This window comes from Miscanthus floridulus, chromosome 8 (assembly GCF_019320115.1).
Source record: "Miscanthus floridulus cultivar M001 chromosome 8, ASM1932011v1, whole genome shotgun sequence".
NCBI classification, from domain to species: Eukaryota; Viridiplantae; Streptophyta; class Magnoliopsida; order Poales; family Poaceae; genus Miscanthus; species Miscanthus floridulus.
Window position 1 is genome coordinate 89,826,932 of NC_089587.1, and position 72,089 is coordinate 89,899,020.

At 43.2% G+C, this 72,089-nt stretch overlaps 3 protein-coding genes across 4 annotated transcripts in view; all 3 read left to right on the forward strand.

Moving 5' to 3' along the window:
* The first annotated feature begins 11,172 nt into the window (after nt 1–11,172).
* LOC136472897 (teosinte glume architecture 1-like) lies at nt 11,173–18,229 on the forward strand. The gene is made up of 3 exons (XM_066470596.1): nt 11,173–12,316; nt 16,288–16,418; nt 17,148–18,229. The coding sequence occupies exons 1-3, from the start codon at nt 11,811–11,813 to the stop codon at nt 17,864–17,866; spliced, it is 1,356 nt and encodes a 451-aa protein (XP_066326693.1). The 5' UTR covers nt 11,173–11,810; the 3' UTR covers nt 17,867–18,229.
* Nucleotides 18,230–25,394: 7,165 nt separating this feature from the next.
* LOC136476928 (MADS-box transcription factor 7-like) lies at nt 25,395–44,457 on the forward strand. Of its 2 annotated transcripts, XM_066474909.1 has the most exons (8): nt 25,400–25,756; nt 28,022–28,100; nt 29,191–29,261; nt 29,874–29,973; nt 30,243–30,284; nt 30,367–30,408; nt 43,583–43,725; nt 44,185–44,457. In XM_066474909.1, the coding sequence occupies exons 1-8, from the start codon at nt 25,572–25,574 to the stop codon at nt 44,246–44,248; spliced, it is 726 nt and encodes a 241-aa protein (XP_066331006.1). In that variant the 5' UTR covers nt 25,400–25,571; the 3' UTR covers nt 44,249–44,457. The 2 variants fall into 2 exon arrangements, with proteins under 2 accessions (XP_066331007.1, XP_066331006.1); XM_066474910.1 differs by lacking the exon at nt 43,583–43,725 and having other exon boundaries at nt 25,395–25,756.
* Nucleotides 44,458–71,184: 26,727 nt separating this feature from the next.
* LOC136472900 (5'-methylthioadenosine nucleosidase-like) overlaps nt 71,185–72,089 on the forward strand; it is a 7,125-nt gene continuing 6,220 nt past the window's right edge. The window contains exons 1-2 of the mRNA XM_066470597.1: nt 71,185–71,519; nt 71,626–71,695. Coding sequence (XP_066326694.1) covers nt 71,474–71,519; nt 71,626–71,695 — 116 coding nt within the window. The 5' untranslated portion in view covers nt 71,185–71,473. The remainder of the gene's footprint in view (nt 71,520–71,625; nt 71,696–72,089) is intronic.

Here is a 72,089-nt window from a genome sequence, read left to right on the forward strand (position 1 = left end):
AAATGATGACACAATGATTTTTACCGAGGTTCACTTGCTTGCTGGCAAGCTAGTCCTCGTTGTGGCAATTCATGAGGTTCACGTGCTAATTGGTATCACACGCCAAACCCTCAATAGGGTGCCGCACAACCAACATAAGATGAGGATCATACAAGCCATGAGTAATTTACTAGAGTACCTTTTGGCTTTCCGCCGAGGAAAGATCAAGAACCCCTCACAATCACCATGATCGAAGCCGGAGACAATCACCAACCTCCACTCGATGATCCTCGCTGCTCTAAGCCATCTAGGTGGCGGCAACCACTAAGAGTAACAAGCAAATACCACAGCAAAACACGAACACCAAGTGCCTCTAGATGCAATTACTCAAGCAATGCACTTGGATTCTCTCCTAATCTCACAAAGATGATGATTCAATGATGGAGATGAGTGGGAGGGCTTTGGTTAAGCTCACAAGGTTGCTATGTCAATGCAAATGGCCAAGAGAGTGAGCTTGAGCTAGCCATGGGGTTTAAATAGAGAGCCCCCCACGAATAGAGCCATTGGCTCTATTGTCCAGTGAAACATGGGCTAACCAGATGCACCAGTCAAGTTGACCGAACACTGGACCCCTACGACCGGTCGCCCGATGGTCACCACATGTCTCTTTTGATTCTTCACCATATGATCTCAATTGTTGATTCTCAGCATCTTTCATGATTAAGTGGTGACCGAACGTGCTGCTCAAAGTGACCGAACACTCTATCACTAGAGTCCGGTCATTTCTAGTAAGGTTCTAGAGAGGCATTTTCTTGACCGGACGCGTCTGGTCCACCATGACTGGGCTCACTACAGCGTCCGGTCTTCTCTGTCCCTTCACGCCTTCTCTATAGCCACCATTGTTAGCATATGTCAGCAGTGACTGGACTCACCTTCGTCGCATCTAGTCAACAATGTCGCCAGGGTCCAGTCATCAAAAATAAGACCACGCCACTGATCCACTACTGACCGGACATGTAGGATTAGCATCCTGACCGGCATCCGGTCAGCTCCAGTGAGCTCTATGACTTTACCAACTTCTTTACCCTTGCTCAAATGTGTCAACCACTAAGAGTATCACCTTGTGCACGTGTGTTAGCATATTTTCACAAACATTGTCAAGGGTGTTAGCTTTCCACTAGATCCTAAATGCATATGCAATGAGTTAGAGCATCTAGTGGCACTTTGATAACCGCATTTTGATACGAGTTTCACCCCTCTTAATAGTACTGCTATTGATCCTAAATGTGATCACACTCTCTAAGTGTCTCGATCACTAAACCAAAAAGCTCCTATTAATTTCATCTTTGCCTTGAGCTTTTTGATTTTCTTTCTTCTTTTCCAAGTCCAAGCATTTGATCATCACCATGCCATCACTATCTGTTGGTGCAGAAAGTGACCAACACATAAATATTTATAGTTTTGTCGTATGTTGTGATTGGATGTGGCCTAGCACTCAATGACACAGGGTTTATACTAGTTCAGGCAATGTGCCCTATGTCCAGTTTGAGTCGGTCAGTGACTTTATTCTTGAGCCTAGGTGCTCGAAGTTTGTTGTGGGATTACAAATAAGAGGGAGTAAGATGGGGGGTGCAAGAGGTCTGGTCGGACTCTGGACTAAAGGGCCAAGAGAGACGGGAGCTCCTACATGCGCTAAGTGTTTGAGCGTGTGCTCTATTGGAATCGTTTAAATCGTAGGTTGTTTGAATCATTTGTGAATCGATCCTAGTGGTTCAATTCTCTGTCGATCCATCATCCTTTTGGAGAGAGCGCACCCCCTTTTATAGATGAAGGGGATCGCTTTACAAGAGAGAGTGTGTGTGTGTTTCCTAGTCTTGTTGCCCACACTATTAGGTACAAGGAGGTTTATCCGCACCCACAACACTATTGATGTTCAGATGCATGTGGTAGGTTCCATCGTCTTCTTCTAGTATGGCAGATGTTGGCGCCTACCATACTGTAGGATAAATGTCGGTGCCCACAACATTGTTCGGGTTCTGACATGTCTGGGAGGTTGTGGTACATCCTTCTGACATGGTATGATAGTACTGTCCTATAGGTGTGCAGGGTATGATCCTTGATATTGCGGTTGACTGGAGTGCCCTACCTTACTTGCTCTGTCTGTTTCCTAGGTCTTCACCAAGCGAGTGTCCCTAGTCGGTCGTTCCCCAGTCGGCTCTGGCCTTCCGGTCGAAGAAGAGCTGTAAGCAGAGGTTTGGTGTACTCCCGGTCGGAGAAGCGAGTCGGAGTTAGAGGCGACCATCGTTCCTCCTTGGCCAGGCATTTCGGTTGGAGAGGCAGGCTAGAGTCAGAAGCGAGCGCCAGAGTTGGAGGTGAGCTGGTCAGGCCTTCTAGTCAGAGAGGCAGGCCAGAGTTGGAGGCGGGCGTCGGTCCTCTTTTGGCTAGGCCTTCCAGTTGGAGAGGCAGGCCAGAGTCAAAAGCGAGCATGATTTCTCCTTGGCCAGGCCTTCCAGTCGGAGGGGCAGGCCGGAGTCAGAAGTGAGCGTGGTTCCTCCTTGGTTAGGCCTTCCGGTTAGATACTAGATCGCCCTTCTGGCCTGTCGTTAGGTTTTTGGGCTGGCCTAGGAGTTGCGCGTCATTCGCAACGTCGTCTGCTAGGTCGAGCTTTTGCTAGGAAGCCAGTCCATGAGGGACCCCAGGTTTATGAACCTGACACCATCAACATGTCATGATCTTTATTTGCTTCATCACTTGGAATAGTGCTATCTATCTCATAATCACTTTGATAAACTAGGTTAGCACTTAGGGTTTCATCAATTCACCAAAACCAAACTAGAGCTTTCAATCTCTCACTTTTTGGTAATTGATGACAACCCTTTCACAAAGATATGAATTGAAATTCAATTGAATTCATGTTGCTTGCCCAAGCATATTTACCATGTGTAAAAGGATATGGACAAGTTTCATGAACCCTAAATGGTAGCAATTGCTCCCCCTACACATATGCTTAGATAGGAAATATAGGAGACAATATCTACCAAATGATGCTAAGGTATAAAAGATGGACCTTTAAAGCATGATACCAATTGGAGTGCACCAATATACCATCCTTAGCACCATTAGTAACTAGACATACACAAAAATTAGAATACCCCATGAGATCAACATTAGAAGTAAGGGCCTAGTTTTTATAATGTGAGCATGAGTCTAGTTACTTAACCTATGCATGCTAGTTTTTCATTTCATCATTCAAACCTACAACTAGCATACACCACACAAGCATGGATATTGAAATTTCAAACTTGTGCCATGCAAGCAAACATATGAAATGCACATTCAAACCAAGTTTATGAGCTTGCTCCCCCTACTTGTGTGCTTAAAATTTTAATTGATCCTCTTCCTTTGTCATATCTCTCCCCCTATGTCAATTTCTCAATTTCTTCCCATTTGTTATCTTTTCACTATCTTTGTACACTATTTCTCCCCCTTTGTCATCAATGACCACAAAGGTTCAAAATGTAGATAGGTTGAGATTACCAATGTCAATTAATGGGGTGAGGATCATTTTCCCAAATATGGTTCAATCTAGAATACTTGCCAAAGATATTTAACTTGGTTTGATCCAAGGACAAGCTTCTTCACACCTCCAAGTAAGGGTTATCTTGTACCATGTTGAGTTAAACACTTAGAGATCATTTTCTATATCAAACACTAGGTTTACAAGCCCACAAATGTGTCATATGCTACCACTAGATCAAGTCAAGCATAGAAGCAATAGTGGTACCATACAATCATCAAATTCATTTGATTTTCATGAATGAGCCTATTAAATGTGAAAGATGACTAGATACACTAATCATGTCCTTACTAAGGATGTATGCCATGCCAATCAACTTTTACCTTGGATTGCTCGAAGGAGAGGCATGTCATATAAGTGGAGGGTGCATCAACATATATTTAAGAAATCCAATATGTTCAACTCATTCCTTAGCTTGTAAAACCTTTTCTCATCCAATGGCTTGGTGAATATATTGGTAAGTTGATCTTTGGTTCCTACACTCTCAATGCAAATATCCCCTTTTTGTTGGTGATCTCTTATGAAATGGTGGCGGACATCAATGTGCTTTGTTCTTGCATGTTGAACCAGATTGTTGATTAAGTTGATTGCACTCTTATTATCACATAGCAATGTCACTCTCTTGAACTTGATAACAAAGTTACTCAAGGTGGCCTTCATCCAAAGTATTTGTGTACAACAATTACTGGTGGATATGTATTCGACTTTGGTGGTTGATAATACAATACTATTTTGCTTCTTTGATGACCATAAAATAAGTGATCTTCCTAACAATTGATATGTGCCTAAGGTGCTCTTTCTTTCAACCTTGCATCCCATATAATCCAAGTCGGAGTAACAAACTAGCTCAAATTTTGCTCCTTTGGGATACCACAAACTAACATTTTGTGTATGTTTCAAGTACCTCAATATTCTCTTTATAGCCTTCAAATGACTTTCTCGTGGTGCGGCTTGAAATCTTGCAGACATGCATACACTAAACATGGCATCTAGCCTTGATAAGGTCACATAGAGTAGGCTTCCAATCATAGACTGATATAATTTTTGATCCACCATATTGCCACTTGCATCACTATCCAAGTTGCCATTTGTTCCCATTGGTATACTAATAGCTTTGCTATCACTCATGCCAAACTTCTTGAGCATATCTTTGATTTGAAGACCAAGGAAGTAACTTAACTCTCCAATCATGGACATTTCAAACTCATTAGCCATAATCTTTCCAAACTCTTCACAAATTGGTTGATCCAAATATGATGTCATCAACATAGATTTGCAACACAAATAAGTCTTTGTCAATCTTCTTAGTGAAAAGAGTGGTGACAACCTTGCCCATCATGAACCCTTTATAGAGTAGAAAGTCCCTCAATCTCTCATACCATGCTCTAGGTGCTTGCTTTAAGCCATACAATACCTTCTTCAACGTGTACACATGGCCAGGCTTCTTGTCATCTTCAAAACCAGGAGGTTGCTCAACATACACTTACTTATTGATGTAACCATTGAGAAATGCACTCTTAACATCCAATTGATAGAGCTTGATGTTGTGGGCACAAGTATAAGCTAGTACGATTCTAATTGCTTTCAATCTAACAATGGGGGCATATGTTTCTCCAAAGTCAAGATATTCAACTTGTGTATATCTTTGTGCTACCAATCTTGCTTTGTTCCTTGCTACTATTCCATCTTGATCTTGCTTGTTTCTAAAACCCATTTGGTTCCAATCACATTTTATCCCTTGGGTCTCTCTACTAATTCTCATACTTGATTTTTTATGAAGTTATTCAATTCTTCATGCATAGCATTCACCCAGTCAACATCCTTCAATGCTTCATCTATCTTCTTTGGTTCAATAGATGACACAAATGAGAAATACTCATAAAATGAAGCCAATCTTGATTTAGTTTGCACACCTCCTGAAATATCACCAATAATACTATCCAATGGATGATCCCATATGATATTGGTTGGTTGGAGTATTGAAACTTGATCGCTTGCACTTGCTTGATCATTGGGTTGAGATGATGTACTAGCCACTTGATTTTGTTCATTATCATGAGAGCCATTTGTACTAGCTTGATTTGTATCATCTTACAAATTTGTGTTAGAGAGCACTTGCACTTGATCATCTTCATCATCATTCACTTGCCTAGGCCTTAATTCACCAACATCCATGTTCTTCATGGCATTTGAAAGTTGAATGCCTCTAACATCTTCTAAGTTCTCATTCTCATCTTGAGAACCCTTGGTTTCATCAAATTCAACATCATGAACTTTCTCAAGAGTACCACTAATCAAATTCCAAACTCTATATGCTTTGCTAGTAGTTGAGTATCCAAGTAGGAATCCTTCATCATATTTCTTGTCAAATTTGTCCAATCTAGTGCCTTTCTTCAAGATATAGCATTTGCAACTAAAAACCTAAAAATATACAATGTTGGGCTTTCTACCATTCAAGAGCTCATATGGTGTCTTCTCTTTCAATGGGTGACAATAGAGACGATTGCTACAATAGTAAGCCGTGTTGATAGCTTCGGCCCAAAAAGATTCACTCATATTATACTCACTAAACATAGACCTTGACATATCAGTGAGTGTTCTATTCTTCCTCTCAACAAGGCCATTTGATTGTGGAGTGTACTTGGTCGAGAATTAATGTCTAATTCCAAATTCATCACATAACTCATCAATTCTAGTATTCTTGAACTCACTACCATTGTCACTTCTAACTCTCTTGATGGTTGTTTCAAACTCATTGTGAATGCCCTTGATAAATGATTTGAATATTGCAAACACATCACTTTTGTCCACTAGGAAGAATACCCAAGTGTATTTAGTATAATCATCTACTATCACAAAGCCATATTTGTTTCCACCGATGCTAGTGTATTGTGTTGGCTCAAATAAATCCATGTGCAATAACTCAAATGCTTTACTAGTGCTCATCATGCTTTTCTTAGGATGGGTGTTTCCAACTTGTTTGCCGGCTTGATAAGAGCTACAAAGCTTATCCTTTTTAAACACATCTTTCAAGCCTCTAACCAAGTCATGCTTAACCAATCTATTTAATTGTTTTATTCCAACATGACGAAGCCTTCTATGTCATAACCCACCCATGCTAGGCTTAGTGAACAAACATATAGATAGTTGAGCTTTATTAGTATTGAAATCAACCAAGTATAGATTGTTATATCTAAAGCCTTTGAAGATCAAATTAGAGCCATCTACACTTTTGATTTCTACATCATCTACCCCAAATATGTATTTAAATCCAAGATCACATAATTGAGCCACAGATAGCAAATTGAAGTTTAATCTCTCAACAAGCAACACATTGAAAATGCTCATGTCATTGAATATTGCAATCTTACCAAGCTCTTTGACCTTGCCTTCGCCATTGTCACCAAATGTGATACTATCATAACCATCATTGACATTTGTATTGATTGAGATGAACATTCTTGCATCACCAGTCATGTATTGAGTGCACCCACTATCAAGAACCCAATGCCTTCCTCTGGCTTTGTAATTGACCTACAAAAGAAGATCAATTCTTTTTAGGTATCCAAACTTGCTTGGGTCTTTGAATGTTAGTGACCAAGCTCTTTGGCACCCAAATGGCTTTCTTCTTTGAGCCCATCTATGGTGTACCAATGAATTTAGCTTTTACACTATTTGTACTCTTAGTAAGCACATAGAAAGGATTAATCTTAATTGAGGATACATTAGCATTTTCACTCTTGTTCTTGCACTTATGCTCTTTATGACCAACTTGCTTGCAACTAGTGCAAAACTAACCATTGTTCTTCACAAAACTAGTCTTGTGAGTAAAGACCGCCTTGCCTTTCTTAGGGGCATAGCTCAATCCCTCTTTATAGAGACAAGCTCTTTGGCTACCCAAGCACATAAGCAAGCGGTCCTCACCACCATAGACCTTAGCCAAGGTATGAGTGAGCTCATTGACCTCCTTCTTGAGAGTCTCATTCTCAACCATTAGTGAGGCATCACATGTGAAACCATCACTACTAGATGAGGTGAAAGTAGAAGTGTTATAAGAAGGGTTAGTGGGAGCAACAATGATAGACTTATAGAATAATTCATCAATTATATCACAAGTTAAGCCTACATCACATGTCTCAATGTGCTTCTTCTCATTTTGCTCATTAAGCAAAGAGGAATGAGCTTTTTCAAGCTTCTTGTGAACCTTGCCAAGCTTCTCATGGGCTTCCTCTAGCCTCTCATGAGATGCATTGAGCTCATCAAAAATGTGCTTAAGGGCTTTTAGTTCCTTATGCAAGCTTTTACATTCCCTTCTCTTAATGTCAAAGTGTTCTTTAGCATCATCTAGCGTGTCAAGTAATTCATCCTTGGTTCATCATCATCACTATCACTTTTATTTTCATTTTCATTATCATGTTTCTCATCACTTCCATCATCATAAGTTTATACCTTAGTGGCCTTAGCCATGAAGCATGTTGGAGTGTCAAACGACGCCTCAGGTGCCATCGCGTATAGCGGGGGCACGCGCGTCATCAACGGCGCCACCCTCCTCGCGTGGTAGGCCTAGATGATGCCTGACCCTTTTAGGCCATTCCCCTTTAGGATGTGGATGGCGATGATGTGGTCTCGGATCTTCTTCTTGTCCTTCTCCGGCACGCCCCACTTCCTCCACTGCTCTAGGGCCTCTTCGATCAGGCGCCCGGTGAACTCCAACAGAGGGGCGGCGGCATCATTCTTGAGGTAGAACCACTATGAGTGCCACCCCTTGTTAGATGTTAAGAGCCACATGGATGGGTACTCGCCGACCCGATTATTCCGAAGTTGGATACCGGCACACCCCATTGGCATGTGTAGCTCCTGCCTACTGCCCTTCTCCCTCCTCCTCTAGAGGCTGACGGCGAAGAAATACCTCCACAAGTCAAAGTGGGGCTGATCCCTAGGAATCCTTTGCACAGCATGACAAAACACCACCATGTGCTGGATCCTATTGGAATTGATATGCTGTAGCTCAATCTTGTAGAAGTGCAGCAACCCTCGGAGGAATTTATGGGTGGGGGTCACAAGGCCACGCTCATGGAAGTGGGCGAACGACACCACGTAGCCGTCGGGCGACTATGGCGAACCCTCGTCGCTGGGCAGCAACCACTCCTCGGCCAAGGTCCGCACATGAAGAAGACCGTGATGGATGAGGCCCTCCATGCGTTGGAAGATGATGTCGAAACGGCACCATGGATCCATTGGAGGTGGGAGCAGATGGATGTAAGCTCAACAACGATGGAGATGCGGAGGTAGGAAACCTAAGCATTGACGGCGGCGGTGTGCCTAAGGAGGCTAGGATGTAGGCGTGTGTATGAAATCCGAAGGGCTAACCCTTTGGTTTTATAGGGGTGATGGGTGTGAGGAAACCAACCGCCCACCTAGATCTCTGCGCTTGCCACGACCTGTCACCACATCTCATCGCGGGGCATGCGCACGCAACCTATGGCTGTCCCCTTGAAAAACGCACTGAATGTTTTGTCTCCCCAAACGGGTCACGTCCCATCATAGGTAAGAGGGATACGGAGCTAAAAATGCTCCTACGGCCCGTCTAAGCCCAGAAGTTTGAAGGTTGGCCTGCCGACGAGTTCGACAACCACTCTAGGCACTTTTAGAGTGAGGGGTGAAAAGGGATGGGCCCACTAGCGGCCAGTAGCCAGGCGCACAAGCGTCGTGGGCGTCCTAGGCCATGTTCGTGCCTCGGGCGGATTCGATCCAAGGTTTTTCCTCGAGGAAAGGCAGAGAGCCCTTGAGACCGATCTAACGGACCTAAGAACTATATGAATTGACCATTGAGAATCTAGAATCGGTCACCAACTGATCCAAGCCGGACCCCCATGAACAGGATACCGAGGGCCTACTCGGACTAGCCCATTAACAACTCATTAAGCACCATGGCTCGTCCGTAGAGGAAAATCATGACACGGCTTAGCCCCTCCGTTTTTATCGAAAAAAAACGCTTGAGGGAAGACGATCACGAAGATGAGCCGACCCTCGACCGAACCCCTACTACGTGCGGGGGCTCGAGGAAAGTTGGACTCACAAGGAGACCAAACGCACGGTCATAGAATGACAGACCCTCGTAGGGGTTGAAATCAGGAAAGACCTTTTCTGATCCACCAAATCTCATGGCTATACCCCTGAGAGGCCCGATCACGACGAAAGGGAATCACCATCCCCAGGACACGCCATGGGCGTCAAGAAAAGGCTAAGGCCATCAGAGTTCTTCCGTTTAGAAAAACATCCGAAGGAGTATTCTACTCCTCCGTAGGCTCGGGGGCTACTGTCGAAGACCAATACTAGGGTATCTGAAGAGGAGGAGCTAATGGTCATCAATAATGATTCAACTGAGCAGTCAAGAGTACACCTACAGCTCCAGCCGACCCCTAGATGCGTGGGCTCCGCCTCGCCCGACCTCCGGGGGTGGGCTTCGCCTCGCCCGACCCCGAGGCCGCGATCACCCGACCCTGAGGCCATGGGCTCCACCTTGCCAGACCCCTTGGGTGCGGGCTCCATCTCGCCCGATGGGGACTCATACCGCCGCCAACCACTCCATATCGCGTATGGGCTTAGATCAAAACTCTTACACCAAGAAAGAGACCGGCACGCCCCGATGTAACCCACGGCCACGACGGGCCATACATGAGGATTCACATCAAGAATAGCATCGGGCGTAACAGTACTGTTCTGCCTAACCCTCGTACGAACACTGATAGACGCGTCAGTTTACCACGACGTCCATCAGGACAGAGTGGAGCCGTCCCTGTTGATATCTATAGGGTCGGCGGGACCCGTATGAAGGAGAAGAAAGACCCAGCGATCTTGGAGGTCTTCCTCTGCTATAACCCGCGCTTTCCCTTGGCCTATAAAAGGAAAAGCAGGGCGCCCCATGAAGGGGATCCTGAACCGATCGATCCATCAAGATCCGATACAGATTCGCACAAGAGCACGACATGAACGCACAGCTGAGCAGCGATCGAGTTCTCAGCACCCACTCCTTTTACCAGATACTTGGGATCCTTTTCCTCTCTCGCCCGTTTGTAACCCCTACTACAAACTTTCGGTGCTAGTAACACGAGCAGCAACGATGAACTGAACGTTGGGACTTTCTGTCCGAACCAGTATAAATCTCGTGTCCTCTAAGCACACCATCCGAGCCAGACGCGCAATAATATAAATTTATTCGTCGATGATAACTCAAAACACCGATACCTTTCCCAACGCTATGTTTTTTTAGCCCTAAGTATCACGTAGGATTGGATAAAATAATAGGTGCTACATACTTGTTACAGTGGCTTGCAGGGAAGGTGGTCCATGGTAAAAAAGAAGGTGAGAAAGAAATAAAGGTGAGACATGACAAAAATAAAAAGTTTCTATACAAACTACAAACCGTAATAATTTGTATGGTGTGAATGATAATTTCAATATTTTTTTAGTATAGGTAGATCGCTTTATAATAGAACCACAAAAATTGTTGACCCTTCATTGGTCGTGACCTATCAGGGATGGAAAGGTTGCGGCCCCACCATGGTGCCAGAGTAATAATAATAATATCGCTGCCCTCTCTCCCCTTCCTCGTCGGCGTCGTCCTCCTCCACGGCTCCATCCCTGTCTTTCTCTCTCTTTTCATGCACACACTCCCTTGCTACAGTCGCAGCTGTCTCTGCAAGTACTGACTGCTCCTACTCCACCCCCCACCCAGTTCCTGCCCTCTCGGGCCTTGCCTCGCTTTTTGTTGCTGCAAATCTTTGTTGGCTGCTGGCTGCTATCTATACACCGCACCGCACCTTCCATTTCTCCTCCTCGCCGAAAACAAACACTCACACCTCACACCTCCAGTACTCTCGCTCGTATCCGTCGATCCAGCCGCCGCCGCCGCTCTCCCCCCCGTTGCATTCGCTGAATTGCATCCGATTTGGCCTCGCTCGTTTGGCGTGCGGCGAAATTAGCGGCAGATCCGGCACTCACTGTTGCTGCGCCACCGCCTCGCCTGTCGCCCGTCAGAAAAAATGCCCGCGGAATGACAGGGAAGGAAGGAGAGGAAGCAGGCAGCCGCCCGAGTGAGCGCGTGTGCAAGGCAGCAGGGAGAGGGAGAGGCTCCAGCTCCAGCTCCACCTCCAGCTAGCTAGGCAGGCATCAGGCAGTAGCTAGCTAGGACTAGGATTAGCGGTAGCAGCCTCGGTGCGCGGCGAGCAGAGGGCGGCGTGCGTAGGTCGGCATGGACTGGGATCTCAAGGCACCGGGCGCGTGGGACCTCGCGGAGCTGGAGCACGACCAACACGCGGCTGCTACAGCGGCGGCGGCGGCGGCGGGGCCGTCGGGGGGCCACGCCAATGCTGCTGCGGCGGGCACGGGGACGGGGTGCCGCCCGCCCGGGTCAGCGGCGGCACCCGCCGAGTGCTCCGTGGACCTGAAGCTGGGCGGGCTGGGCGAGTGCGGCGAGCCCGGCGCGGCGCCGCCGGCCCTCAGGGAGAGGGAGGCGGCTGCGGCGGGCAAGGTGGCGTCGGCGTCGGCGTCGCCCGGCGCCGCGGCGGGGGCGAAGCGGCCGCGCCCCGGGGGACAGCAGCAGCAGCAGTGCCCGTCGTGCGCGGTGGAAGGGTGCAAGGCGGACCTGAGCAAGTGCCGCGACTACCACCGGCGGCACAAGGTGTGCGAGGCGCACTCCAAGACCCCCGTCGTCGTCGTCGCCGGCCGCGAGATGCGCTTCTGCCAGCAGTGCAGCAGGTAATACTTAACCTCCGCTTCACTAGCTAGCTAGCCCGCAATTGAGCAAACGGAATGCAGCACGTGTCGTGCGAGTGTGACTAGCAGTAGCTTGCATCGAGGAGCTAGCTAGTAGGAGCAGCTGCCTGGTTGCTCTCGTCTCCAGCCAGCCTGTTCATCTGCAGTGCAGCCACCGTCGCTCGCTGCGTCCTTCGTCGCGCTCTCGCAGCGCGTTCCCATGGGACGGACGGCCGAGGGGGGCATGTAGCTCCCTGTCTCGTTTCAAGGATGCACAACTTTACCTTTTCCGGCATGCCTTTTCTTCTCATTTCATTTTTTTTCTTTTCTTTCTGGAAAACAAAGAAAGGAAAAAACTTCATTTCGTTCGTTCGTTTCCTCCTGTAGCCCTGTTACGCTTTAACTTGGCAACCTGAATTATTGGCACGCTTTTCCTTTCTCCTCCCTCATCCCCCTGCGGCCTGCGCTCGCTGCTCCTGCACACTGCTCACTGCTGGTCAGGCTCAGGCTCAGCAGCGCTTCCTTCGCTTTCTCTGACGCCCTGCCCTGATGCGAATTAAGGGCTGCTGGCAAAGTGGGCAGCTGCTCCCCAATCGTCTGCCCAAGATCACCCCCCTATGCGCTGCGCCGCCTGCGCGATGACGAGCCCCCGGCCCCGGCCCCGAACATGATTGCCCCCGCTTTGGTGGCTGGAGTCTGGAGACGGGGCGGATCGACGTGTGTGAGCTCCTGCGCTTGCTTTTCCGAGCGGATTCTCTTTCTTTCACGGCCTTTGGCTGGCGGCGACGCGATGTTCATTTTTCCCCTCCCCGTCCCCGTGTGGGGGCTGCCACCCTGCCAGTGCCATTTTTTCTCCTTGGAGATGGCGCTGAATCTGAACGAGACGTGGGCGTCGCAGAGTCCCAGTCCCAGGCTCCCAGCTTTGGCTACCATCCATCATTTCACCAGGCGGCAAGCTTCTGGCCTACCACATCTGCCAGCAGCTGTACTACCTGCGTACTGTGTATTCTGCAGACAGTGTGCCCATACCCATGCATACCATATAGAGTACTACCCAGAAAGGGGTCTAGGATACATGCATCATGGATCTACTAGATGTGTACTAGCCTATAGTAGCCTTGTACATATACATAAAAGCATTTTGATGGCCTACTTCTACCTACGTGCTTCCAAAGGATCATGTACGAGTATTCAGAGTTTCATCTTTCACGGGCACACACCGTGTTCACGTGCTCAAGTCATTATCATCTCATGGCCTGGTCGCCTGGCTGATAAGCCATAACTGAGTACTTTTGGCTCATTTGTTGTGAGAGAAAAATACTGTATGTTGACTAAAAAAGTATGGCTTATAAGCCAAGCGACCATAGCGTTAGTGCTCTTATAAAAGTGCCTCTCAAAGTAGGATTTTGCTAATTATAGGGCGCGTTAGCGCCGCCTGGGCCCGTTTTCATCTGTGTTGTTAGAGTACTTCTGAGTTAGCAATGGCAACTCAACATGGTTCTCTGGCCGCTGTTAATAACCAAAGAGGCTTCATTAGCCATCACCACAAAATCCACCCACATTTCTGATCATCCATATGCAGCTTTCACTTCAGGGATCACCACAAGCATTCCGTACTTCATCTCTTCACTCCGAGGGCAGTATTGTCTTACTGAATGCCTGCTTTCATTTCATCCCTGAACGACGATCCATCCATTTCTTTTTCGGTCTGAGGACAGTCAGTGGCCATTAAATGTTGGTGCAGTCTTAAGTAATTGCTTCATTTGCGATCTTATTAAAGTTTGGTGAAGTTTACAGTACAGCGCTGTGTTGGGCGCCCAGTTTTGTCTTGCTCATCGGTAGCAGACGACGGTCCCGCTCTGTTGTGGTGGACCTAATAAACACTATATAACTTGATAGGGATCCTAATCTGATGCTCTGGTGCTATGTTCTGTTTATGTGGGAATATCTTACTCGGTAGGGACAATTCTCAATCATTGATTACTTTGTCTTTAGGTGCAAAATGCAGACTTTATAGATTAAGTGACAGTCAGTGAGCCAACAAAATTTTCAGCTTTCTTGTCCGTATGGAGAATGGAACTGTCAGTTGGACCTATTACTACTGTTGCCCTGTTCGCTTGGCTGATAAGCTATGGCTGAAAGTACTGTTGGTTGATTTGTTGTAAGAGAAAAATATTATTTGATGGCTGAAAAAGTACGGTTTATAAGTCAAGCGAACAGGGCGTTAGTGCTCTTATAAAAGTGCCTCTCAAAGTAGGATTTTGGCCGCCTGGGCCCGTTTTCATCTGTGTTGAGCTAGCAATGGCAACTCAACATGGTTCTCTGGCCGCTGTTAATAGCCAAAGAGGCTTCATTAGCCATCACCACAAAATCCATCCACATTTCTGATCATCCATATGCAGCTTTCACTTCAGGGATCACCACAAGCATTCCGCACTTCATCTCTTCACTCCGAGGGCAGTATTGTCTTACTGAATGCCCGCTTTCATTTCATCCCTGAACGACGATCCATCCATTTCTTTTTCGGTCTGAGGACAGTCAGTGGCCATTAAATGTTGGTGCAGTCTTAAGTAATTGCTTCATTTGCGATCTTATTAAAGTTTGGTGAAGTTTACAGTACAGCGCTGTGTTGGGCGCCCAGTTTTGTCTTGCTCATCGGTAGCAGACGACGGTCCTGCTCTGTTGTGGTGGACCTAATAAACACTATATAACTTGATAGGGATCCTAATCTGATGCTCTGGTGCTATGTTCTGTTTATGTGGGAATATCTTACTCGGTGGGGACAATTCTCAATCATTGATTACTTTGTCTTTTGGTGCAAAATGCAGACTTTATAGATTAAGTGACAGTCAGTGAGCCAACAAAATTTTCAGCTTTCTTGTAGACTAATTACGAAACTAATTGCACAGCTTGCAACTAATTTGGGTGACGCATCTTTTAAGCCTAAATAGGCCATGATTTGACAATGTAGTGCTACAATAAACATATGCTAATGACGGATTAATTAGGCTTAATAAATTCGTCTCGTGGAGTACTGACTGATTCTGTAATTTGTTTTTTTATTAGTATCCGAACACCCCATGCGACACCCTCACATGACACCTCCTAAATTTTAGTCACCGGATCCAAACACACTACACTGTGGTCCAAGCTCAACAGGTCTTACAATATTTTCCTGTCTCTTCTAAGCACTGACGGATTCATTGACAAGGAACATTGGTCCCTGGCCTGCTATGTAGTATTAACTATTACAAGCATATGTGCACAGTACATTAAATACTCTGACAATAATTATCTTGGTGTTTCTTTAGTGAGGAGCATCTTATTAGTATACCACTGCATCATGTGCCCACCTACCTAGGACCATCTATTCTTCTCCCCATTGAAAAGTCCCAGTATCTTGTTTGTTTACATTGTATATGACGCCTTGTTTAGATCCCATCAAAGTTCCAAGTTTTTTCACTCTCTCTCCATCACATCAATTTTTAGCCGCTTGCATGGAGTATTAAATGTAGGTAAAAAAAATAACTAATTACACAGTTTAGTTGGAAATTACGAGATGAATCTTTTGAGCCTAGTTGGTCCACGATTGGACAATATTTGCCAAATAAAACAAAAGTGGTACTATTCATCAGGTTGAAAAAAGTTTCAATCTAAACGAGGCCTGAGTATCCTAATTCAATTCATCAAGGAAGATCCTGTGGTCCATCGTTCATTCGTTCATGGCCATATGATTGTGAGAGTGGCACACTACACTGCCACAAAATGTGCAAATGACTATGGAATAGTAACCACCATGTTATCATGGTTTTATGTCAACAGTTTAGGTACTTATCAGTTGGATCACCTTCGTATGTTGGTGACGAGAGAATGATCCTTAATGGGACAAGCACCTTGTCAGCACATTATATTGCAACTTTCTCATTTGCCTTACTCAAATTCAGCTGTCTGATCAAGAGTGTTTGTTTATTTAGGTTCCACTTACTTGCGGAGTTTGACGCCGACAAGCGCAGCTGTAGAAAGCGACTAGATGGGCATAATCGCCGCCGCAGGAAGCCACAACCAGACACCATGGCTTCTGCTAGCTTTATCACAAGCCAACAAGGTCATTTACCGTGTTCACCAATTTGCTTTGTTTTTGCCCAGTCTGTACTAGGTTCAAATAGATCTTCATTGTTTCCATATCTTGCTGGACAAAGAAAAGATAAAACATTAAAACAGATTTGTGCACACATAAACCATGAGAAGTAAAAAGGTGGTTCAGCTCTGCCTCCCTGCTCTGTTAAACTTGTAGAGCTTGCGTAGCATTTCAACATATTTCAGAATTATTAAAATTCGGTTCATAAGATGCTACTCTAGCATGTTGCAATTTTTGCCCTATTCAGTCATTTCCCTGCATACATTAGTTGCGATAAGTTGAAGTTTACATTATAGATGCATCAAGTTGTTATGAACTACCTTCCACACATTTGATTTTTTTGGTTCATTAGGAAGCTCTTCTTTTTCTGTCAAATTGTGTCCTCAAATTTAATGCAAGGTCCTTCTAATGCCTTTAAGATCATATATAGGTCGCCACAGCCCCAACAAAAAGATCAGTATACTGTATGTTGTTTTGCCTTTCAGATGTGTTCTAGTACAAACTAGTATGTTTCACCATTTGTGTGGTGCATACATAAATGCAACTTAATCGACAATCCGTATGAGTTTCACATGAAACGGGGCACGGAATCAATTTACTCTTTTGTGCTGCTACTAGATGTGTATGCCTAGCAGCTGCATTACCTCCTTATCATTCAATCAGTTATCACCTAATCAGTATTTCTTTCAAATTCAGGCACACGATTCTCACCATTTGCACCTCCAAGACTGGAGGCAACAAGCTGGCCGGGGGTGATCAAAACCGAGGAGAATCCATATTACACTCACCAAATCCCTCTGGGCTCCAGCAGCAGCAGCAGGCAGCAGCATTTCGTGGGAGCCACCACGCCTGCCTACGCCAAAGAAGGCCGTCGCTTCCCTTTCCTGCAGGAGGGCGAGATAAGCTTTGCCGCCGGCGTGGTGCTGGAGCCGCCGGCGGCTCCAGCGTGCCAGCCGCTCCTCAAGACGGTAGCAGTAGCACCACCCGAGAGCAGCAGCAGCAGCAGCGCCGGCGGCGGGAAGATGTTCTCCGACGGGCTGACTCGCGTGCTCGACTCGGAATGTGCTCTCTCTCTTCTGTCAGCGCCGGCCAACTCCTCCGGCATCGACGTCAGCAGGATGGTCCGGCCGACTGAACACGTCCCCATGGCTCAGCCCGTCGTCTCGGGCCTGCAGTTCGGCAGCTCGTCGTGGTTCTCGCCGCGCCCCCAGGCTTCCACGGGCGCGACCACGGGCGGCGGCTTCCCCTCCTGCCCCGCCGTGGAGGGCGAGCACCAGCAGCTCAACACCGTGCTGAGCCCCCACGACAACGAGGTGAACTACGGCGGGATGTTCCACGTCGGTGGCGGCAGTGGTGGCGGCGAGGGCTCCTCGGACGGCGGCACCTCTTCGTCGATGCCCTTCTCGTGGCAGTAGTAGTTCTCAGCAGCTGCTGCGTTCTTTGACCTTTCGCGTTTCCGACGATCCGGTAGAGTGCTATTGGATTTAGTGATCACTGATCAGCATTGATTCCTGTCTTTTCTGCATTCGTTTTCTTGAATCGGTTAGCATTCGTGTGGACATTTTTGGAGCATGATTCTGTGCTCGTTTTCCTCAAATTATCTTTGCTACTGTGGCGCCTGCCGACTGCTGACTACAGCATGTTGCTTCTCTTGTAACTTGTCCTTGAGACGAGGGCCACAACTGTGATCGTAGCGCATGCATTGATCGATGCATGGGGCTCCCAGAATTTCAGTCAGATTTCAGGTTTGTTCTTTCTTGATCCCCATGGGGCGTCTGTTCCGTCAGGACGGACCCGCCGACGGACCGACTCGGCATCGCGGCTGCGGTAATTCTCACTCCGCCTCCCTCATCCACTCCCACTCCGCGCGCCCACTCTGCCACTCGTCCCCTCATCCCCACCTCGGCGCGGCGCCCTCCCCCACACCCCAGCGAGGCGCGCGGTGCCCTTTCCACCCTCGGCGTGGCGCCCTCTCCCACCCACGGTGACGCGCGCGTTGCCTTCCCCACCCCCGGGCGAGGCGAGGTGCGGTGGTGGAAGGCGCGGCGTCCTCCCCCCACCCCGACATGCCCCGTCGGCCTCCTCCCACCACGGCATCCTCCCCTGGCACGACATTCTCCCCCCAGCACGGCGTCCTCCCCCACCGGGAGCCCCAACCCGGCGCGGCGCTCTCCCTACCCCGGCGCGGCATCCTCCCCACCCCGGTGGCACCCTCTCTCGCCCCCTACGACTGAGCTCCTCCCACCCGGTGCCCATGGCGCTCCCTGCGCTAGGCTCTTTCTCTCCTCACTCTTTGTTGCAATTGTATGTTTCAATTGTTTCAGAAGGTTCAGATGTATGTTGCAGTTGAACCATATTGATGTTGGACGTTGCAAAAGTCGATCGGGGATATTGCACATGTTGCATATGTTGTAGTTGTCAGGGGCATGTTGCAATACTATGTTTCGAGTGTTTTCAGATGCTTTTGAGGTATGTTTCATCTGTGTTTTTCAGACGTATGTTGCAATTGTGTTTATCTGCATGTTGCATATGTTTACGCATATGTTGCATGTGTTTTATTCGGATGTTGCGTATGGTAGCAATGGTTTCCAAGTGTGTTTCTGGTGTGTTTTCAAGTGTTTCGGAAGCATGTTTCAAGTGTTTCATCTTCCTTCAGACATATATTGCAATTGTTGTATCTAGATGTTTCAAAAGTAGATCTGAGGTGTTTGCACATGTTGCAATGACGCCGGTGGTTGGCGGACAGCGGCTCGTCGCAGGGCTTCAGCTCCTACCTCCCGCGGAGCACCTCGCCCTCTCCTCTCCCTCTCCTCCCTTCCCTTCCCTTCCCTTCTCTCTATCTCGCCGCAACAGTTCGAGCTCGTCCTCGACGTGGAGTTCAGCGGCGCTACAGCGAGATGGGACACAGGACGGGTGCATGGTACGATGCGGGGCGACGGTGCTGCATCCGTACGCGGGGCGCTGGCGTGGGATGGACGCTGGTGGGGCGTGCTGGTTTTGCGGGAGGGGGGCAGCAGCCTACCCGCGCGTCCGGACGCGCGCTGTCCGCTGGACGTCCAGGCGCTGACCGTTCTTGACTACACATCAGGGTGGAGTAGCTACTACCGGATGCATTTGCAGATGATAATCGAACGACACACCACATGCGGGCATCAAGAATCACTTGCTCAATCTGCTAAGACAAGAATCGATCGAGAATTCGACTTCATAACCGTAGTAAAAAGGGGACGAAAAGACGTAGGTGTTGCGGCATCAGGAATTCAGGATTGCTGGAAGCAGCAGAACACAGCACAGTGTCGAGTTTGCTGGAAGCGTCGTGCGGTCGTTCCGTTGCCCATCCAGCCGGCCGCGTTCCCCTAGCGCCGGAGCCACCGCCCGCCGCCGGCGTCAGATGGGGATGCGCATCCGATCCCAGCCGTGCGCCGCGTGCGGACGTGCGGTTGTAGGCTAAACTTGTAGCCTTGGAGTTGTAGGCCGAAACGTCTTGGGGGCTTGCAGGGATAGAGCACCTGACTGTTGCTAAGAGACTCTTCATGGGCTAAAGCCGAACTGAAATGAAACGGGCCCAGTTTGGAGATTCTGGGCCCAAACCATGAACTTCCTTTCCTACAGCCTCCTGTTCTCAACCCTAGCGTTACATATCGCCTATTTTCTTTTCACATTAGACCTTATTTCACAATATGCACTCGTATTCACCAAAATTCATATATATAAAAGTGGACTAAGATGAAACTCATATCCGTTTCTCACGTGAATCACTAGAAACAACTCCAAACGGTGTTCTGTTGCTTGGAACTCGAACATTTTTCTTCCTCATTTTGTTCAACAAAGTTAAAAACCCAGGAAAGGGTGGTTTCGCACAGAATCGTCTCAGATTCATTGACGCACTTATGGGCTACCAATTTTTCCTTTTTAGTTGTAATCCTTTTTTAGTGCAAAAGGTTAAAATGGGTTTTATATAGGTTATTCTTCTCCACAAAAAAGTTTATTTTTTTGAAACATATTTTTTATTTATGTGATATTTTAGAAAACATGTTCATATGAATTAGAATCCAACCTACCAGCCAAACGATCTCACAAAGTGTTTCTGATTCATCACATAAAATGTCTTTTGAGTGGATCCCTGCCAAATACATACTTAATTTAATTCACTCCTAGATACGAGTATATCTAAATAAGCCCTTATTAACGGCTCAAATGTTTGATTAGGTCCATTTCATCCACGAAAAGCAGGCCTCCAACCACCACACGTAGCCACAAAGGCCCATCTGAAGTATATGTTTAGGCCCATTAAGGGAGTTTCTTTCCTTTTTATTCTTCCAATTTTCCTCGATTTTATTTTTATTTCATTTCCCTCCTTCATTATTTATTCATTCAATCATTTTTATTTACTTTTTGCTCGTTTCTTTTTTAGGTGGTGTGTTCATGAAATGATATATGGTGCATTTTTATTATGTATTATCCATATGATGTTACATGATATATTTTTTTATTTTATATTAATTATTTTGATTTTCTATATTTTTTATTTCCATGCGTGGTGTATTTTGTGATGTTTTATTTTCATGGTGTATTATGGGTTATCCATATCCATCCATAGGATGTCATCTAATGTATTTTCAATTGTTCACACACTATCCATGAAAATATTCCGTGGTATATTTTGGTATGTTCATGTAATATTTATTGGAAGTTCCATGACGTATTTTCAGGTATCATTTGGTCCCTGGCTTATTTCCACTTATAGAGGTAAGGAGGCTCATATGCATGCTACTCTTTCACCTTCAATCCCCTCCTCCGTGCATTGCTTTCCTCCACCGTCTCCTACCACTAGGGATCGCTGACCTCTACCCTTGATGGGGTTGCCCACCCACCATTGCTCCTGCCAACCACCAGTTTTTGTCACATGAAGCCATCGTAACAATTTTTGTGTTCAGTTTCTCTTTCCTTTTTGTTGCCGCCATCTTCATTTCTTTTATGAAACAGGGGGGTTTGCCCCCTACTGGATTTTATTAATAACAAAAAGAAGGAGTGCGTACAGAGTTACCAGCTCAGGAAACAAAGAATATAACAAAAAAATATTAATAGGGATTACACAAGGGTGTCTAGCCATAAGTACAAACAGTAGGTTGATACATGTCCCTAGCTCTAGAGCTTAAACGAGACGCGAGTTTTTTTTCCCCTCGAAAGTGGTGTCCTTGCCGTCCATCTTCATTGACGAAATGCGGTGGTGTCAATAACAATGGCGCTTCATGATACACTTCAAGTTTACCATCTTCATCAGAAGGGCCTCTCTCTCACGCGAGATAAAAACTAGCTATTACTTGGGAGGCGCTTCTTCACCTTGATTTGGTGTCTAGGGCGTGATTGCTCGATCGGCCAACGTGGTCGTACTTTGTGGCGACTTGAGATCGTTGTTGCACTTGCTTGTGGCTACTGCTGGGATGCCAGTTGTCGTGGCACCATGCCCGGGTGTGGGGGTCCCTAATGGTTGCCACGCTTCACCCATTGTGGCCGCCATGATTAGTTCCTGCAATCTTGTCAATGCGCCTTCTAGCTTGGTCATGGGTTTGTCATGTACTCATGTTCATCGGTGTTGGCTGTCATCTTTTCATCGCCGCTGGCCCGCTATGGTTGGGGCCTCTTTTCAAATTGAACCCTATTCTATTGGTGGTTGTGGTGCAACTGCTTGTCGCCCGTCCCCTACACATCCAGCACAATCACGCGGCCCTAGTTCTCCTCTAGCAAAGGCATGGTTGGGTTTTCGTTGTGAGGGGTTTGACTGCTGCATTTGTACATTAAGCTCCTTTCGGTTGGTTTGACATTTAATTATGAGTGTCACCTCTGACCTCTGATGACTAGCCGTGCTTCTGTTTCTGTTGTGTTTATTTAGTGCTAAGATGGTGTTTGGTTCTACGGACTAAATTTTAGTCCATGTCATATCGGACGTTCGGATGCTAATTAGAAGGACTAAACATGAGTTAATTATAAAACTAATTACACAGATGGAGACTAATTTACGAGATGAATTTATTAAGCCTAATTAACCCGTCATTAGCATGTATTTACTGTATCACCACATTGTCAAATCATGGACTAATTAGGCTTAAAAAATTCATCTCGTAAATTAGTCGTAATATGTGTAATTAGTTATTTTTTTAGTCTATATTTAATACTCCATACATGTGTCCAAACATCCGATAGGACATGGACTAAAATTCGGTCTAAGGAACCAAACAGGCCCTAAGCTTCATCTAGTCACAAATTGTTTCCATGTTATTAATTGAGTGCGAACTTTAATTGTGTTGATGATGATCTTTGCAAGGCTAGTCTCGATCGGAAAGGATGCATGGTGTGATCCCGGTAAACTTGCTAGGCTTAATTACCAGAATTGTGTTTTGCTAACTTTCTGTTCCTGTTAGAGGCTATACGGAGATCATATCCATTGGTCTAGATTAAAGGCATTCAGCTCCATCGATGTCGTAGGCTTGGAGCCAGCTAGCGGTGGCTACATACACCTACACGTTCGTATACGCGATGCTCAGGTACAGTACTGGTACTGCTACACTGTGCAGAAGTTACAACATCATTAATTCATGAGTCATGACACGTACGTACTGTAAGCGTAGTATACGCACTCTTTGCATAAAGTACCATGAGTACACAGCTGTACACTAGAAGCTAGCGTTGCTCTTATTAGCCCTGCAGGCCAACTAACAACAACAGCAGCATTTGTCTGCTTTACGCCGCTCTCGCCGGCTCTCAGCAGTCAGGCGCGCGGTCACCACGCACGCGGTGATTAGGATCGGAGACGGCGAGGCGGCAAGAGGTGAGCGAGCGAGCGAGCGAGGACAAGCAAAGCAAGGGCAGGCGTCGCCCGTCGTCGGGCCCCGCCACGCCCACGCATGCACGCCTGCATGCGCAGAGCCTCGCGGGATCTCGCGGCGGTCACCGCGCGCGGCATTGGCTGGCTGCCTGGGTGGTTCGTTTGCCCGTGCTGACACGCAACGCAGCCGTACGTACGTACGCCCGATCAAATCCGTTGTGTCGCTTCATTCCTGCAGGCTGCAGTGATTGCACCTCGGTCACCCGTTCGGCAGGGGCAGGCTCCATCAACGTACGTCGTCGATGGATCAAGCGGGCGCACTTTTGTCCGTCGAGGAAGAGGGTGTGTGGCGACCAAGAGAGATGGAGAGAGGGACAACCGTACCGGAGAAGACGGAGAAGCAAAGTGCCGTAGTGCAACCAGAGCCTCGAGCACAGTTCACGACTCTGCTGGCTGGGCTTGCTAGCTACCGCGCAACGGCACAACACGAGAAGCAGCAGCTCTTGCTTTCCATCGCTCGCCTAACTTGTGACTTGGAGAGAGACCATGCATCTTTGTTTTTTGATTTGGTGTTTCTGGGGAAAATATTTGGATCTCTCTGTGAGTCTGGACTGGTGGACTGCTACCTTGTCTGTACGAGATCACTTGATAGATTTTTTTGGCTGCGGATGAAGAAAGATGCATGGTTCGTTGCGAGCAGCAGAAGCGACGGGCTATTTTAACCATGCATGTTTTACTTTTCACTAGACACGCACCCTTTCTCAGGGGGTGTTTGGTTTCCTAGACTAAATTTTAGTCCATGTCACATCGAACGTTCGGATGCTATTTAGGAGAACTAAATATGAGTTAATTATAAAACTAATTACACAAATGGAGACTAATTTACGAGACGAATTTATTAAGCCTAATTAATCCGCCATTAGCACATATTTACGGTAGCACAACATTGTCAAATCATGGATTAATTAGGCTTAAAAAATTCGTCTCGCAAATTAGCCACAATCTGTGCAATTAGTTATTTTTTTCGTCTATATTTAATACTTCATGTATGTGTCCAAATATTCGATGAGACAGGGACTAAAATTTTCCTGTAGGAACCAAACACCCCCTTAGTTCCTTTTGCCTTCACACACATGTACCGTCGACACGTACGGAGTCCAAAGTAATCGCTGCCGCCTCTGCCAACAGCGCAAGCAGCACGGCAGATGGATTCAGAAGACGGCAACGCACACGTATGTACACGTCAGCAGTGTGAGCACCCAACAGCAGGTACGTACGTTCTGTTAATCGGAGAGACGGAGACGAAGACGAATAGGCCGACCGGCGCGGCGGACGGATCGAACAGTGCCCGATCGAGCACGCGCGAATTAACCCTAGCAGCGGGCGGTCGGCTGCTCGGCCCGGACCCCGGCCGGGTGACACTTGGTGGGTTCGCGCGCTGCTGGCTGGCACTCCCCGCTGCCTGCGAGACAGCTTGCTGTTGCTAGGTGGCCTGGAGTATGGACAGCGACCCGGCCCGGCCGGCTGGCCACCGAGACCAAGGCACGAGCAAGGGGAGAGGGCATGCAGGCGTCCAGGCGACGGAATGGAGGACACGCCGGGCAGGTCGATATGCCTGCCTGCGTGCGCGATTGCGAGTGGCCCGTAGGCCGGCCATTAAAGCAGGGCACGTGACCGCGCACCAGCCGCTCCCTTCGCGTCGCCTGCTAGCTCGCGCGCCGGCGGGGCCCAGCAGGATATAAAACCGAGCGCAGGACGCGACGGCGACGGACGGGACCCATGGCCAAGGCCATCACCCATCAGCCCATCACCATGCGCGGCGTGGAGCGAGCAGGAACCGATGGATCGATGAGTGAGTGAGCGAGCGGTGACTCCGATCCTCCTCCAATCCCTAGCTTTCCGGAAACGCGCTACCGGGCTGGGGGCCTAGGGTTTCGCCCCCTACGGATGCTTTGCCGGAAACGGCAACCTGACCACCCTTGCGCCCACCGGCTCCTTCCCTGAGGCCTGAGCTCATGATAACTCAGTCCCCAGCCCCACCACCACTAGCCCACTAGGCGCTGGCTGCTAGCTAGCTTTAGCTTTGCTTCAATTCCTAGCCCCCGTGCCATCGCTTTCCTCTCGATATTTAGTCCTCCATTCCCGATCCTTCTCCTCTACCTCCGCTCCAGAATTGCAGTATCTCCTACTCTCTGCCTTGCTTTCCTGCTGCTGCTTTCGCGCGAGCGAGAGGTACGGTCGATCTGGCGGCGGAGGCGGAGGGGTCGGCCGGGGCCGGCGGCGGCAAGGCCAACATGGGGAGGGGGCGGGTCGAGCTCAAGCGGATCGAGAACAAGATCAACCGCCAGGTCACCTTCGCCAAGCGCCGCAACGGCCTGCTCAAGAAGGCGTACGAGCTCTCCGTGCTCTGCGACGCCGAGGTCGCGCTCATCATCTTCTCCAACCGCGGCAAGCTCTACGAGTTCTCCAGCACGCAGAGGTATATAGTATATACACGCACACGCACATGTACTGCGTACCCGGCCGCGTGCGGTTGCTTTGCCGTTGCCGGTCAGTCGTAGTCGTCATCGCCGTGCTCAGGTCCCCTGGACTCGCCGGATCTGCCCATGGTGTGCCTGGATCGTGCGTTAGGAGCAGTTTCTGTTTCGCTCCTTTTCGATCGAGGCCGGGGTTCCGCGCGGGACTGCTGCTGCCTTCGCCGTGCTGGGTTTAGTTTACGCGAGAGTGAGAGAGAGAGAGGACTGGGTTTTCAATTTTTCATGTGGCTTCCGGACACGAGATCCGGCCGGCTACCGCACCTCATCTTGGGTTTAGCTAGGGTTTTGCTTTCTGGTCCCTTGGGTAGATCGACCTCATCACTTTGCTTTGTCCATCGGCATACGGAAATTGATCCGTCGGTCTTAGAAGTGTAGTCGCGGCTGTCAAAGCTTAACGCTAAAATTCATGACGACCCCCGAGCAGCATGAATTCCCTGTGGATCTGGTTAAGCATGAGGATGGCTCCCGTTTCCAGTTACTCCAAACTTACAATTTCCTGTGGATCTCTGGTTTTTATCCTTAATAAAAATATTTTTTCATGTTTTCATGACATCCCAATGTACTCCAAACTCCTGAATATATGAAGTTTCAGAATAGGCCTCGCCTTTTTTTAAAAAAAAGAAGCACCATAAATTGACCTTTTGTATTGAACTGAAAAGTGTGAAGTAGTAGGCTCGTTTATGATCCAAAGAAAAAGAAAAGCTTTGACATATCTTCATCCATGCTATTAAGATGCCTAAGCATATCATGTAATGATAAATTAATCCTTGAAATTATAATTCTTCCACATTGCTCGATAGGGCATATTCATGTCATGCCACGTTTAATTAATATAAGCTCTGTCTAAATATATAAACAAACTCAACATTTCTGTTCCTAAACAGTTTCTGTGGACCTGCATATGAGTCGTCAATAAAATTAGTTTCCTAGATTGGCATTGTATCAAACTACTCTATGCATAAACTTGTTTTCTAGGTCAACTATATAAACCTATCTATGGAAAGATGATCTAGCTCAATACTTCAAGCTCCACTGAAAGCCCAGCCAAAATTTGGTTAGACATATATATCATCTCTACCATGCATGTGTTTATTTAATTAAGTTGGTGACATGGTTGTGTATTGTATGAAATGACACCAGACGAATTGCCCGTCATGTATTCCATTGTCCATATATAAACAAGAGTAGCCCTCATACTATCTAAGAACTCCTAGAGTTGGTTTTCTCTACACTAGCCCCTAGTGTCAACTAGCTATATCTACTAGGACTAAGAGACTGGCCAGGATAAAATGAATATATTCATTTGGATCACTACTGATATATGGGTATATAGTCCAAGTAAGATGGAGTGCATCATTATCCATCATATTTTCTAGTACAACATACATGCATGTACTACATTTTCCATGTCTCATTTGAGAAGCACAGTCCTTGGCCCAAAAGGCAAAAATGAAGATTCCTTGAGGCACCCCGGGCAGGAAGTAAAGATCATGTACTACGTCATGAAACAATTAATAACCTTGATCTTCGTGCTCTCGTATTATATATGCCCCAGCCATCGGCACATATATAATGTTTGCCCGAACTCTTTGTTAACTAAGCTACGTGGTCATCCTTCTGTCAAATATCTCCTAGCCATTATCTTGTCAGACGACATCTCTTCAGAGTTCCACAAATATATATGGTATCTCATCTCATGGGGGTGAATATTTCACCTTTTGTCTAGTTGAGTATATACTGCTGTATTATAGGAAAATTCTACTGACTTAGTAGCAGCTGACATGCCATTTTGTGAATCCATTAGTTATGTGATATTGTTTGTTTTATTCTTGTTTTTTATGATAACTCAACAATTATGGCTTCAGTGATTATTAATGCTTTTCTGTACTAGTGATGGTAGCAAATTTTAGGAAACATTGCTTGTGTTAAATTCTTCAGAGGAACTATTAGTTATTTGTTGGGCCACACATATTCACATATTGCTAATTACACCTTGGATTTATCTAAGAAAAGGATAACTCTTTCTCCAACATCAAGCATAATACAACTATACAGACAATGTTTTAAGCAAGTTTCCTTTCAGATTAAGGATTTTTTGCCTTATTTTCCGATGCGTTAAATTTGCACTCACTTTTTTAACGACGTGCGACTTTTTTTATATTATTAACTGCTGCATGCCTAAGTTTTCATGCCTTCTTTATGTGCAGCATGCCAAAAACACTTGAAAAGTACCAAAAATGCAGTTTTGCAGGGCCTGAAACAGCCCTCCAGAATAGAGAGAATGAGGTAAGATGTTCTTTTCCTCTACTTCAGATTGCGGATCACAAGTTTGTTTGAGTTTTTGTGCATAAGAAAACTTCAACATTAATTACTTTGCTACTAAGAAGTTATGCTATCTAGGAATCCTGTTGTCTAAATAAATGTCATCTTGGAAATATAACATTTTAGATTTTTGAAATGTGAAACATATACATATAATATTGATTAAAGGATCGGAAAAGTACCTGTACAAGGCTATTTCAGGAGATTTTTTAATAAAAGAAACTACAAAAACTAATTTATTCTCAATAATAGATAGGAATGTCAAAACATTGATGCTACTATTCTGTTTTGTAAAATAGACCTAAACAAGCAAATAAAGGAACACAATTATGTCTCACTACTTTAGCATATATATTTCCTTGTACAAGGATTCCATTATATATTGCACACACATTTCAAGTGAGCTGAGGTATAAAATAATGCATGTGCACCAGTAAATATTGTGTCTATCTGTATAGAACATATATATTTCTTTGACTTAATAAGCACTTTCTCCACAGCCATAGACCATCATTAGTTGTATGGTCTTTACATTCAGAATTATAGTTAGCCTCATAGGTCCCTACTAAAATCCTGTATTGCACCTTAAAAGTTGTTGCAACATAATTGGATGTAGTGGGTATGCTACCATGTGACAGCAAAATCTGGCTTGTAACGTGCATGTGCGTTAGTATAATTTTTGGTGTCGTAATGTTCTACTATGTGTGGTGTTCTGCAATCAAGAAAATCTATATATATAGGCAGTGACGAAGCTACATTGTAGCTTGTGGGTGCACATGCACCCACAAAAATTTGAAAAACCAATACTAAAATCAAAATTTCATCATAGTTTTAGCTTATATTTTCATACCTATAAGACAAATGCAATACCCTCTAATTTGCTCTAGCTTCGCCACTGATATAAGCATTTCTATTCTTCAATTCCACTTTAAATATTTTTTCTAGTGAAAATGATGAGGTTCACATACATATAAATCATTGTAGTCTCAATATTGTTTGTTGAATTGAACTAGGCATTCCTGTTCATGCTAATCTTTCATGACATTTATTTCAGCAATTGAAAAGCAGCCGCAATGAATACCTCAAACTGAAGGCACGCGTTGATAATTTACAGCGGACTCAGAGGTGAGTTCTGCTTTACAGTTGAGATAAATCTGTGGTACATACTAAAAAAATAGCAAATTCTGTTTGAAATGTGCTTTGTTATGGGAAAACATGCTTAAAACCAAATAGCATGGCTTATTTATTCATCTCGACCAGCAAGTTCATGAAGCAAAGTTAAATTTAAATTCAAATAGTGCAAATCTAGGAATACTAAAATGTCCAAGATGTTTTGCCAATATGACTATATATCCTCTCAAATACACCATACAAACTACTTAATGTTTCTCTGGAACCATTGTTTGCGGAACCATATATCTTAGCTTTGCAATAAAAAAACAAATGAAATGAGCTACATTCTGAAACTATCATGCATGCGGGTTAGTGGCCTATAATTTGATGCTACCATTTTATATACACATAATATTGGCCCAAATGAAAAATGAAGATTTCTAGTATTGTTTGGATATGTCGTCCTGTATAATATTTCAAGTTTGCAGGACATTTCTTTTTATTTTAAAGAGATATAAAAGGGTGACTTGGCTCAATGCATTTTTTTTCAGTGTAATCAAAGGCAGATAGATTCACATTCTGATAGCTAATTAAAAGTTTGAATGTTTTATAAACAATCATCAGGAACTTGCTTGGTGAAGATCTTGAGTCATTAGGCATAAAAGAGCTGGAGCACCTCGAGAAGCAACTCGATTCATCCTTGAAGCACATAAGATCTACAAGGGTACTGAAAAGTGCTAACACCATAAACCAATAAAATTGTATTTCCTGTGTTTGTATTAAGTGGAATATTTCAGCTGTCCCTTTTGTGGACTAGGTACAGCAGCTAGGATTCATATATATGTCACTGCTATCTGATTTCTTAATTAAAATTCTTTTCTGCTAGACCTGCTATATATGATAATGAGTATGTGGGGGATCAAATTTATAAAAACTATGCATGTAGCCTGTTTCTAGAGCATATGTTCTGATCAGTTTTTTAATCTCGTGTAGACACAACACATGGTTGATCAACTGACAGAACTTCAGAAAAGGGTATGCTACTCTTCATGATTTAACAAAATAATATTGGTGACTTCACTCAATCAGTAAATAACTTCAATTATTCAATTTGCAGGAACAAATGTTTTGTGAAGCAAATAAGTGTCTTCGAAGAAGAGTAAGTTGTAAAATTTACTATATCATTAAACAAACATTTTTATTATGTTTCTTTTACGGTGCCTGTTGTAATACTATTGCACTTTAATTTGTTGTACATAATTGCAACAAATGAAGAGACCACATCAATGTTTCTTTTACATCTCCTACACATATAGTAACCTACACTACTATAGAATGGACTTGTTGTCCCGGGCGGTAACAGCCTTTAGTCCCGGTTACCGCGCCGGGACAACGATCCCGGGAGTAAAGGTGGAACCTTCAGTCCCGGGTCATCGAGCCGGGACTAAAGAGGGACCTTTAGTCCCGGTTGGTAACATCAACCGGGACTAAAGGCCCTCCAGCCGAGCAAACCTGGCGCACCCTTTAGTCCCGGTTTGTAACACCAACCGGGACTAACGGTTCACCCTTTAGTCCCGGTTGGTAACCCCAACCGGGACTAAAGGTTCCTTTTCTTTTTTTTTGTTTAATTTGTTTTCAGTTCAGTTACACGTATTTGTTTAATATATAATATGTTTTTATGTACGTATTCTACGCTGCTAATATAAATACGCGCATGCGTATAATTACATCTAATTCTCATCTTGAGCATTATTATATTCGAATAAAGTATAAAACTATATATATTATAGATATATATATATGTATATATACAACACTTTCATAATCTTGTTCTCGAAAATAACGATATCAATAAACATTTAATTTACATCATTTATTCCTTAGGATCAAAGTAGAACTCGCCGTTGGGATTTAGCACTTTTTCTAGAAGATATCCTGCTATTGACTCTTGAACTGCTTTCAGATGGTCTTTTTGCATGACCCTTCGTTTCAACCATTCAGTCTTGCATTTGAAATAAAAGGAAAAGTATTAATACACATATATGTATATATATTCATTTAAAAATAAATAAAAATTGATATATACGTACTCTGAGGACATCTTCAGGAGTTCTTCTTATGTGCGCAGTGATAAATTCACAAACGTAGTATCCACACAAGTTATTACCTGGTTCCTGCCGCAAACACCACTGTACGAGAAGAAGATTATTCTCATCATCTCACACGTAAATTGAAGTACGATATAGTAATTAAACACATGGGGAAGTGTATATAGTACAACTTACTGGTATTTCAACTACATTAAGTGGTGCCTTGCAATCCTTGCGATGTTGCCGAATAAACTCTTTCCAAACCCTGTGCGACCAATAATGTACGATCGTTAATAAATTATGGCAAAGTCTATTCAATAATAGTTGTGCGCGAGAGATCGAAATTACCCCTGGATAATGTCTATCATATCTTGGTATAGTGCCCGTTCTTTTCTCAACGAGTCAAAGATTAGTAACCGACTTGAGTTTAACTCAATGACAATGAGTATCCAGTGAAAACTGCATTGGTTTATACACACACGTACATGCATATAAGTTGTATTGATATTACATAAAATGTGTAGACTACATTATTATTAACACTTACTCAAAGTTGTATGGGAAAAGTATTGTTGTCTTGTCGTGCTGCTTCACGAAGAACATCATGATATTCTCCTGTGCTTCAGATACCCATCGCTCCTTGACAATAATACCGGTTTTGAATACGATATAAGGATCAATGAAGCCAACACTGGTGTCTTGTATTCTTTGGAGCTCTGACATCTGGAATCTGTATATAAATATAAGTTACATGTGAGGATAATTATATACACGTACGCATGGAAGTGAGTTTATTAAATAAAAGTAAGAATCACTTACAAACAAAAGGAGCTAATGATTGATTTGTCCAGAGCGTCCATGTGGTATAGTTGATGTAATTCTTCGAAACTAATATGTAAGATGTCATCGCCATGGAAGTAATGATGGTCTCTAAATCTGACAAAGATCCATTGCTCACCCCTGCCACACGCCTACATGTACCACTTGTTGAGCAAGTACATTTGCATACCCAATTCATTCAGAGCCGCAGGGTTGTACAGACTTTTGCCATATTTATAAGTCTTCCAGGTATCAACTTCTAGGTTCCGAATTGGAGCTTTGCCCGTTAATTGATCCAAGGTTAAACCAGTATCTTGAAAAAAAGCATTAAGGGCTTGAACCGACACTTCTCCAGAGTTGTCTGGTCGATAGACTTCTATGTTGGAACCATATTGATTAGCAACAACAAGATTTTGCATTGGTTGCTTCTGTTGTCCGAGCTGTGGGACATCCTTCCCTGATGCTCTTTTCCTTTCCTTATCTGTATCATGTGACTTCACGAGGGAGCGGTCATAGTCTGATAGTGGCGAAGGCTTACAAAGTTCAATCATCTTTTTCTTGTGAGCATCGACCTTCTGCCTCAGCACCTCTCGTGGTAGGTAAAAGTACGGCTTCTCCTTAAGCTTCGCTTGACTCTTCTTTTTGGTATCAATAAAAAAATCTTTCACTTTTTTGTCTTCTTCAGCTGCTATTTGCTTATCAGTCTTTTCATAAAGTATTTCTTGAGAAATAACTCTTTTTCTCGGGGTCTTCTTTGCCGCCGGGACCTTAGACGTCTTTGTAGTGCGTCGCTGTGGAGGGGGTGGGGGTGGTGTTGGAGACCGGCGTGGAGGCGATGTGGCCGGTGTTGGTGGAGACCAGCATGGAGGCGTTGGAGATCGTTGTGGAGGCGGTGGGGCCGGTGTAGGAGTTGGAGATCATTGTGGAGGCGATGGGCCAGTGTAGGAGTTGACGATCGCCGTGGGGATGAAGTTGTCTCGCCCCCCGCGACGCTGTGATGAGATGGGGAATGAATGATTAGGCTAGGCTGGGGGGAGACCCTGCTACAAAAACAAGTTGTGTGTCAATTATTTTTTAAGCCAATAGAAAATTAATGAAAAATAATATTTCATTCACTTTCATTCGTACCTAGGGTGAGGTAGGGGAAGCGGTGGCGCCCCAGGAATGATGATGAAGCGTTTGCGCCATTGAATAAATGTCTTTTCTGCTTCTCCTAGTGTCTTCTCCCCATCACCACCTTCAATGTCAAGAGGAACATTGCTGTAACCTTTGAGCACTCTATCGATCGAGACGCTAGCATATCCAGGTTGAATAACTGACCCATGGATTCTTGGTGTCTTCGTTCGGTCTATTGGAGATACAACCCCGACAGCCACCATGATTGATGCATTATTACCATCTAGAATGTGCAGCTCATATGTTGTTAAAGGCTCGGTAATGTCATCAACAGGGAAGCGCAATCCAGCGTCGTCTTGAATAACTAGCAGCTCCGTAGAAGCACAACTGCTTTTCATCTAACCAACGGGGCTAATGGTGACTCTCGGCGTTGATTGCGATTGCATTTGACTCATTGCTAGCTGCACTTGCCTCTTGATCTCCTCCTGCATTCTTGCCTCAAGAGATTTTTCTCGTTCACGTGATTCAAGCAATGCTTGTCGTGACTCATCAACAAATTGCTCCAATGCACGGATTCGTTCTGCCTCCTCATCCTTCTTTCTTTGGCGGCTTCTGTAGGTATCCTTGTCTGCTGGGAATGCATGTAGCCACGGAACCGCCCCATAGCCTCTTGTTCGACCACCGTGTTCAAGATTCTCTAGGGCATATGTCAATTCATCCTTCTCTCTGTTGGGCTTAAAAACACCACTATCAGCTTCTTCCCTAGCACGAGCTAGTCTCTGTGTTGCTCTCTCAATTTTTTGGCCGAAAATTAGCTTGCCAGTGTCTAGGTCTAGGCTTCCCCCATGAGCGTAGAACCAATTCTTCGCGTGTTGAGGCCAGTTCTTCTCTATTGTTTTATGTATGATTCCCTTGGCAGTAATCTCTGCTTCTAGGTTCTGCCACTTGGGAATAGCACTCTTATAACCACCTAATCCCATGCGATGATGGTATTACTTCTGTCGGGCATTCTGTTGATTCCTCATCACACGTTCCTCACTGTCTTGGGATGTCTTGTATTCTACGAAGGCATCCCAATGGGACTCCAACTTGACAAACGCCTTAGCATTGAAATTCGACGTAGCATTCTTCAAGATAAACTTTTTATACAATGTCTTCTTCCAACTCTGGAACAATGTTGCCATCTTCTTCATTGTCCAATCCCTCACTAGCTCCTTCAAAGCATCATATGCTTGTAATGTGAAATGCTGAGTGATATCTCTCCAAGCTAGGTTCTTGTCACGATCAGATACAAAACTAACATTAGGAGCGGATATCTTCTGCTTCCATTCACGAGCACTAACTGGGATCCTATCCCTTACAATGAACCCACATTGATTGATATATATCTGAGCATGTGGTCCCAATGGTTTGCCGGTGTCGGTGTCGAATTCTGATATTATGAAACGGCCCTCTAATGGCTTTTTTGGCCCTCGGACTTTCCTACTTTTATCGGTGGTTGATGTGGATCCAGAGACCGGCTACATGAGTAGAAACACAACGATTAACAACAAATATACGTACGCATGCATCTATAAGAGATGATAGATAATCGAATATACCTCGCCAATATTTTCTTGCGCGACAATTTGTTGATCTTCAACCACCGGCATATTCAGGATATCCTCATAATCAGCAAAGTACTGACTCGTGTCATCTACATCCACATTGGTGCCGACGTTGATAATATCCGCCATTATGTCATCACTCAAGTTATCATTCGGAGCAGCCATTTGTATCTTCAAGATAACACATAGATAGAATTACTATGGTACATAACATAAGTACATGTGATAACACATATAAAATTACTAAATCCAATTAAATATAATAACACATAATATTTCATCAACATGGAAATAAGTACATGTATATATATACACATAGAATGATACAATATATTTTCTCTCTCTCTCAACACATAGAAATAAGTGCATATGTCTATATCTCTAGATATGCATGTGATACACATAGAATGTCTCTCTAGATACAATTTTCTCTCTCTCAACACATGAAAATAAGTACATGTATATATACATATAGAAATAATTAAGTACATATGTATACATATATATAGAATCTCTCTCTAGATATAATATATATAGAGAGATAGAATATATAATTACTAAATCCAATTAAATAAATCTAACATGAAATTAGATAAACTAGTACGATAATACATTTTAATCTAACATATATCAAAAACTATAATAAAAAACTATCTAAATAAAATACTAATTAAATTTTAATACATTTAAATCTAATATATCAAAAACTATCTAAAAATAACTAAAAACTAACAATAAACTACTAATTAAAATTGAATACATTTTAATCTAACATACAGCCGAGACTTTGTAAAAAAAATCTAAAAAACTTGGCCGATCGAGAGCAGCAGATCAAGATCGAGTTCGACGAAGGCCGTACGGCGTGGGCGCGCGGGAAGCGTCGGCGACGGAGGGTGGGGTCGGGTGTGGCGGCGGAGACGGGATGCGACGATGCGGGCCTGGAGAATGGCGCGGCCGGGCGAGGGTAGACGACGACGGCGGCGTGGCAAAGACGAGCTCGACGACGGCGGATGGCGCGGCCAGGCGGGGCTGAGCGACGGAGGCGAGATCGAAGATGAACAGAACAGACGTTCGATATATATAGCACGCGACCCTTTAGTCTCGGCTGGTAACACCAACCGGAACTAAAGGACATTTAGTCCCGGCTGGTAATACCAACCGGGACTAAAGGTCCAACCCTTTAGTCCCGGTTGGTCTTACCAGTCGGGACTAAATGGCCTTTAGTCCCGGCTCGTGTTAACAGCCAGGACTAAAGGTATTTTTTGGCGGGCACCAAAATTGCCGCCCACCCTTTAGTCCTGGTTCTTGGTCTGGGCCGGGACTGAAGCCCTGAAAAATTTGCCAACCCGCCAGCGTAATTGAAAAGGCCTGGGATTTTGTTTTTGTTTAATACTAGGTTAATCAATTAATTCCATGGCAACTTCAATACTTTGCAATATTTATTTTAAAAAATACTATTGATTAACTAATTATTTATTATAAATAGGAAAATTTTGTAACCTAAAGTTTTTAATTTTTTTATGAATATAGAATATAAATGTTACTAATACTAAGTATTTTGTTAATGCAAAAATATATTTCTAACTTAAAATTAATAAAACTAATATTATTCGATAGGAAATTTATTATCACATTATTGTAACGTCAATGTTTCAATTTTTTCTCGATTTTTGACTAAAATTGACAAGAATTTTTTGTTGAACCTATAAAAATAGAGAAAATGTAGTATTTTTTGTTCTACAACTTTCTCAAATGAAAAAATGGCCTATATAAGGATTGTATATATTGATGAGCTTAACAAACTCGGTATTCAAAACTTTTCAATTTGAGACAATTTAGGGTCTCGAAAACTAGTTTGTAGGCGTCGAAATTTAAAAATCATAAATTTGAACCGTCCAAACTTTCTCAAATGGAAAGTTGACCAAAACAACAATTGTAGATCTTTTTGAGTTTAACAAACTTGGTATTCAAAACTTTTCAATTTCAAGTCATTTAGAGTTCATAATACTAGAGTCAAAGTGTTGTTTTTTTATTTGACCAAATTTGACTTGGTCAAACTTGCTCAAATGAGACACTAAATGACCTCAGATGAAAAAACTCTGAATACCAAGTTTGATCATCTCAGCAAGATCTACAATTGTTACATAGCTCGTTTTCACATTTGAGAAATTTTTATCAAACACTAGTCACAACTTCTTGAATCTCATATATACTTTCTAAAATTATGTCACACACTTGTGAAATTTGAACTACATTTTGTTCAAGCTTTCTCAAATAAAAAAATGGCCTATATAAGGATTTTATATATTGATGAGCTTAACAAACTCGGTATTCAAAACTTTTCAATTTGAGACAATCTAGGGTCCCGAAAACTAGTTTGTAGGCGTCGAAATTTAAAAATCACAAATTTGAAGCATCCAAACTTTCTCAAATGGAAAGTTGACCAAAACAACAATTGTAGATCTTTTTGAGTTTAACAAACTTGGTATTCAAAACTTTTCAATTTGAAGTCATTTAGAGTTCATAATACTAGAGTCGAAGTGTTGTTTTTTTATTTGACCAAATTTGACTTGGTCAAACTTGCTCAAATGAGACACTAAATGACCTCAGTTGAAAAAACTCTGAATACCAAGTTTGATCATCTCAGCAAGATCTACAATTGTTACATAGCTCATTTTCCCATTTGAGAAATTTTTATCAAACACTAGTCACAACTTCTTGAATCTCATATATACTTTCTAAAACTATGTCACACACTTGTGAAATTTGAACTACATTTTGTTCAAGCTTTCTCAAATGAAAAAATAGCCTATATAAGGATTTTATATATTGATGAGCTTAACAAACTCGGTATTCAAAACTTTTCAATTTGAGACAATCTAGGGTCCCGAAAACTAGTTTGTAGGCGTCGAAATTTAAAATCACAAATTTGAACCATCCAAACTTTCTCAAATGGAAAGTTGACCAAAACAACAATTGTAGATCTTTTTGAGTTTAACAAACTTGGTATTCAAAACTTTTCAATTTAAAGTCATTTAGAGTTCATAATACTAGAGTCAAAGTATTGTTTTTTTATTTGACCAAATTTGACTTGGTCAAACTTGCTCAAATGAGACACTAAATGACCTCAGATGAAAAAACTCTGAATACCAAGTTTGATCATCTCAGCAAGATCTACAATTGTGAAGTCATAATATATTACATAATATCCGTCTCTAAAACATAATATATTAAACATGCATCGTTGTATCATGCGGGCACAACAGTGAATTTCTTCTTGACGTATGACCCTTGGTTATGATCTTGTCGTAACCATGGAGTGTCTTCATCATTTAACATGATGCTTGGATCTTTCTTCACTATGAAGGGTGGAATTCAGACATTTCTTTCGTAATCTTCTGACATGTCTGACTTGTCTTCAATTCCCACTATATTTATTTTCCCAAAAAGAATTATATGGCGCTTTGGCTCATTGATCATTGAGTTGATGTCTTCATTTTTTCCTCTCTTTGATTTTGTAGACATGTCTTTCACATAGAACACCTGACCCACATCAGCAGCAAGGACGAATGGTTCCTCTTTGTACCCAATATTGTTGAGGTCTACTGTTGTCATTCCATACTCTTTGTCGACTGTTACCCCTCCTCCGGTCAGCTTCACCCATTGGTACCGGAACAAAGGGACTTTAAAATTAGGTGCGTAGTCTAGTTCCCATATCTCTTCTATGTGGCCATAATATATTTGTATATTCCCATTTGGATCTGTTCCATCTATGCGAACACCACTATTTTCATTGGTACTCCTTTTATCTTGGGCAACTGTGTAAAATGTATTCCCATTTATCTCGTACCCTTGGTACGTGAGGATATGCCATGATGGCTGCCTAGCCAACAAATACAGTTGCTCATCAATATTGTCATCGCCTTGACATTCTTTTCGCAACCAACCACTGAAACTTTCCATGTGCTGACGCCTAATCCAAGCTTCAGTCTTTCCTAGAAATTTGGATCGTAAGAACTCCTTATGTATCTCGATGTACGGATGCACCAATGACGAGTTCTGAAGAACTGTGAAGTGTGCTTTATTGAAATAATCGTCTTCCATGCCGATATATGTTTTCTTCCCTAAAGTTCCTTTACCACTGAGTCACCCCTCGTGTCGTGATTCGGGAACGCCAATCGGGGCAAGGTCAGGAATAAAGTCAACACAGAACTCAATGACCTCCTCTGTTCCATAGCCCTGGGCGATGCTTCCTTCAGGCTTAGAACGGACTTTCACATATTTCTTCAAGACTCCCATAAACCTCTCGAAGGGAAACATGTTATGTAAGAACACAGGTCCAAGAATACTAATCTCCTTCACCAAATGAACTAGGATGTGTGTCATGATATTAAAGAAGGATGGAGGGAACACCAACTCAAAGCTGACAAGACATTGAACCACATCATTCTGTAGAGTAGCTAGTTCCACTAGATTGATTGCCTTCTGAGAAATTACATTGAGGAATGCACATAGCTTCACGGTGGCTAGACGTACATGTGGAGGTAGAATTCCTCTTAAAGCAACTGGAAGCAATTGCGTCATAAGAACATGGCAGTCATTGGACTTTAAGTTTAGGAATTTCTTATCTGGCACATTTATTATACCCTTTATATTGGAGGAGAATCCCGATGGGACCTTGATGCTGCTTAGATATTCGAACATGCTGTCCCTCTCTTCTTTGCTAAGCGTGTAGCTAGCAGGACTTAAGTAATGACGTCCATCATCTGTCTTCTCTGGATGAAGGTTGTCTCGTTCTTTCATGCCCTGCAAGTCCTGGCGTGCTTCAAGTGAATCCTTTGGCTTCCCGTACACACCCATGAATCCTAACAGGTTCACACAAAGATTCTTTGTTAGGTGCATCACGTCGATTGCATTGCGGACCTTTAGGACTTACCAATAGGGTAGCTCCCAAAAGATGGACTTCTTCTTCCACATGGGTGCGTGTCCCTTAGCATCTTTGGGAATAGATTCACTGCCTTGTCTCTTTCCAAATACTACTTTTACATCCTTGACCATTGCGAGTACATCTTCCCCGGTTCGGTTATGAGGCTTCTTCCGATGGTCTGGCTTACCTTTAAAATACTTCCCTTTCTTTCTTACTTGGTGATTCAACGGAAGGAATCGACGATGGCTAAGGTACATGACCTTTCGACATCTTTTCAAATATATACTGTCAAGGTCATCAAAACAATATGTGCATGCATTATATCCTTTGTTTGTCTGACCTGAAAGATTACTTAAAGCAGGCCAATCATTGATTGTTACGAACAACATTGCTTGTAGGTCAAAGTGTTCTTGTTTGTACTCATCCCAGACACGTACACCTAGTTTGTTCCATAAAACTAGAAGTTCTTCAACTAATGGCTTCAGATAGACATCAATATCGTTGCCAGGTTGCCTCAGACCTTGGATGAGGATCGGCATCATAATAAACTTCCACTTCATGCATAACCATGGAGGAAGGTTGTAGATACATAGAGTAACTGACCAAGTGCTATGACTAGTGCTCTGCTCTCCAAAAGGATTCATACCATCTGTACTTAAGGCGAACCTTAAGTTTCTAGCCTCATTTGCAAACTCTGGAAATTCCCTGTCTATCGCTCTCCACTGGGACCCATCAGTTGGGTGTCTCAGCATATTGTCTACCTTACGGTCTTCTTTATACCACCGCAACAACTTTGCATGGTCTTTATTTCTGAACAAACGTTTTAAGCGTGGTATTATAGAAGCATACCACATAACCTTGGCAGGGATTTTCTTTCTAGGACGTTGTTCACCCTCGACGTCACCAGGATCATCGCGCCTGATCTTATACCGCGATGCTTTACATACCGGGCATTCATCCAAATTCTCGTATTCATTGCCATGGTAGAGGATGCAGTCATTAGGACATGCATGTATCTTCTGGATTTTTAATCTCAATGGGCAGACAACCTTTTTTGCTTTGTACGTAGTGGTGGGCAATTCATTTGGCTTCGGAAGCATCTTCTTTATGAGGTTCAATAAATTCCCAAATGCCTTATCGGATATACCATTCTTTGTCTTCCACTGTAGCAATTCCAGTGTTGTACCCAGCTTTTTTTTGCCCCTCTTCGGTCGTCGGGTATAGCAACTTCCTATGATCCTCAAGCATGCGCTCGAACTTAACTTTCTTTTTTTCACTTTCCCATTCTTGTTGTGCATCACGAATGGCATCGCCAAGAGCATCACCGAGATCATCTTCTACCGCTACCTCTTCTTCATCTCCCCCCCTTTAGTATCATCAAAGGCACCATACTGAGCAATAATGTCATCAATGTCTAAATCTTCTCCTTCACCTTCTTCCATCATGACCCCGCTTTCTCCATGCTTAGTCCAACATATATAGTTTGACATAAAACCTGACTTAAGCAAATGTGAATGAAGACTCATTGAGCTTGAATATTCCTTTAAATTCTTACATAGGGCACATGGACAGCACATGAAACCATCCCGCTTATTTGCCTCGGTCACACCTAAGAAATAGTGCAAGCCCTCAATAAAGTCTTGGGAGCGGCGATCGGCATTGTACATCCAATGGCGTGACATAATCTGTATTACACGACAAATTATGAAAACCTTGAACATAATTTAGTATTTTATTACACAACATAAATGACACACACATGGTTGATTAATTAACTAAGTCTAGCTACAACGTAAGCAATCCCAACTATCACTAAACAAACTAAAACTACAATGCACTTCAGTAACATAATTATTTCGTGATCGTACGCAACTAAAACAGACAAATCATTCTTCTGTTGAATATCAATAAGCTTCTCCTGCTGGCTCACTGCCTCATCAGCAGCAGCCGCTACCTCAAGCGCACCCAAATTCTGCACGTATGTAGCATAATCTTCCTCCCAGTACCAACCATCGCATCCATTGCCCTGCCACTGTAATTAAAGCCAAAAAATATTTAGTCAAAAATATTCAAGAAAAGCAGGCCAATTAGCCATAAAGATAAAATGCGTAAGAAACTCACATCGCGATCCGGGCACTTGTAGAAAACATGACCCTTGTTGGGTCCCTGTCTCTTGACTCGGTACTCCATCACAATCTTCTGCTTACACTTGCCACGGATAATGAGAGGGAGTTCTGGCCTCAGTCGTTTCGCAACCGAATGAGAGGCCGATGATCCGGTACCAGTTGTCATCTACTTTCTATACTTATTTTTGTAAACTAGTGTAAATTTCATATTTTCTAAAATGATATATTTAAACAAAACTAGTACGGATTTCATATGTTTCAATAAATAACCATCCGTACTAGTTGACCTTACTTATGTGATCATCTCGGCCAGCATTTCTCCACCGGACGGCACCGTACTTGGCCAAGGAAGAGCTCCGATTCTACGAGAAAAGGAACACGGTCTTCCACGACCGTTGCCGCTCTCCCTCGTAGCATCAAAGTTCCTCCATGACGTCCGTTACCGCTCGGCAGAGAACATGTTGGCTAAGCTGAACACGGTCCGCAAGTTCAACTAGTACGGATTTTCTATAATTTTCTAACTATTTACTAAGTTTTTCATTTCATGAAAAATTTAATTCTAAAAAAAGGCATGATTTCTAAGTAGTTCATTTCATGGAAAAAATAATTCTAAGTGACCTGCTCGATATCGGCGAGCTCGCGGACGTTTAGGTTGCCAAGGATAGTAACATTTGTAGGTCTGAAGTTATCAAATATCCATCAAATTATAGCTCAAAAACATGTTTCAATAAATAACCATCCGTACTAGTTGACCTTGCTTACGTGATCAACTCGGCGAGTATTTCTCCACCGGACGGCACCGTACTAGGCCAAGGAAGAGCTCCGATTCTACGAGAAAGGGAACACGGTCTTCCACGACCGTTGCCGCTCTCCCTCGTAGAATCAAAGCTCCTCCTTGACGTCCGTTACCGCTCGGCAGAGAACATGCTCGCCGACTTGAACACGGTCCGCAAGTTTAACTAGTACGGATTTTCTACAATTTTATAAGTTTACATATAAAATCATAATAAAGTCCAACATATAAAGTTACACATGCATCTACATCGCAAAATGAGATAAGCTACTGATAAAACATAAGAGGATTAAGTTTGTTACCTCCAAAATCGAAGAGCAACACCAATGGATGGGGAGAGAGCAAGAACAACAGCAAGCTGAAAAACAGAGGCAGTGAGTTTGAATGGAATGGCTCGGGCTCGGGGAGGAAGAAATGAGCTGAATTATAGGCCGGGATTATTAGTCTCGGTTAGGGGTCCAAACCGGGACTAAAGATTAATCTTTATTCCCGGGGCATCACCCAAACTGGGACTAAAAGCTTTAGTCCCGGCCGGTTGGTAATACCAGCCGGGACTAAAGGCCCCTGCCCCGCGGACGATCGTTGGGCAGGGACCTTTAGTTCCGGTTGGTATTGGTATTACCAACCGGGACTAAAGGGTCCTTTAGTCCCGGGGGCAAAAAATGCCGAGGCTAATGCCAAATTGGGATATCGTTCTAAAGTCTGTTCTCCAGTAGTGCTATTCAGCTATCCAGTTTCCTCATAAATTTCTGAGTTTGAACAGGGATGCACATTTCTATATACACGGGATCATAACAACATATAAGGTTCTGGCAGCAAGGATAGTTACCTTTTTCATCGTTTTGAGATGTGCAGCTGGAGGAGAGCAACCAGGTTATATGGCAGCATGCGTGGGAGCAAAGCGAACGGCATCCTGAAGTGCAGCCGCAGCAGCTACACGGCACTAACAACTTCTTCCATCCCCTCGATGCTGCTGGTGAACCCACCCTTCAGATAGGGTATGTTCCTCATACTTTCGGTTAATCTCTCCCTACTCTCCAAACCAAGGAAAATAAGGATGCCAATTTTGTACAATACTATTTCGATGCCCTAGCAGCCTTGGAAAGACGCATGAACATCCAGGGTTTTTTTTTATCATATACACATGATTTCTCAAACTAATGGCGTTTTCATTGATCTAGATTAATTTTATCCTATGCTCGTTTGGCCCTACGTACATACAGGATAATCAAAATGACACCTTGTCCCGTTATTTTCCTTATGATAAAATGCAACTGCCACAAAATCACATGACATGTCGCAGACGTACTAGAGAATTCGCTATCACTGTAAATTGTTAAATCTTTAAATACAAAACCAGAGTAAAGTAGTACATACTGATATTAAGTTCTTATCATAGAGTAGCTCTTTGTAATGAAATTATAGCTGATTCCTCCATTTGTGCAACTTGTTTGCAGGTACCCTTCAGAGGCACTGACTAGCCCATGCATTACCACGTTCCTGCCCCCATGGTTGCCATGAAATCGAACTACTGTGTGATTCTGAAATAATAAGCATGGCCGCAGCTGCCTGCGCTATATGTTGTGCTTCGAGTGATAAATTCTACTTTAAGATTCTTGCATGGCTTGTATATGTGTGTGTAACATTTGTGATGAACATGGAAATTATCCATTTGATTCTCGAATAATTAATGAACTGGGTAAGATCGTGACGTACTTCTTTGCCTGAAATATTAATTTATGGTGTGTTTGGTTTGTGGAGTTACCACATGCTTCATGAGGTGATGCATCATGAGTTCGTCCTATAAATTTTGGTGGAATAAACTCATTTCTTATACATATACTAATTATTAGCTTTGAGGAATTAGATGGTGATGAATCAACTGATTCCGGCTGTGTTCAGCTGGCCGTTTCTGGCTGGCTGGATCCTCTTTTTTCCAGCCAGAACAGTATTTTTCTCCCACTATTTTCCTGTTGCTACAGTAAAACCAGCTTCTGCAGTGTCCACTCAATGCCAGCCGAGCGCGTCCTCCATTATTCCACAAACCAAATACAAAAAGTAAGTAGTGAGAAGATGATGGACCACTCCTCAAACCAAACACACTGCATGTGAATGATGGAGGCTGTAATCCGCGTGCTTCAGTTTTCTAGTACTAGCAGTTTAGTGTCGAGGAGGGAAGTGGAGATCTTTTCAACAAACAAGGAAACCAAAGGGCTGCAGCTACCGTTGTTAGAGCATCTCTAAGAGTATCTTATTTTTCTTACTAAAAACGTGATGTTGTTCAACTCCTAAAAGGATATTGGGAGAAATAAAAAGGTCATCTCTAATCGTTTCCATTAATTTACATATCGTGAGTCGCATCTCCACCGCCAGCGTCTCCCTTGTGCCGAACCGCAGCCGGGCAGCCACGGCCACCAGGCTCTCCGCCGGCCACCAGGACCTCCAAGCCGGCCGGCACCCGCAGCAGGCCGCGCTTCACCCGGCCCCGCACTACTGGAAACTCGAATATTTCTGTGGGTGACGAATTTTTCTGTGTGTTTTTTTCGGTACGCACAGAAAAATTACGATTATTCTGTCGGTTTCAAAATATCCCGACAGAAAAATACGAAAACCCACAGAATAATTGTATGATTTTCTGTGCGTGACAATACACACACAGAAAAATAAGCACTCACAGAAAAATACAATTTATTCTGTCGGTTCTTTAAAAACGCACAAAAAAAATATATGCACGCACAGAAAAAATAAATAAATAAACAAAGAAAGTCCGGTCTTCCTCTGCACCCGTCCCGCACCTGAATCCCAGCGCCCCCTCCCCCTCCCTTCTTCTTCCTCCGCACCCGTCTTCCTCGGCACCCGAACCCCAGCGCCCCCTCCCCCTCCCTTCTTCTTCCTCCGCACCCGGACCCCAGCGCCCCTCCCTTCTTCTTCCCCAGCACCCGGCCCCCAGCGCCCCTCCCCTCCCTGCCATCGCCCCTCCCCTTCTTCCTCGGCGTTGCCCCTCCCCGGCCTTCTTCTTCCCCGGCGCCGCCCCTCCCGGCCTTCTTCTCCGGCGCCGTTCCTCCCTCTCCCGGATCTGGAGCTGTTGGAGCTACCACCACCATGGGTATGCATTCACTACTGGAGATGCTTCCTCCACTGCTCCTGTTTTATTAACAGTAAGATGACCTCTTGGTTGCATTGTTGGATTATTCCAGCTGGTTTAATAGTAGTAGCACCTCTGATTTGTTGTATGAAGAAACTGCACTGCCATTTTGATTCATGAAAATCACAAGTAGAACTATACTAACATAATTCACGATTAGTAGTGCATCAAATATTTCTTGAACATATATGAGCAATGAGCTGTCAGTTTGATCCAAATGGGAGCTCTTCATTGTCTTTTATCAGTAACTTGACATCTTTGAAAATTACAAGTAGAACTATACTAACATAATTTACTGTAATGTAAGAAATATACATGAATGGACCACTCAAATAATGTCATTATATTTGAATTTGAGGGAGCAATGTAATAAGAAGATTTTACTGCAAAGTTAAAATACAATTTTAACTTGTTTGTTTTGTTACCCTGGTTGCTTACAGTATCTTGAATATCTTGCATATATCAACCTGATCAATCATTTTGATATGTGATATTTGCGGAGCTGAGATGATATGGAACCACAGTCTCGTGCCACGCTGCTCTCCTCTTCCCTAACTATGCCTTATGACTTTTTTTTTTGTTTTGTACTACTCTTGAGTGAATGTGATGAATCAAGTTTTCATTAGAGAACTTCTGCACTTCAGCACCTTATGAGCTGGTACTTGGGATATTTTGTTCTATTTGCTGCTTAACTAGGATGGCTTGTACCAGTACAAGCAACCAGTTCTGTGGCCAGTTCAATTCCCATTAGAGAGAGAGAATTAAATTAAGTTCCAGGTGAAATTAAGTTACAGTTGTCATGCTGATAATGGGTAAATCTGAGCCATTTCTCGAGTTCTTTTGCTCTTGTTCTTTTGCTCCAGGTGAAATATATGTAGTCCTTGTGCTTTTAACATACTGCTCTCTAATAGTTTCTTTTCTATTAGCTCAGTTCAATAGAGCTCTGTGATTTTTGCGTTGCTATTTGTAGAATAACATGACTTTTTTGCATGCAAATTATATATTTGTTGTCTTAGACTGTGAAACTTAGGTAATACTTTCAAATGTGAAATTTCTGGAGATGGTCACCGTCTTGTGGTATTTCTTCTGTGAAATTTTGGTAATTATATACTTTCAAATGTGAAATTTTTGGAGATGGTCACTACCAGTGTGGCATTTCTTCTGTGTGGCATTTCTTCTGTGAAATTTTGGCAATTATATACTTTTAAAAGTGAAATTTCTGGAGATGGTCACTGTCTGCCTGTCATTTCTTTTGCACTTGTAGATTTGTAAGTTCTTCCTGTCTCTTGCAGCTATACTGCTTTGTGAAGGCTAGAAGTAATTTTGGGCAGCATTTGTATTATGAAAACTCGAGTATGTGTAAGAACTAAGAAGCTTGTATGCTATGGCCACTGCTTTAGGCTCTTACCATAGTCCCAACACTGCACGGTTTAATACAAATTTTGTTTGCTTGACTGGATCCTGCATTAGACTTGGCATTTGGTCTTCCAATTCCATCTACAGCATTCCAAGCATTGCCTGATGGTGGCATCACATTGTTATAGGAGAAATCATGATCATCATTTGTCTTCTTCCGTTTGTAAGTGCTTGGCTACTCCTCCCATTAACAGTTACCACCCGCCTTCTTTTTGCCCATTTCAGTTGCTGGGATGCTCCCAATTGTCATGGCCATCATCAGACTTCTTCTCCCAGGCACCATCACCTTCATCTCCTTTTCTTTTGTCCCATGTATTTTCTGATTTGCCCCATGGGTCATTTTTATTTGATGCCTCCCCAATCAGTGGAATATTTTGTGAGTTTTTTCATTTCCATTTAGGTGCAAATCAAATTGGCTTGTGACCTGAGTTGAAAGGTACTGAGTAGTCTCCACTATGCTCAATAAAAAGTCAAACTTCTTACAATACTAGTGTTTGTTTTGTTGACTAAAAATATGTCTTTGCTTAACAGGTAGAGATGGAGTGGAAGGTGAAGCAATTTCTTTCTCCTTCCCCGCTGCCTCCCTTGACCTTGAGAGCCTCACGCGAGGACGCGACCATGACGCCTTCTTCCATGGAATCGATCCCAACGGTGGCGCCCCTCAGCCCCCGACACCACGATGCCCCTGCAGCCTGCGCCCTCACGCTGCCAACACCGCCCAGTGCCCAGTCCACTGTGCCGTGGTGCCGCCACTAGCTGGAGGTGGTGGGAGCCCTTCTGCTTTGGTGCATGGTTCCTCCTCTCCTCAATCCTTCGTTGTAGTATTCATGTTGAACATGTAGATGGCCAGATATCATATCTGTATATATGATATATGTGCTGATAGATCAGACTGATTCTATTTTTGACATAAGTGTTAGACTCCATTCATGATGAACTACTGATTTGTGTATTATTTGAATGAAACCTTGTTGGTCATACACATAAATTACTGTATGGAAAATATATATTTTAATATGCTGTTGCTACTATTTTAAAATAATTTTTTGTGTGTTTAACTCTTTTTTCCTGTGAGGCCGGCTATACAGAAATATTATTTTTAATCTGGGCGAAATAAATTTTTATGTGAGTTCACCTAGACCGACAGAAAAAACATGTATTTTTCTGTGCGTTTATTTTTTTCTGTGTGGATTAACACACAGAAAAATTAGTTTTAATCTGGGCGAACACAATTTTTCTATGTGTGTAAGACCCATAGAAAAATTATTTCTGACGATGAACCCACAGAAAAATTCGATTTTTCTGTCATTCTATTTCTGTGTGTTATTTTCTGACGGTGCACCGTCAGAAAAATATTTTTTCGTGGATATTCGAATTTTTCCGTATGTTTTTATACACAGAAATATTCGAGTTTCCGGTGACGCCGGGTCAGGTCACGCACGAGGCCATCACCGTGCTTTCCATCTGGCCACGCTATACTACAGCATTCCAGTAGCAGCAGCACAGAAGCATGCAGCCGGCCATCAGGCAAGCACCACGCGTGTATCAGCTTCACCTTGCGCCAGCAATCAGTGCCCTGCCGGAATATCAGCGCCGCACTGGAGATGAGGACGTTGATCCCCGCGCCGCCGTGGTTCCTGCAGCGAGACTCTTGCGTGCGCTTGGTCAAGTACTCGTCCACCTCGCCGACCGTGAAATGCGCCGTCGCTGTCGACGCCGCCAGTGGTAGAAGCAGCAGGCCTAGGCACACCGTCGCCGCCGTCGACGCATTGGTAGCATCGTCGTCGTCATACCCTACCTACTAACCAGGCCCCAGCACCTTCTCGTTCGACGACCGGCCAGCCGGGACCTACTACTCTTCCGATCCGATCCGATCCGGCGCGAAGGAGCCTGGTCGCGGCAATGTGAAGGCGCGATGGAGGACAACCACTACGCGAGAATAGACTTTAGAACGATGTCCTAATTTAGTATTAGTCTCGGTATTTTTTGTCTTCGAGATTAAAGGACCCTTTAGTTCCGGTTGGTAATATCAATCGGGACTAAAGGTCCCTGCCCAACGGTCGTCTGCGGAGCAAGGATCTTTAGTCCTGACTGGTATTACCAACTAGGACTAAAGATTTACTTTTAGTCCTGGTTGGTAATAACAACCGGGACTAAAGTTTTTAGTCCCGGTTTGGGTGACGCCCCGAGAATAAAGATTAATCTTTAGTCCCGGTTTGGACCCTTAACCGGGACTAATTATCCCGGCCTATAATTCAGCTCATTTCTTCCTCCCCGAGCCCGAGCCATTCCATTCAAACTCACTGTCTCTATTCTTCAGCTTGCTGTTGTTCTTGCTCTCTCCCCTTTTATTGGTGTTGCTCTTCGATTTTGGAGGTAACAAACTTAATTCTCTTATGTTTTGTCAGTAGCTTATCTCATTTTGCGATGTAGATGCATGTGTAACTTTATATGTTGGACTTTATTATGATTTTATATGTCATTTTTAGCTTAAAATCACATGATGATTTGCATATATGTTTGGATAAACAAAAGTTAAATTAGTTCATCAAAATCACGCCTCGCTCGTCCTCGCTGGAGCACGCGCCATCCTCGTCCCCGGTGACTTACGTGATCTTAGAATTAATTTTTCTATGAAATGAAAAACTTAGAAAATTGTAGAAAATCCGTACTAGTTGAACTTACGGACCGTGTTCAGGTCGGCGAGCATGTTCTCTGCCGAGCGGTAACGGACGTCAAGGAGGAGCTTTGATTTTACGAGGAAGAGCGGCAACGGTCGTGGAAGACCGTGTTCCCTTTCTCGTAGAATCGGAGCTCTTCCTTGGTCAAGTACGGTGCCGTCCGGTGGAGAAATGCTCGCCGAGTTGATCACGTAAGCAAGGTCAACTAGTACGGATGGTTATTTATTGAAACATGTTTTTGAGCTATAATTTGATGGATATTTGATAACTTCAGACCTACAAATGTCATCTACAAATGTTACTATCCTCGGCAACCTAAACGTCCGCGAGCTTGCCGATATCGAGCAGGTCACTGAAAATTATTTTTTCCATGAAATGAACTACTTAGAAATCATGCATTTTTTTTAGAATTAAATTTTCCATAAAATGAAAAACTTAGTAAATAGTTAGAAAATTATAGAAAATCCGTACTAGTTGAACTTGCGGACCGTGTTCAGCTCGGCCAACATGTTCTCTGTCGAGCGGTAACGGACGTCAAGGAGGAACTTTGATTCTACGAGGGAGAGCGGCAACAGTCGTAAAATACCGTGTTCCCTTTCTCGTAAAATCGGAGCTCTTCTTTGGCCAAGTACGGTGTCGTCCGGTGAAGAAATGCTGGTTGAGATAATCACGTAAGCAAGGTCAACTAGTACGGATGGTTATTTATTGAAACATGTGAAATCCGTACTAATTTTGTTTAAATATATTATTTTAGAAAATATGAAATTTACACTAGTTTGCAAAAATAAGTATAGAAAGTAGATGACAACTGGTACCGGATCCTCGGTCTCTCGTTCGGTTGCGAAATGACTGAGGCCAGAACTCCCTCTCATTATCTGCGGCAAGTGTAAGCAGAAGATTGTGATGGAGTACCGAGTCAAGAGACAGGGACCCAACAAGGGTCGTGTTTTCTACAAGTGCCCGGATCGCGATGTGAGTTTCTTACGCATTTTATAATTATGGCTAATTGACCTGCTTTTCTTAAATATTTTTGACTAAATATTTTTTGGCTTTAATTTCAGTGGGAGGGCAATGGATGCGATGGTTGGTACTGGGAGGAAGATTATGCTACATACGTGTAGAATTTGGGTGCGCTTGAGGTAGCGGCTGCTGCTGATGATGAGGCAGTGAGCCAGCAGGAGAAGCTTATTGATATTCAATAGAAGAATAATTTGTCTGTTTTAGTTGCGTACGATCACGAAATAATTATGTTACTGAAGTGCATTGTAGTTTTAGTTTATTTAGTGATAGTTGGGATTGCTTACGTTGTAGCCAGGCTTAGTTAATTAATCAACCGTGTGTGCGTCATTTATGTTGTATAATAAAATACTTAATTATATTCAAGGTTTTCATAATTTATCGTGTAATACAGATTATGTCACGCCATTGAATGTACAATGTCGATCGCCGCTCCCAAGACTTTATTGAGGGCTTGCACTATTTCTTAGGTGTGGCCGAGGTAAATAAGTGGGATGGTTTTATGTGCTATTCATGTGCCCTATGTAAGAATTTAAAGGAATATTCAAGCTCAATGAGTCTTCATTCACATTTGCTTAAATCAGATTTCATATCAAACTATATATGTTGGACTAAGCATGGAGAAAGTGGGGTCATGATGGAAGAAGGTGAAGGAGAAGATTTAGACATTAATGACATTATTGCTCAGTATGGTGCCTTTGATGATACTACAATGGGGGGAGATGAAGAAGAGGTAGCGGTAGAAGATGATCTCGGTGATGCTCTTGGCGATGCCATTCGTGATGCACAACAAGAATGGGAAAGTGAAAAAGAGAAAGTTAAATTCGAGCGCTTGCTTGAGGATCATAGGAAGTTGTTATACCCGACAGCCGAAGAGGGGCAAAAAAAGCTGGGTACAACACTGAGATTACTACAGTAGAAGGCAAAGAATGGTGTATCCGACAAGGCATTTGGGAATTTATTGAACCTCATAAAGAAGATGCTTCCAAAGCCAAATGAATTGCCCACCACTACGTACGAAGCAAAAAAGGTTGTCTGCCCTTTGGGATTAAAAATCTAGAAGATACATGCATGTCCTAATGACTGCATCCTCTACCATGGCAATGAATACGAGAATTTAGATGATTGTCTGGTATGTAAAGCATCGTGGTATAAGATCAGGCGCGATGATCCTGTTGACGTCGTGGGTGAACAACGTCCTAGAAAAAAATCCCTGCCAAGGTTATGTGGTATGCTCCTATAATACTACGCTTAAAACGTTTGTTTAGAAAAAAAGACTATGCAAAGTTATTGTGGTGGTATAAAAAAGACCATAAGGTAGACAATATGCTGAGACACCCAGCTGATGGGTCCCAGTGGAGAGCGATAGACAGAGAATTTCCAGAGTTTGCAAATGAGGCTAGAAACTTAAGGTTTGCCTTAAGTACAGATGGTATGAATCCTTTTGGAGAGCAGAGCACTAGTCATAGCACTTGGCCAGTTACTCTATGTATCTACAATCTTCCTCCATGGTTATGCATGAAGCGGAAGTTCATTATGATGCCGATCCTCATCCAAGGTCCGAGGCAACCTGGCAACGATATTGATGTCTATCTGAAGCCATTAGTTGAAGAACTTCTAGTTTTATGGAACAAACCAGGTGTACGTGTCTGGGATGAGTACAAACAAGAACACTTTGACCTACGAGCAATGTTGTTCGTAACCATCAATGATTGGCCTGCTTTAAGTAATCTTTCAGATCAGACAAACAAAGGATATTATGCATGCACACATTGTTTTGATGACCTTGACAGTATATATTTGAAAAGATGTCAAAAGGTCGTGTACCTTGGCCATCGTCGATTCCTTCCTTTGAATCACTAAGTAAGAAAGAAAGGAAAGCATTTTAAAGGTAAGCCAGACCACCGAAAGAAGCCTCATAACCAAACCGAGGAAGTTGTACTCGCAATGGTCAAGGATGTGAAAGTAGTATTTGGAAAAGGACAAGGTAGTGAATCTGTTCCCAAAGATGCTAAGGGACACGCACCCATGTGGAAGAAGAAGTCCATCTTTTGGGAGCTACCCTATTGGCAAGTCCTAGAGGTCCGCAACGCAATCGACGTGATGCACCTGACAAAGAATCTTTGTGTGAACCTGTTAGGATTCATGGGTGTGTACGGAAAGCCAAAGGATTCACTTGAAGCACGCCAGGACTTGCAGGGCATAAAAGAACGAGACAACCTTCATCCAGAGAAGATAGATGATGGACGTCATTACTTAAGTCCTGCTAGCTATACGCTTAGCAAAGAAGAGAGGGACAGCATGTTCGAATATCTAAGCAGCATCGCCCAGGGCTATGGAACAGAGGAGGTCATTGAGTTCTATGTTGACTTTATTCATGACCTTGCCCCGATTGGCGTTCCTGGATCACGACACGAGGGGAGACTCAGTGGTAAAGGAACTTTAGGGAAGAAAATATATATCGGCATGGAAGACGATTATTTCAATAAAACACACTACACAGTTCTTTAGAACTCGTCATTGGTGCATCCGTACATCGAGATACATAAGGAGTTCTTACGATCCAAGTTTCTTGGAAAGACTGAAGCTTGGATTAGGCGTCAGCACATGGAAAGTTTCAGTGGTTGGTTGCGAAAAGAATGTCAAGGCGATAACAATATTGATGAGCAACTATATTTGTTGGCTAGGCAGCCATCGTGGCATATCCTCACGTACCAAGGGTATGAGATAAATGGGAATACATTTTATATAGTTGCCCAAGATAAAAGAAGCACCAATCAAAATAGTGGTGTTCGCATAGATGGCACAGATCCAAATAGAAATATACAAACATATTATGGCCACATAGAAGAGATATGGGAACTAGACTACGCACCTAATTTTAAAGTCCCTTTGTTCCAGTGCTAATGGGTGAAGCTGACCGGAGGAGGGGTAACAGTCGACAAAAAGTATGGAATGACAACAGTGGACCTCAACAATATTGGGTACAAAGAGGAACCATTCGTCCTTGCTGCCGATGTGAGTCAGGTGTTCTATGTGAAAGACATGTCTACAAAATCAAAGAGAGAAAAAAACAAAGACATCAACTCAATGATCAATGAGCCAAAGCGCCACATAATTCTTTCTGGGAAAATAAATATAGTGGGAATTGAAGACAAGTCAGGCTTGTTAGAAGATTACGAAAGAAATGTCCGAATTCCACCCTTCATAGTGAAGAAAGATCCAAGCATCATGTTAAATGATGAAGATACTTCATGGTTACGATAAGATCATAACCAAGGGACATACGTTAAGAAAAAATTTACTGTTGTGCCCGCATGATACAACGATGCATGTTTAATATATTATGTTTTAGGAACGGATATTATGTAATATGTTATGCAAGTTTGACCAAGTCAAATTTGGTCAAATGAAAAAACAACACTTTGACTCTTGTATTATAAACTCTAAATGATTTCAAATTGAAAAGTTTTGAATACCAAGTTTGTTAAACTCAAAAAGATCTACAATTGTTGTTTTGGTCAACTTTCTATTTGAGAAAGTTTGGATGAGTCAAATTTGTGATTTTTAAATTTCAACGTCTATAAACTAGTTTTCGGAACCCTAGATTGTCTCAGATTGGAAAGTTTTGAATACCAAGTTTGTTCATATCATCAATATCTACAATCCTTATATAGGTCATTTTTTCATTTGAGAAAGCTTGAATAAAATGTAGTTCAAATTTCACAAGTGTGTGACATAGTTCTAGAAAGTCTATATGAGATTAAGAAGTTGTGACTAGTGTTTGATAAAAATTTCTCAAATAGGAAAATAAGTTATGTAACAATTGTATATCTTGCTGAGATGATCAAACTTGGTATTCAGAGTTTTTTTATCTGAGGTCATTTAGTGTCTCATTTGAGCAAGTTTGACCAAGCCAAATTTGGTCAAATGAAAAAATAACACTTTGACTCAAAATTATGAACTCTAAATGACTTAAAATTGAAAAGTTCTGAATACCAAGTTTGTTAAACTCAAAAAGATCTACAATTGTTATTTTGGTCAACTTTCCATTTGAGAAAGTTTGGATGGTTCAAATTTGTGATTTTTAAATTTCAACGCCTACAAACTAGTTTTCGGAACCCTAGATTGTCTCAAATTGAAAAGTTTTGAATACCAAGTTTGTTCATCTCTTCAATATATACAATCCTTATATATGCCATTTTTTCATTTGAGAAAGCTTGAACAAAATGTAGTTCAAATTTCACAAGTGTGTGACATAGTTTTAGAAAGTCTATATGAGATTCAAGAAGTTGTGACTAGTGTTTGATAAAAATTTCTCAAATGGGAAAATAAGCTATGTAACAATTATAGATCTTGCTGAGATGATCAAACTTGGTATTCAGAGTTTTTTCATGTGAGGTCATTTAGTGTCTCATTTGAGCAAGTTTGACCAAGTCCAATTTGGTCAAATGAAAAACAACACTTTGACTCTAGTATTATGAACTCTAAATGACTTCAAATTAAAAAGTTTTGATTACCAAGTTTGTTAAACTCAAAAAGATCTACAATTATTGTTTTGGTCAACTTTCCATTTGAGAAAGTTTGGACGGTTCAAATTTATGATTTTTAAATTTCAACACCTGCAAACTAGTTTTCGGAACCCTAGATTGTCTCAAATTGAAAAGTTTTGAATACCAAGTTTATTCATATCATCAATATATACAATCCTTATATAGGCCATTTTTTCATTTGAGAAAGCTTGAATAAAATGTAGTTCAAATTTCACAAGTGTGTGACACAGTTTTAGAAAGTCTATATGAGATTCAAGAAGTTGTGACTAGTGTTTGATAAAAATTTCTCAAATGGGAAAATGAGCTATGTAACAATTGTAGATCTTGCTGAGATGATCAAACTTGGTATTCAGAGTTTTTTCATCTGAGGTCATTTAGTGTCTCATTTGAGCAAGTTTGACCAAGTCAAATTTGGTCAAATGAAAAAACAATACTTTGACTCTAGTATTATGAACTCTAAATTACTTCAAATTGAAAAGTTTTGAATACTAAGTTTGTTAAACTCAAAAATATCTACAATTATTGTTTTGGTCAACTTTCCATTTGAGAAAGTTTGGATGGTTCAAATTTGTGATTTTTAAATTTCGACGGCTACAAACTAGTTTTTGGAACCCTAGATTGTCTCAAATTGAAAAGTTTTGAATACCAAGTTTGTTCATCTCATCAATATCTACAATCCTTATATATGCCATTTTTTATTTGAGAAAGTTTGAATAAAATATAGTTCAGATTTCACAAGTGTGTGACATAGTTTTAGAAAGTCTATGAGATTCAAGAAGTCGTGACTAGTGTTTGTTAAAAATTTCTCAAATAGGAAAATGAGCTATGTAACAATTATAGATCTTGCTGAGATGATCAAACTTGGTATTCAGAGTTTTTTCATCTGAGGTCATTTAGTGTCTCATTTGAGCAAGTTTGACCAAGTCAAATTTGGTCAAATGAAAAAACAACACGTTGACTCTAGTATTATGAACTCTAAATGACTTCAAATTGAAAAGTTTTGAATACCAAGTTTGTTAAACTCAAAAAGATCTACAATTGTTGTTTTGGTAAACTTTCCATTTGAGAAAGTTTGGATGGTTCAAATTTGTGATTTTTAAATTTCGACGCCACAAACTAGTTTTCGTAACCCTAGATTGTCTCAAATTGAAATGTTTTGAATACCAAGTTTGTTCATCTCATCAATATCTACAATCCTTATATAGGCCATTTTTTCATTTGAAAAAGTTGTAGAACAAAAAAATACTACATTTTCTTTATTTTTATAGATTCAACAAAAATTTCCTATCAATTTTGGTAAAAAACCGAGAAAAAATTAAAACATTGACGTTACAATAATGTGATAATAAATTTCCTATCGAATAATATTAGTTTTATTAATTTTAAGTTACAAATATATTTTTGCATTAACAAAATACTTAGTATTAGTAACATTTATATTCTATATTCATAAAAGAAATTAGAAACTTTAGGTTACAGAATTTTCCTATTTACAATAAATAATGAGTTAATCAATAGTATTTTTTAAAATAAATATTGCAAAGTATTGAAGTTGCTATGGAATTAATTGATTAACCTAGTATTAAACAAAATTAAAATCCCAGGCCTTTTCAATTACGCTGGCGGGTTGCCAAAATTTTCAGGCCTTCAGTCCTAGCCCAGGCCAAGAACCAGGACTAAAAGGTGGACGGCAATTTCAGTGCCCGCCAAAAATACTTTTAGTTCCGACTGGTAACACCAACCGAGACTAAAAAGCCTTTAGTCCCGGCTTGTAATGCGATCCGGAACTAAAGGGTTGAATCTTTAGTCCCAGTTGGTTTTACCAGCCGGGACTAAATGTCCTTTAGTCCTGGCTAGTGTTACCAGCCGCGACTAAAGGGTCCCGGCCTATATATATCGAACGGTTTCATCTTCTACTTTTCGATCTACATGTCGATCGCCGCCACCGCCATCTTCGATCTCGCCTCCGTTGCCCAGCCTCGCCCGGCCGTACGTCGAGCTCGTCTCTGCCACGCCGCCGTCGTCTTCTACCCCCGCCCGACCGTGCCATCCGCCCGGCCCGCATCGCGCGTCGTCTCTTTGCCGCATCCCGTCTCTGCTGCCCCATCCGAGCCCTCCGTCGCTAACCGCTTCCCGCCCGGCCTCGTCGTCGAGCCCCACCGTCTCCGCCGTACGTCGTCCTCGCGCGAGGTGCTCAGCTCGGCCCCGTGGCTGGCCAGCACGCCCTACCCGGCCCATGCCATCCGCCGCCCCAGCCTGCTAGCTAGCTATAGCTGCATGCTCTCGGCCATATATATGTTAGATTAAAATGTTAGATTTAATTTGTAGTTTAATGTTAGCTGCCCTCGCCAGTATTAAAATGTTAGATAGTTTTTGATATATATGTTAGATTAAAATGTATTAAAATTTAATTAGTTGTTTATTGTTAGTTTTTAGTTAGTTTTTTAGATAGTTTTTGATATATGTTAGATTTAAATGTATTAAAATTTAATTAGTACTTTATTTAGATAGTTTTTTTAGATAGTTTTTTATTATAGTTTTTGATATATGTTAGATTAAAATGTATTGTCTATTACTAGTTTATCTAATTTCATGTTATATTTATTTAATTGGATTTAGTAATTATATATTCTATCTCTCTATATATATCTAGAGAGAGATTCTATATGGATACATATGTACTTAATTATTTCTATATGTTTGTATACATGTACTTATTTTCATGTGTTGAGAGAGAGAGAGAAAATTGTATCTAGAGAGACATTCTATGTGTTATCACATGCAGATCTAGAGATATAGACATATGCACTTATTTCTATGTGTTGAGAGAGAGAGAAAATATATTGTATCATTCTATGTGTATATATATACATGTACTTATTTTCATGTTTTTGGATCGAAAGTGTTTTTGATTCGATTCCAAAGCCTATACCTTATTATTGTTTATCCTTATGAAATATTATGTGTTATTATATTTAATTGGATTTAGTAATTCTATATGTGTTATCACATGTACTTATGTTATGTACCATATTAATTCTATCTATGTGTTATCTTGAAGATACAAATGGCTGCTCCGGATGATAACTTGAGTGATGACATAATGGCGGATATTATCAACGCCGGCACCAATGTGGATGTAGATGATACGAGTCAGTACTTTGCTGATTATGAGGATATCCTGAATATGCCGGTGGTTGAAGATCAACAAATTATCGCGCAAGAAAATACTGGTGAGGTATATATTCGATTATCTATCATCTCTTATAGATGCATATGTACGTATATTTGTTGTTAATCGTTGTGTTTCTACTCATGTAGCCGGTCTCTAGATCTACATCAACCACCGACAAAAATAGGAAAGTCCGAGGGCCAAAAAAGCCATTAGAGGTGAAGGGTCGAGATGGCGACTAGAGGAGGGGTGAATAGTCTTTTCTAAAACTTAATCGCGTCGGCTAACCGATACAAATGCGGAATTAAAACTATCGATCTAGCCAAGACTATACCCCACTATATATGTTCACTAGCACCTTGCAAAGATAACAATTATGCAATAAAGGTGCCGGGCTAGTTAGAGCTCTCCTAAACAATTCTACGAGCAAGGTTACACAAACCTATGCCACTAGTACTTTAAGCAACAAGAGAGCTCCTACACATGCTAGTAAGCAAAAGCACAAAGTTAACTAAGCTCACTAGCAATGCTCAATAACAAGGCAACCAATGCCTAGTTAGAGAGCATAAATACTTAGCTACACAAACTAAGCAATGTGACTAACAAGGTTACTAAAACCAAATTAGCCACGCAAGGGAGCTACTTCTATGCTACACAAGCAAGAAGGTAATTAGCAAGCTACACAAGCTATCTAATTACAAGAGCAACTACACAAGCTTAATATGTATAAAAGTAACTACAAGCTTGTGTAATAGGGATGCAAACCAACGGGAAGAACAAGGTTGACACGATGATTTTTCTCCCGAGATTCACATGTTTACCAACATGCTAGTCCCCGTTGTGTCGACCGCTCACTTGATGGTTTAGCGACAAATTAGCATCACCCACTAAGCCCGCACATCGGGCGCCGCAAGAACCTACCCCTTGAGTGAGGGTAGCTCAATGACACGTTTTACTAGAGTTGCTCTTCGTGGCTCCTGCGGGGCGAGCACAATGCTCCTCACAAGCACTTCTCCGGAGCGCCGCACAAGCTTCTTGCGCGCTTCGACGGAGACCACCACCAAGCCATCTAGGAGGTGGCAACCTCTAAGAGTAACAAGCACCACCAGCTTGCAACTCAATCACCTAGTGCCACTCGATACAACCTTACGATGCAATCACACTAGAATCACTCACTCACACAATCGGATGATCGCAATTAAGTATGTATGAGATGGAGGGCTCCCAAGCACTCTCAAGTATGGACACAAAATCCCCCAAGGTGCTCCCCACCAGCTATGGCTGAAGGCTACTTCTATTTGTAGCCCCAAGGGCTAAACTAGTCGTTACCCCTTCACTAGGCAAAAATCGGGCCGATCGGACGCTCCGGTCGTTTTGACCGGACGCTGGACCTCAGCGTTCGGTCGCTCGCAGACGACCACGTGTCCCGATTCCAATGGTCACTTGACCTAACCGGACGCAGCAGCTTCAACTGACCGGACGCTAAATCCTCAGCGTCCGATCGTTTCCAGTAAGCTCCCTGAGGCGTATTTCTTCGACCGGACGCGTCCAGTCCACCTTGACCGGACACAGACAGCGTCCGGTGCAATACCCTCGGTATTGTGCCGACCGACCAGCTCGACCGGACGCATGCTCCCAGCGTCCGGTGCTTTCAGACCCAGCGTCCAGCCAGTTGACTGACGCCAGCGTCTTCGCGACCAACTCGTTTTCACTTCTAACTTCTTCACCCTTGCTCCAATGAGCCAACCACAAGAATTTGCATCCGGCGCAATAGAAAATAGGCATTCTATTTTCCCAAAAGTGCCGAATCCCGCTGAGCTGTAAATGTGCTAACACCACCACCTCTATAAATGTGCTAACACCACTAAGTGTACACCACCATGTGTATGTGTGTTAGCTTTTCACAATCATTTCCCAAAGGATGTTAGCCACTCAACTTGCCACGCCACTCGATCCTAGCGACGATGCAAAGTTAGATCACTCGAGTGGCACTAGATGACCGATATGCAAACAAGTTTGCCCCTCTTGATAGTACGGCCATCTATCCTAAACCCGGTCATAAACTTCTCTACACACCTATGACCGGTGAAATGAAATGCCTTAGGTTATACCTTTGCCTTGCGCATTCCATTCTATCTCCTCTAATGTTGATGCAACACATGCACCAACATGATCAACAATGATATGATTCACTTCATATCATCACGTGATCATATTGGTTCATCGATCTTGACTTTACTTGCTCTTCACCGTTGCCATCGTCCATCGACGCCAAGTCTTGCTCAAGCTTCACCGCCATGCGGTCCATCACTCCAAAGCCTTCGACTTGCCCTTCACGCTTGCAACCGGTCCATCAAGCCAAGTTTTGTCTTGATCTTCTCCACCTTGATCACATGACTCAATGTCATGTCTCATGTGCATTTAAGCTCCTTCATCATCACATGTGTGAGCTTTGCAACATCTCCAAGCCATTTTCACCTTCATGGCATATGTTGCTCACACACATGTACCTGTGGACTAATCACCTGTGTATCTCACATAAACATAATTAGTCCACCTAAGTTATCACTCAATTACCAAAACCAAACAAGGACCTTTCAAGAGGGCCGTTTCATAATATCAGAATTTGACACCAACACCGGCAAACCATTGGGACCACATGCTCAGACATATGTCAATCAATGTGGGTTTATTGTAAGGGATAGGATCCCAGTTAGTGCTTGTGAATGGAAGCAGAAGATATTCGCTCCTAATGTTAGTTTTGTATCTAATCGTGACAAGAACCTAGCTTGGAAAGATATCACTCAACATTTCACATTACAAGCAGATGATGCTTTGAAGGAGCTAGTGAGCAATGGATCTTTGTCAGATTTAGAGACCATTATTACTTCCATGGCGATGACATCTTACATATTAGTTTCGAAGAATTGCATCAACTATTCCACTTGGACGCTCTGGACAAATCAATCATTAGCTCCTTTTGTTTGTAAGTGATTCTTACTTTTATTTAATAAACTCACTTCCATGCGTATGTGTATATAATTATCCTCACATGTAACTTATATTTATATACAGATTCCAGATGTCAGAGCTCCAAAGAATACAAGACACCAGTGTTGGCTTCATTGATCCTTATATCGTATTCAAAATCAATATTATTGTCAAGGACCACTGGGTATCTGAAGCACAGACGAATATCATGAAGTTCTTCGTGAAGCAGCATAACAAGACAACAATACTTTTCCCGTACAACTTTGAGTAAGTATTAATAATAATGTAGTCTACATATTTTATGTAATATCAATACAACTTATATGCATGTACGTGTGTGTATAAACCAATGCATGTTTCACTGGATACTCATTGTCATTGAGTTAAACTCAAGTCAGTTAGTAATCTTGGACTCATTGAGAAAAGAGCGAGCACAATACCAAGATATGATAGACATTATCCAGGGGTAATTTCGATCTCTCGCGCACAACTATTATTGAATAGACTTTGCCATAATTTATTAACGATCGTACATTATTGGTCGTACAGGGTTTAGAAAGAGTTTATTCGGCAACACCGCAAGGATTGCAAGGCACCACTTAATGTAGTTGAAATACTAGTAAGTAGTACTATATATACTTCCCTACGTGTTTAATTACTATATCGTACTTCAATTTACGTGTGAGATGATGAGAATAATCTTCTTCTCGTACAGTGGTGTTTGCGGCAGGAACCAGGTAATAACTTGTGTGGATACTACGTTTGTGAATTTATCACTGCATACATAAGAAGAACTCCTAAAGATGCCCTCAGAGTACGTATATATCAATTTTTTTTATCTATTTTTAAATGAATATATATATGTATGTATTAATACTTTTCCTTTTATTTCAAATGCAAGACTGAATGGTTGAAACGAAGGGTCATGCAAAAAGACCATCTAAAAGCAGTTTAAGAGTCAATAGCAGGATATCTTCTAGAAAAAGTGTTAAATTCTAATGGCGAGTTCTACTTTGATCTAAGGAACTAATGATATAAATTAAATGTTTATTAATATCGTTATTTTCGAGAACAAAATTATGAAAGTGTTGTATATATACATATATATCTATAATATATATAGTTTCATACTTTATTCAAATATAATAATGCTCGAGATGAGAATTAGATGTAATTATATGCGTGCATGTATTTATATTAGCAGCGTAGAATACGTACATAAAAACATATTATATATTAAACAAATATGTGTAACTGAACTGAAAACAAATTAAACAAAAAAAAGAAAAGGAACCTTTAGTCCCGGTTGGGGTTACCAACCGGAAGTAAAGGGTGAACCTTTAGTTCCGGTTGGAGTTACCAACCAGGACTAAAGGGTGCGCCAGGTTTGCTCGGCTGGAGGACCTTTAGTCCCGGTTGGTAACACCAATCGGGACTAAAGGTCCCTCTTTAATCCCGGCTCGATAACCCGGGACTGAAGGTTCCACCTTTAGTCTCGGGATCGTTGTCCCGGCGCGGTAACCGAGACTAAAGGCCGTTACCGCCCGGGACAACAAGTCCATTCTGTAGTAGTGACCGCTCGGGGAGAGGCTGATCGCACGTGCTAAAAAGTGTAGGAGGATGGATTTAGAGTTACTGGAGAGAGGTTCATTTCAATTTTGCTAAAAAATATGGATATGAAAAGACATATTAGGTACTCTTGAGATGTTTTTAGTGTCATGCCACGCATGCAGTGGTGGATACCGAACAGGATTGAAGGGGGCTGATCTCTTCTCTTTTCTCTTTCTATTTTTCTTCTTTTCTCCACCTCTTCTCTCTCTCCCTCTCCATATTTCCATTGATGCACCAGCTGTAGGGGGACTGGAGCCCCACCAGCCCCCTTTAGATCCGCCCCTGCGCATGCCAGTCGTTGGATATTCTAATCCATTCTCCAAATCCACACCCGTGTGCTTTGGGTAGGGTATGGGTAAGGTAGTGTTTGGTTTCCAAAAATTTTTAAGATTTCCTGTCACATCGAATTTTTGGACGCATGCATGAAGCATTAAATATAAATAAAAAATAAAACTAATTACACAGTTTAGACGAAATTCACGAGATGAATCTTTTAAGCCTAATTAGACTATGATTGGACACTAATTGCCAAATAACAACGAAAGTGCTACAATATCATTTTCCAAAAATTTTTACCAACTAAACAAGGCATAAGTAGCCTGCTACCCGTTAGATTAAGGATAGACAGCATGTTCGGTTGGCTGGTTCGTATCGTTGCTGATTCATGAGAAAGTACTGCTGGCTGATTTATGTAAAAAAAAAAACCTATTCCGATTAAAAATTTACGATCGTTTATGACAAGCCACCTGCAAACGAAAAGGCTGAGGGAATGGGTATCCCCGTTTCTACCCGTAACCTCGTCTCCTACCTTGCGTTCTGTTCTCCATGGCTGTTTCTAAGATACTGTATCACATAGAAAGCACGAGCTTGCAAGGCGGGGGGGGGGGGGGGGGGGGGGGGGGGGGGGGGCGGGGCCTGCTGTAGGTGTACTGTCGCTACGTCTGTCTGCGGCCGCGGGAGCTGCGCTGCCCGCCGGCGCCGGCGCCGACGAGGCGTGCTGCAATTGTGGCGACGTCCACCTGTGTGCGTGTGCTTGCGCCTTGCGGCCGCGGGAACTGTGTCGCTATCGGCGGCGATGGCCAAGGAGAACCCGTGTCACGTGATCCACCAAGGACATCGACGTTGACGAAGGCACGGATGATGCTGATGTGCGCGGCCAGCGGCAAGAGGGAGAAGACGACGACGAGCGGCATGACCACGAACTGCTCCTGCAGGATACAGAGTGTGCACTGGGATCCTGGCAAACTGCACTAGGACAGCAGACTAGCAGAGGAAGACCGCAACCAAAGCAAGGTGCAACTTCTGACACCTCTGGGTCATCGCGAAGACGAGGAGCGGCTTGGACAGTGCAAAGCACGTACTCATGAGTAGTTGAATCAGATTATCCATTGGGTATGGGGAATTATGGGGAGGGTATAAAACGGGTATCTTAGAAATGAATTTGGGCATGGGTAAGAACGGGTTTGCTCATACCCTCCCAACGGCAGGCTTATTGCTACGTACTGATCCCGTACTCTCTGTAGATGGCCAGAAGCCCAGAAGCACACTACGTCAGAAGTGCATTTCACTGTCTGTTTAAAATACCCCATCATTGTCGAATTTTGAATCGGCATAACTATACTGGCAGTGATGAGGGTAAACTATTACTGTCGGTTCCTATAAACCGGCAGTGTTCTTCAACTTCACTGTCGGTTCTTTACACAACCGGCAGAGTTCAGTTCCACTTCCACCAACACTCTCGATCCATCTCTGCACAAAAAAATACTGAGACAGTAATTACAAAGAATTAATAAGAAATCGAGCTTCATAAACAACAATTATAGCTCGAAAGTACCATTTTTTAAAAACATTATTGTACACTAATTATTAGAAAATTAAAATTAGTAGCCCCGGCACTGTAAATTGAAAATCACAGTAAAAACAATTATTGTGCAATAATGAAGAACATCTATTCTACTCTAGTTCTGAGAACTAATTATGGCATCACATACTAACAATGATGATCTTGACCACTATGGAATAATTAGCTAGGAATTTAAATGTGTTCATAGACACCAACCGTTTGGATAATGGATTCACCATAATTTTAGCCTTGCACAAATGTCCAATTGGAAAAGTGCTCTCTAGAATGGAGAAAGAACTAGAATAAGAATCAAGCAATGTAGCCATCAAAACGAAGCTAATTAAGCAACAAAATCAAAGAAGTGGATGTTTGTTACTAACCTTAAAGCAAAAAGATTAAGCCATTCTTCAAAATCCAAGCACTAGCTTCATGGTGAAGAACAGCAGCAACAATGAAGGAAAGGATCCAAACGCGCGCCTCTATTCTCGGGATGGAAGAGAGGAGGAAGGAGAGGACGGCTGCAGCCTTTTTGTATTGTAGGCTTATCACCGTCGGTTTTTTGCCAGAACCGACAGTGATAGAGCCCAATCACTATCAGCTCTTGGCTTAAATCGACAGTGATGAGTGGCCGTCAAAACACTGCCGGTTCAAGCTATAAACCGACAGTGATGTGGTCCTTCACTGCTGGTTTTAGCCCAGCCCCAATCATTTTTTTTTATTTTCAAGTTCATAACCGGTAGTGAAGGTACATCACTAACGGTTCTCACAAATCCGACAGTGATAATGCCAGTAGTGATGTGCAAATCTAGCGTAGTGGCACGTGGCCTATGGGCCGACACAACCTCTAGGATTTTGCATTGGCTTGGCCTAGAATTTTGGACCGGCCTGGCGAAAGCTACATTTTGTGCCTGATGTCTCAGTGAAGGATATATGCAGGTTGTGGTTGACATGGACACCAACACGGAACGCCACCTAGTATCAGAGACTAGATTGATTCTGCAAATGAAATTTTTGGGATTCAGTTAGCTGGATTGAGAAATGAGGGACAAATTTGGATTTATTATGGCCCTGTTCGGCTTATCTTATAATCCGCACTATTCAGCTTATTTTTTCAGCCGAAACAGTATTTTTTTTCTCTCACAATAATTCAGCCAGAACAGTATTTTTGGCCAATTCAGCCAAGTTTCAGCAAGCCGAACGGGGCCTATGTGATAGTTGGAGACAAAATTGGCAATTCCATTAATACATAGTGTCGGTGCAGAAAGTGATCAACAAGTAAATATTTGTAGTTTTGCCGTATGTTGTGATCGGAGGTGGCTTAGCACTCAATGACACAGGGTTTATACTGGTTCAGGCAACGTGCCATACGTCCAGTTTGAGTCGGTCGGTGACTTTATTCCTGAGCCCAGGTGCTCGAAGTTTGCAGTGGGGTTACAAACGAGAAGGAGAAAGATGGGGGTATAAGAGGTCCGGTCGGCTCCGGTCGGAAGGACCGAGAGCGACAGGAACTCCGCTATAAGCTAAGTGTTCAAGCGTGTGCTTGAGGTCCGAACCTGGCGGTTCTGTGGGTGTAAGCTAGTAAACTTGATCGATCTAATAAATATAGAGGCACTTGAATCAACCTAGATTAACTTGAATGAACTGAGTTTTTTGGAAGGGAGCGCATCCCCTTTTATAGATGAAGGGAATGGCCTTACAAGTGAGAGGGAGATAGTACGTATGCTTTTGAACCTTGCTACCCACGCTGGCGGGTATAGGATGATGGTAGACGCCCACAATACTGTCGAATGTCAGATGCACGTGGGAGGTGGTGTTGTCTTCTTTGGGCGTGGCAGACGTCGGCGCCTGCCACACTATTGATACCTGAGGTAGGCAATGGGTTTTTACCATGTTCGTCCAGTACGACAAAAGCCAACGCCCACAACACTGTCGATGCCCAGAGGCATGTGGAGGGTCTTACCGTATGGGAGTTAATGGCGCCCACAATACTGTAGGGAAAATGTCGGCGCCTACAATATTGTTTGTGTCAGGGAGGTTGTAGAGTACTGTTTCTACAAGTGTACAGGGTACGGTTGAAAGGTCCTAATGTGGCTAGAGGGGGGGGTGAATAGCCTATTTAAAAATCTACAAATCAACTAGAACAATTTAATTAGTATGACAAATAGCGTAATACAAACTTGCTCTAACTCTATAAAAGTTGCAAGCCACCTATCCAACAATTCTAGTTGCAATGATTACTTAGGCACACAACTTTCAAAGTAATTACTCACTAAGAGCTCTCAATCTTGCTACTCTAAAGAGCTCAACTAGATGAATATAAATAATAAAGCAAGCTCTCAATTCTAATTACACTAAAGAGCTTATATCAACTAGTTTGCAAGAATGTAAATAAGTGAGTAAGGTGATTGTACCGACGTGTAGGGGATGAACCAATCACAAGAAGAATATATAGCCAATCACCGGGAGAATGCCAAAGACAAGAGACAATTGATTTTCTCCCGAGGTTCACGTGCTTGCCAACATGCTACGTCCCCGTTGTGTCGACCAACACTTGGTGGTTCGGCGGCTAAGAGGTGTTTCACAAACCTTGTCCACACGATTGGACACTGCAAGAACCGACCCACAAGTGAGGTAACTCAATGACACGAGCAATTTACTAGAGTTACCTTTCGGCGCTCCACCGGGGAAGGTACAACTCCCCTCACAATCACCGGAGACGGCCATGAACAATCACCAATTCGTGCCGATCATTTACCGCTGCACCGAGCCGTCTAGGTGGTGGCAACCACTAAGAGTAACAAGCGAAATCCGTAGCCCAACACGAATACCAAGTGCCTCTAGATGCAATCACTCAAGCAATACACTTGGATTCTCTCCCAATCTCACAAAGATGATGAATCAATGATGGAGATGAGTGGGAGAACTTTGACTAAGCTCACAAGGTTGCTATGTCAATGAAAATGTGCAAGAGAGCTCCCTTAAGCCGGCCATGGGGCTATAAATAGAGCCCCCATCAAATAGAGCCGTTATACCCCTTCACTGGGCAAAACGCGCTCTGACCGAACGCTCCAGTCATACTGACCGGACGCTGGACACAGCGTCCAGTCCACAGATGTAAGCCATGTGTCATTCTGAGTGAAACTTGAGCCGCCAGATCACAACAGCTATTAACTGACCGGACGCTCCGACAAAACTGACCAGACGCTGAAGCCCCAGCGTCCGGTCGTTTCCAGTAAGCTCCCCGAGGCGTATTTCTTCGACCAGACGTGTCCGGTCCACCTTGATCGGACACAGACCAGCATCTGGTGCTAAACCCTAGTCACTATGTCGCCATGTCAGTTTGACCGGACGCAGAAACCAGCGTCCGGTGCATCTCAGGTCCAGCGTCCGGTGCAACACCCTCGGTACTGTGTAGACCCGTCAGTTTGACCGGACGCACGCTGCCAGGGTCCGGTGCTTTCAGAACCAGCGTCCGGTCAGTTGACCGACACCAGTGTCTTCGCGATCAACTCGTTTTCACTTCTAACTTCTTCACCCTTGCTCCAATGTGCCAACCACAAGAATTTGCATCCGGCGCAATAGAAAATAGACATTCCATTTTCCTGAAAGCGCTGAATCCTGCCGAGCTTGCTCGGCGGGAGGGAGAGAGGGACCCAAACCCATCTCAACCCTGTAAACACCACCTCCTTTGTAGATGTGCCAACACCACCAAGTGTATCACCTTGTGCACAAGTGTTAGCATATTTTCACAAACATTTTCAAGGGTGTTAGCACTCCACTAGATTCTAAATGCATATGCAATGAGTTATAGCATCTAGTGGCACTTTGATAACCGCATTCCGATACGAGTTTCACTCCTCTTAATAGTACGGCTATCTATCCTAAATGTGATCACACTCACTAAGTGTCTTGATCACTAAAACAAAATGGCTCCTACATTTTATACCTTTGCCTTGAGCCTTTTGTTTTTTTCTTTCTTTTTTTCCAAATTTAAGCATTTGACCATCACCATGCCATCACCATTGTCATGATCTTCGCCATTGCTTCATTACTTGGAGTAGTGCTACCTATCTCATAATCATCTTGATAAATTAGGTTAGCACTTAGAGTTTCATCAATTAACCAAAACCAAACTAGAGCTTTCAATGGTCCCTGGTATCGTGGTTTTGACTTTGTGTGCCTTGCTTTGCTTTCTCCGTTCGTTCTCTAGTCCCTTCCGAGCGGGCGTCCCCAATCGGTTGGTCCCAGTCGGTTTTGGTTGCGTCAGTCGAAGAAGAGCAGTGAGCAGGGTTTTTACACACCCCCCGATTGGAGACGTGGGGTCGGAAGTCGGAGGTAGTGTCTCGACCAGGTCTTCCGATCGGAGAGGCCGTCCGGAGGTGGGCTGGAGATCAAAATGAGCGCTCCGGTCGGAGAGAAGGGCTAGAGTCAGAAAACGAGCATCGTTCTTCCTCGGCCAGGCCTTTCGGTCGGTGACTGGATCGCCTTCTAGCCTGTTGTTCTGATACTTGGGCCGGCCCATGAGTTGTGCGTTGTCTGCTTGGGCCGAGCCTCTGTTAGGAAGTCGGTCCACGAGGGACCCCGGGTTTATGAACCCGACACATAGACTACATCAAGCTAGCCGTGCTCTCTATCTGTCTCTCTTCGTTAATTTGTATCCACATATGATAAATTATGACATGTACCGCCTTATAGATGGTTCTTGTTTCTCCATTGGAGAACCCTATGTATGGGCTCATAGCAACCCTTAAAACACGTAGTACAGTGTGCGCATAGTGGCCCATCTTAGTCTATAGTTGACATTATTAGAAGGAACATGCTAGTAAAAAAATGACCCATCTAAGTAACCCCATGGTATTTGTGGCCCATCAAATACTCGAATTCGCATGTATTGATCGGATTCTATGTCCCATATCTATCCAGGTGAATATAAAAAGGCAATGGTCTCTCAACTTCCAATCCTCCCTCCCGACTTTCGCCACTACTCTTCTCCCTTGCCTTAGGACGGTCTCAGTAGAGGTTTTATATTCTAGTTTTTAACATACCAATATTTTGAAAACAGTGTAGAAGAGTTTCATCCCCGTAAAACTCTCCCTACTCTTTATCATCTCTCTCTTCATCAATACAATACCATATCAGCATATTTAATGTCCATAGAGATTGACATTAGAGATTCACTCTTACTGTGCCCTATGCTTGTCTTCGATGGTTTGAAATGTCAAATCTGTCTCTACCTTGTTGTCATGTTGAACCGTCTTCACCAGGGTGCCATCATGACTAACCATACATCCTTCTACTTCCCCTCCACCACATCTACCGCCATCGGCATCATGGATTAAAAAAAAGTTATAAACTTTTTATAGCAATCATGAGTTTTTGCCCTTGCCATCTCCAATTGGACATCCTCTACTTCCCACAGCCATGGATGCCTGAAAAAACCAATGTATGAACTGCCCATAGAGAATAGAGAAAAAAGTAATTTACTCCAATGGGTTGCAGTTTTTTTTGAGTGGATCCAATGGGTCTGCAGATGGCGCTGTGGAAAGCAAGTGAGCAATCCTACCACCCCTCGAAGTTTCTGGCCCAGCCCAAAATAAGCCTTCCACCTGCCGGCCCAGAATCCACCAAAGTATGCTAGCGCCAGCGGCCGAAAAAAAATCTCTCCCGGGCGGCGTGCGTCTCGCCCTCCCTCTCTATCTCTCATCTCAGGCCTGGTTTATTTTCAAAAAGTTTTTTTAAAAAGGGCTACAGTAGTCATCACATCGAATCTTAAGATACGTGTATAGAGCATTAAATGTAGACGAAAAAAAACTAATTGACACAGTTTGGTGGAAAATCACGAGACGAACATTTTAAGTCTAATTAGCTCATGATTGAACACTATTTACCAAATAAAAACGAAAATACTACCATAGCCAAATTCGTAAATTTCGTGGAACTAAATCAGGCCTCACGGTCAATCGCCCGGTCTCGGGTCGCCCCTTCTAGGCTCTAGCTGACAGTGTAACCCTAACGTCGCATTGTCGGAGCTCGGAGGAGGGACGGCGCCGAACAGGTTGACTGCGCCTCGGTTGGCAGCACGAGACACGAGTGGAGGTGCGGTCCAGGAGCGTCGTCAGCCGGCCGCCGGCACCAGTCATGCCGCCCGCACTGTTGGTCCCAACCCGGCCCCACCAGTCCAGTCTATAAGAGAGACGGAATCACGGAAACCTGTTCACCGCAGCGCCGCCTCACTATTGACTATCGGATTCCATCCCCACCCCGTCGGCGACAATTCACCGCTCCCAATCCGCCTGCTAGGTCTCGCACCTCCGGCCATGGCTGCCGAAGCTGGCTCGATCTCCAAGGTCCTCATCGTCGTAGGTAACCCGATCCCCTGCCGCTTCCTGCTTCCGAAGGCTCTGCTCTGCTCTGTTTCTCGCTTCGCTTACTCCGCGGGTATTGCGGCTTTGCTCGGGTCTCGTTGCAGCGATGCAGACGGAGGCGACGCCGCTCGTCAGCAAGTTCAAGCTCGTCGAGGCGCCCGCCCACGAATCCACGTCAGTGCCCTTTTCCTTTTCTCTTTTGGTTCTTCTTCAGCGTTTCCAGCGTATGTGCTCTCAGTGCGATTTCAGTGGAATGGATTAGTGCGACTTCTGTGGAATGGATTAGGGCGATTTCAAGGGATAGTAGGCATTTTTTCCCCTTGTGCTGCATGCTGAACAGTATGACTTGCTAGTACCTCTGGGTATTTCTGCCTCTGGTTCAGATTGCTGTGTGCGGGCAACATGGATCACTACGCAGTTAGTAGCAACTATGTCATTCTGAATAAGAACGCAAAGCGTTCCTGGAGCTAACAAAGTGTTATTAGTATGATGCTCTCTAGGTTTATGCATTCTGTGCTCATAAAGTCTATGATACATGAATCAAGTGTCAGCATTTGGCCAGTACCTG

Bases quoted from the DNA above. Each gene is read 5' to 3' on its own strand.
- LOC136472897 (XM_066470596.1), top strand. From the start codon at position 11,811: ATGGACTGGGATCTCAAGGCACCGGGCGCGTGGGACCTCGCGGAGCTG. The intron at 12,317-16,287 runs GTAATACTTAAC...TTGTTTATTTAG, and splicing joins TTCTGCCAGCAGTGCAGCAG to GTTCCACTTACTTGCGGAGT. The intron at 16,419-17,147 runs GTCATTTACCGT...TTTCAAATTCAG, and splicing joins CTTTATCACAAGCCAACAAG to GCACACGATTCTCACCATTT.
- LOC136476928 (XM_066474909.1), top strand. From the start codon at position 25,572: ATGGGGAGGGGGCGGGTCGAGCTCAAGCGGATCGAGAACAAGATCAAC. The intron at 29,262-29,873 runs GTGAGTTCTGCT...AACAATCATCAG, and splicing joins AATTTACAGCGGACTCAGAG to GAACTTGCTTGGTGAAGATC. The intron at 29,974-30,242 runs GTACTGAAAAGT...AATCTCGTGTAG, and splicing joins AGCACATAAGATCTACAAGG to ACACAACACATGGTTGATCA.